The 71,584-nt window shown below is 44.3% G+C and overlaps 1 protein-coding gene, 1 long non-coding RNA gene and 1 other non-coding gene across 3 annotated transcripts; 2 read left to right on the top strand and 1 right to left on the bottom strand.

Moving 5' to 3' along the window:
* Positions 1–11,173: 11,173 nt before the first annotated feature.
* LOC147652084 (uncharacterized) lies at positions 11,174–19,889 on the bottom strand. Its single transcript, XR_015289620.1, has 2 exons — positions 14,811–19,889; positions 11,174–13,454 (listed from the first exon to the last, which is right to left on the bottom strand). It is a non-coding gene; the product is annotated as an uncharacterized LOC147652084 (long non-coding RNA).
* Positions 19,890–34,504: 14,615 nt separating this feature from the next.
* On the top strand, positions 34,505–40,278 carry LOC147652085 (maestro heat-like repeat-containing protein family member 7). Its single transcript, XM_086898887.1, has 16 exons — positions 34,505–34,686; positions 34,929–35,073; positions 35,358–35,422; positions 35,540–35,803; positions 36,046–36,194; positions 36,437–36,584; positions 36,789–36,976; positions 37,059–37,196; positions 37,470–37,584; positions 37,757–37,894; positions 38,127–38,303; positions 38,437–38,592; positions 38,744–38,845; positions 39,248–39,350; positions 39,518–39,578; positions 39,890–40,278. The coding sequence occupies exons 2-15, from the start codon at positions 34,956–34,958 to the stop codon at positions 39,574–39,576; spliced, it is 1,920 nt and encodes a 639-aa protein (XP_086755013.1). The 5' UTR covers positions 34,505–34,686; positions 34,929–34,955; the 3' UTR covers positions 39,577–39,578; positions 39,890–40,278.
* A 24,037-nt stretch (positions 40,279–64,315) lies between these two features.
* On the top strand, positions 64,316–64,388 carry TRNAK-CUU (transfer RNA lysine (anticodon CUU)). The gene has a single exon. It is a non-coding gene; the product is annotated as a tRNA-Lys (tRNA).
* The last annotated feature ends 7,196 nt before the right edge of the window (positions 64,389–71,584 follow it).

Here is a 71,584-nt window from a genome sequence, read left to right on the forward strand (position 1 = left end):
GTGGCACAACCTTCCCAGGGACGCGTCTCCTGTGGCACTTCCCCCGGGCACCCTGGCACACTTGCCTTGCCCCCATGATTCAGCTGCGAGCCCTTCAAAGGGCTTTTGGAATGGCCGCTGTTCCTTGGGTGCCACCAAGGAAAAGAGACAGGAGGTGCCGTGTGGGGTTCCAAGGAGGTCTTTATTCTTCTCTCCCAAAGGGTTCCCGAGACGAGAAGTGCCCTTGGCTCAGTAAGAGCAGGGATTATATAGGAAAAGCAGGGGGTGGGGTGAAGCTACAGGGACAATGGTCTGTGGATTCTGGGGCGGAACAAGGGGGAAGGGACAACAGGGTACAAATAATATGCATACAGGGGGAAGGACATGTTAGGCACCACTTAACATGTCCCTGTAACAACAAAGGCTCTCCATCGAGACCTTGCCCTTTGAGGGAGAGCAGCTGGTAAAAGCCTAGAGGCTCTCCCTCCAGGGGAGAGTGGCTACAGGATCAGTCAGTTTGTCAGCCTCTAGAACTGTTTCCTCTTTTTTAATTGAAAAAAGCCTCCCCAACAGCCTTTTTGCCAAAATGTAAAAAACATGAAAACATTAGTTAAACAATAAAAATAACCAAAAGAATCCACAAAACATTATTAAGAAAAGAACCTACCCATCCCTTGATCCTCAGGTGTCCAAATTGATCTTGACACCGCTGAGGGGGCTTCTCAGCCTGGGGATCTTCAACTTTGTTTTGGATCCTCTGGATGCTAGTGTGGATGCTTTCCAAGTGGGACGATAACTTGAAACAGCGCAGCCCTTCAAAGTCCTGACAGTCATGCCCATGGGTGAGCAGCAGGAAGTCAATTGCTGCCCTGTTTTGTAAAGTTGCATGCCTGGTAACTTCTTCATCTTTAAGGAGGTCATGAAGGGCGGCATAAGTGAGGTTCATGCGCTTCACTACCAACATCCCAAGTGAGAGAGACTGTCGAGGGCCTTTGCTGCTTCCACCCCCGGTGAAAACACTGATGACCCTTTTTGTCTTTGGCCAACTGAAATACTTGTCATCACAATTTACGTCAAATATGGCAGTCTCCCTCTTTAAGTGGGCCAAATGTTTCCGTTGTCTCCAATCTTCAATCAGTGTTATGTTTGGGGTCAAGATCAAGAGTTGATAGCATGCACAGACCTCCTTTAAGCTTGTGGGGGATCCATGCCCATGCCCGATCCCCACAGATGAAGAAGACACCTGGGGGGATGTTGCAGGATCATGTCCAGGGAAGCTACAGTTACTGGGACGCAGCTTAGGATAGGAATGAGACGGGCCTTTGTTCATGAAACCATTTATTCAGCCTGGGAACAAACTCATTCAGAAACAGAGAGCACCGAACAAAGGCAGGGTGAGGGGTTTTGAGGGACAGAACCAGGGTGGAGTTCAGGGTCAGGGACCAGTAGGAACACAACAAAGGAGAAACCCCCAGGGACTCAAACCCAATCAGAACTCCTGGGCCACCCCTCAGGGGTCTTGGGTGGGACAACTTCATCCAGGGCTCACACTGCCCATCCCCCAAAGCAGGAGGTCAAAATTCACAGTAGCCGGACTTACAGGCATGCCTCTCACTTTAACAATGCTTATCTGAAATGAAATCTTTGCCTCCCTGAGGCACCTCACAGAGGGGGAGAAGTCGATCCCGGAACTCTCCAGAGAAATCTGCTGGTGTCTTATGGGTGTAATGACACCAGTTTGTCAAATTATAAGCTTTGTTTGTGGGGGTGATGACATACGCCCATGAGGACGGCTTCTGAAAATGGAAATTCATACAATAACTCACTTTGGCCAACCCCAGTAGATCCAATTCCTGTGGATTTTGCTGGGCAAATGGAAGTATCTTCTTCCACTCATGGCAGGCAACCATCCGGTTGGGGCAGCTCCATTTTCCTAGGTTGGGGCAATCGTATGGCCCAAAAGAGATCCCCACCAGGCATGATGACAGTGGGTCACTCACACTCCTCATGGACAGGCACATGTTCTCTTGGCCAATGGCTTTGGCCAAGGTGACGCACACATTTTCTTTGGGCTGTGCTATCATCCACGCACTCACAGTTGTTGGTGTCGGGGGCACCCAGAGGATTGAGTGTGGAGGAAGCCCAGTCCCCTGACAGGCTTCCTCCTTGGAGTTCTGTCCCCTAAGATAAGACAAAACTACTTAGTCATGGCAACTAAGCTGTAGACCCCTTCCTGCTTTGGGACTCCATGTTATCTCCCTGTAAACTATTGGTCATTTTACCCTGGTCTTAGAGCATTGGTCCTTTTCCCAATTCTCCCCTTCCCTGTAAAAACCCCAGCTTTTGCCCAGTTCAGTGGATGTGACTGTCACTGGCCCCCTTCACTGAAGCCTGACAATCGAGATTCTGCGGAACGCTACACAGTCTCCTGTCTCTTGTCTACGTGTCGGCTGGGGTAACCCATGAGCGGAGCTGGGCTGATCTGAGCTGATTACTGCAAGAGCTGAAATCCCTTCTAAAAGAGCTGAACACGTGAAGTCTCAGGCTGAGCTCCTAAGGGTTACCCCTGGCTGGAAGCAGCCTGAGACTCCCTGTATGGCCGTTCCTTCCGGGAGCCGTATCTGGGATAGTTGGTGGCAGAGCTGGGGGTCGAACAGACCCCTGGAACCAGCCATCAACAATTGAGGACATCCCAAGGATCACAGAGGCAACTGCAAGGCAAGTGATTTTCATTTCTCTGAGGACGGAGCTTCTGTTGGGGTAAAAACATGCATACTTAAGTCTTTGGGGGAAGAGGAGGGCATTTCTTTGTACCCATCCAAAGTTTTGCCCTCAACTGTCTATACTCCCTTTCTGTTTAAAAAACTAAACACTTGAAGACAGGGATTTGGGGAGTTTTTGGGAAAGAGGAAAAAGGACTGAAGAGGGGCAGTAAGTGTGGGGGAGCTAAGTATAAAGGGAAGTGAGGGTTGGGTGATAACTGGGAGTAACAACAAACTTCTCTGTAGAAGCAATGGCTAGGAAGTGCCTAGCCTGTGGTGTTATAGTGGTTTCTGGAGTTCTGCATTGTCTGAGACCTGGTGACAGGGCAGTGTGGTTTTTGAAGAAGCTGCATCTTGTGGCACCTCCACCTCCAGGCAGCTGTGGTTTCATCTTGCAGCTCTGTGGTAGTGGACTTGGAAAGGGTCTTGCTTTTTTTGTCAGGGGTAGTGTTCGTCAGCCTTAAGTAAGGCTTGCTGTATTTCCTTGGGAACTATTTGGGACTAGATGGAGTTAACACACAGGCGTATCCCATCCCTAAGGTAATCAATGGGAAAGGCCCTGTTTTTGTTGAGTCGCAGGATCTTTCATCAGCACCTGTGGCCTCTCATTGAGCTTAGCTTGGGTCGAATTGGAGAAGTGCCGGAATAAAGGGGAGGGGTCGGCTCTGAGAATATGCAATTTAAGAAATTGATTACATTGGGAGCCTTACAGAGTCTCCCAATGGGAGACATAGTCTCTGTTCCACCTTGCTGCTGATTAAGGGCCTGCTTGATGGTACAATGGGTCCTTTTCATTATTTATTGACCTATGGGATTATGGGGAATGCCTGCTGTGTGCTTCACCCCCTACTAACTGAAAAAAGTTTTTTAGTTACAGGAGGTGTTAAGGCTTATTGTGTGTCTTGATTTCTTTGGGGAGTCCCAGGATGGCAAATGCCAGGAGAAGATGCTTGATGGTATGGGTTGCATCTTCTCCTGCATGGGCCAAAGCAAACACTGTATCCAAAAAGGTGTCCACTAATTGGTGTATTTATTTTAATCTCCCGAATGATGGGTAGTGGGTGACATCCGTCTGCCGTACTTAGCAACTGCTGAAGCCTCTGGCATTGACCCCAGAGCTTAGGGATGGCAGTTGATATGACTGGCAGTTTGGGCAGGTGGCCACGATAGCTCTGACTTGGTCCCTACATAGATGGAACATGTGCATGAGGGCTGGGACATTTTGGTGGAAAAAGACATGGGATATCTTTGCCTGGGCAAAGAAGTCCGGCACGTTTGGTGTCCCAGCCATCATGGCAAGTGCATCCGCCCTCCTGTTTTTCTCTGCGATGGCTCCTGGGAGCTCAGTATGTGACCTCACATGCATTATGCGAAAGGGATGCTTCCTGTGGGAGATGAGATTAATTGTTTTAGAAAACATCTTCTATAAATTGATGTTGTGGTGAGATTTTTTTTAGCTTATTAGCAGAGTTAGAAAATTTTGTGTTTATCTTTCTTTGGCTGGAGGCCTGGGGCATTCCCCACCCCTTGCCCTCCCCTGCCGTGGCAGAGCCCGCCGGGGCTTTTTTCCCTCCTGCTCGCTGCCGGCAGCTGCGTTTACCGTTTTCACTGGCCCGGGTCAAATTTAGGTTGGAGACTTCTTTTAATAAAGAATGATCAGTCCTCATAGCTACTCCCGCAAGACACGCCAAATCAATAACCACATTTATAGGTTCTTGAAATCTCTCAAATGCTCCGATGATGGCTACTAATTCTTCTAGTTGTGGTGACCCTTCCACCACCTGGACATCAGACTTCCACTTCTGCATCCTGGGTTCCTTCCAAGTCATTACTGACTTGTGGGAGAACCCTGAGCTGTCAGTGAAAAGAGTCAGAACCTTGAGAGGTGCCTTACTTGGGATGAATTTGGGGATCAGATTAAAAGCTGAATTGAACAGATTATGTTTGGGATAACGGATGGAATTTTGGTCTGGGTAGCTCTCCAGGGCAAACTGAAGGCTCTCATTGAATTGGATCAAATGTTCCAAATCCTCCACGGTAGCCAGTGGTAAGTAAATGCATGTGAACTCACATTCCACGAGAGAGTGGAGGCAAGATTGGGCCTTCTTGACCAATTCTGCCATTAATTCCTGAGTGGTAGTTATCATCTTAGCCGACTGATGGTAAGGGAACACCCACTGGAGGATAATTAGGAGGTCTTTTGAGTGAGTGTTCCATTGGAAATTGAGGCCATGAAATTGAGGGGCCTTACCTAGGATGGCAAACTGGAAAGGCAGGCTGGGCTTGTAGCAGTGGGCTTGCCATGAAGACAGGGCCTCTTGAACATTGGAGATGGGCTCCCGGGCCTCCAGCATGAGGGCACGTGGTGAATCCAGGTCCTAGCTGGCACGGCGTAGGTTGAAGAGTGGCACAAGGACCTCTGTTGTGATTCCCAGCAGGGGACATACCCAATAATGGACGTACAGAGTTGGTGGAGATCATGCAGTGTCCTTGGGTCATCCCTGATCTTAAGCTGCTGGGGCACGATGGTCTGCCCACAGATCCAGAGTCCCAGGTAGGCCCAGGGGCAGGTGCGTTGGATCTTGTCCTCACAGATTTTGAACCCAACCTCCTCGTTGGCCTTAATAGTCTTATTCAAGTCACATCCAGGTATGAGTCACCTGGGGCACAGACCAAGATATCATCCATGTAATGGAGTATTATCACCTCTGGGAAGAGGCTCCTGATGTGGGACAGAGTGTGGGCCACGTACCACTGGTATATCCTTGTAAATTTTTCATCCCTTGTAGGAGGACAAGCCAGTGGTAGCGCTTTAGAGGGGCGTGTGTGTTAGAGGAGAGGACAGAGAATGCAGAGTGAGACGGATGGAGGGGAATATTTAAAAAGCAGTCTTTTATATCAATTACTGCAAGTTTCCAGTCACAGGGCAACACTGATGGTGAGGGCAAGCCGGGCTGCAGGGGACCCATGTTCTCAATGGCCTCATTTATCTTTCTGAGGTGGTGGAGGAATCTCCACCTGTCTTTGCTGGGCTTTTTCAAGACAAAGACAGGGAAGTTCCAAGGGCTGTTGGTCTCCGTGATGTGGCCCTTGGAAAGTTGCTCCTCCACAGGGGCTTCCAGCGTGCATAACTTTTGGGTAGAAAGGTCGACCCACACTGGATGGTCTTGTTTCCAGGTGAGCCGAGGGCTGGTAGGTGTTGCGTGCTCAACAGTGGTCCCAATTAAAAATCCCGACTGGGGATTGATAGTGAAGCCCCTCATGAGAAAACAGGTCCCCACCCCAGGCCCTCACCACATAAGGTTGAATGGTGGCCATTTTGCCCTCAGAACCTCCCACTACAACATTTCTCTTGCTGCAGTCACACCTCCAGTCCCTGATATCATCCCTGCCATGGGCTCTGGTTCCCAATCTGCTGGCCACTCGGAGTGGGCCATGATGGTGACATCCACTCCGGTGTCCAGCATGTCTGGGCGGCAGATCTTCTCCCTCTGACAGAACAGGCTGCGCCCCACAATGGGTTTGTTGGAGCACATAATCTGCACCCACAGAGTGGTGGGGTTGAGGGGAACCTGTTCTGGATAACGTAGAGGCACTAAAAAGGCCTGTGTGATAGGAGTCTGTTGGGATGGGTAGAATGGAGGGTCTGTACATGCCTGGGAGACTAAAATTTTGTCTCCTGGGTATACAGTATGAATTTTAGGGAGGACATAAACTTGTTCAGGAGAGTTCAATGGGTCCCTGATAATTAAGATGTCCCAAGGACGGTCCCCTGGCCCATACTTCCCAGTTGATAACTTACGGAAGCACTCATCAGTTGAGTCAATTGACAGGTCGCTTACCAGCTGGCGCCAGGTTCCTACCTGAACCGCTCAGGATGCAGGGTCTGCTCCAGATGCGCTGGCAGCTGTGGAGCTCTCGGAGCAGGTGTCAGGTTCTCCCTTTGCTCTGCAATGGCCGGCAGAGGGGGGCAGAACGGCTTCTGACTTGATGTCATAGCGCGGGGCTGGTTCACGCTCTGTGGGGAGTTTCCCAGGAGCTGCTGGTAAGGCTAGCATTGTTGTGGCCATGGATGGTCCTTGCAGGAGTCAGTTGGTGTATTTTGCCAGGGACAGTCCTTAAAAAAATGTCCAGTCTCTCCACAATAGAAACACCTATCACTGTTTCTTACTACTGACGCAAATGCTCCCAGTCCCCCTTCCACAATACCCTTGGTCACTTCCTGTGCTATGGTGTTTCCAAATGACACACGCCGGGCGCAGGCTTCTACCATCTGTTCAATTGTTGCTTCAGTGTCAAGGGGTAGGCTTCTCAAAATTGCCTTGCATTCAGGATTGGCGTTTGCCATGGCCATTTAATTAAGTACCTCTTTCCTGGCCTCTGGGATTTCTATTTGTCTTTCAAGGGTTATTTTGAGTCTGTCAACAAACTTCATAAATGTTTCATCTACCCGTTGTTTAATGTTTGCAAAACTTTGTGTTGGGATTGTGTCATGGGGGGTAGGGAGCAGAGATGTTTTTACTGCGGTGGCAATGTCGTTCACTGTGGGTTGGGTAAGCTATCTAGTTGATCTTGGGGCTTCTGGAAGTCACCTTCTCCCACTAATTATTCAACCGACAGATCGGGTGGATTGAAATATTTTGCATATGTCTCTAGTAAAGTTTTTAAATGCTTTTTCGACTGCCTTTCCCACAACATATACTCAGCTGCTAAAGGAGGCAGCTGGTAATATTTTTTATGTTATGGGGGACCAGAGTGTGCATGGAGAAAGTGATTTCCAGGAGGTTCTTGAAGAAACGAGATCTTTGCCCATGCTCTTTGGCCGCCTTACACAGTTCTTTCAATTCCCCATAGCGTATTGGCTAGCATAAAACCCCTCTCTCCTGTTTCCAGACAAGAGGGAAGGCTGAGATTTGTTGGCCAGTTCCCAATCCCTGTCCCAGGTGGCTTCCCTCTGGGTCCTGGCCCAGCAATCCTTAGAGCCGACGGTAGAGTTGGGGTCTGAGGAGTCGCTGCTCTCATGTGCCGAGGAGGATGGAGCGTGCTGGATAACTGCGCGGGGCTTCCTGGGGCAAACCGGAGCCGCTGAGTGATGGGTGGCAGGGGAGGCCAAGATGGCCTCCTTCCGGTCGCCGTCATTTCCACTTCCTGTCCCGGTGATGAGGGGACTGGAAGGGGTAGGATCACGGCAGGGGACCAATACCAGAGAGAGAGGGAGGGCTGGGATCCATGTCAAAAGGGGTGTTCCCAATGGAGGGGGAGTGTCCAGTCACGGTGTTAGGAAAAAGACACAACTTGGGGGGGTTCAAATAAACTAGGGTGTTTATTAAGGAAAAAAAACAAGGGGGAGGAAGGGATAATGGGAGAGGGAGTAAAGAAGAGAGGAAAGAGAAGAACAAAACCAAAAAGGGCCTGGGTCTGAGGATTGAGGAATCCTCTGGCCAAATGGGTGATTTGGCCCCAAGGCATGAACTCAGCAGCACTGCAGTGAATGCAGCTAATCTGCACTCAAATTTATATAATTATCTCTAAAAGAGATTTAGACCATAACCTGCAGTGTCGGGTCCTCTGCTGCAGCTAATCCACTGTTAAAAGGAGAGTTCTTCCAATCTCCTAGCTCCTTTTATAATCTCTGTCCCCTCAGCTTGTTGTTGGTAGTCCCACTCCTATAGTTTCTGTTGATTGGTGCTGGTAAAACCTTCTCCTCACACAGTCTGCTGTCATTGGGGTAACTGTGGCTTTTGGCAGCAAAGTTCTTCATTAGTACACACTGTTGCCGTGGTGTTAAGCTACGATTCTTCTAGAGCAGGTTAAAAATACTTTGTACAATGCTGCATGCTGCTGGCAAGAGGATTTGCTTTGAGGCCTTTGAAAGTGATAAACTTAAAAGGGATTAGTAAATTGACAAATAATGCATCAATAGAAACAAATAAATGAGCAAAGGATCATAAAAATAGGGACAATGCCTATCACTACTGATAATCTTGTTTATAGAACCATTAAACATTTAATTGGAAGACATAAAAAAAACAACCAGTACAATTCTATAATGACTGTAATAAATGGAATTGATTTGTAGTAACTGAATTGTAACTATTTGGCAAGTTATTTCTAGAAGCAATCAAAAGAATGTGTTACAAGGCAGATGTATCCCTTTACACATGTTATATGTTAAAACTGAGGTACAGGATGTAGTTTGGAAGATAAGTGATGTCCCAAGATGAAAATGGCCTTGAGATGGACAATATTAAAATGACTTTAGGCATTGGGCCTAAAAATCAGTAAATATCAGACTAATTAGTAGACTTACATAACAACGCTTAGTACACACGCACAAACCTGTAAGGTTATCCAAAGGACAACGAGGAAGAGGAGAAGCCTTCACCAAAAGACTACCAAAAGAAGACTGAAGACCCCCTAACAACAAGTGAAGCATGCGCCGTGAAGAAAAGTGACGTCAAATCAGAAAAATTCCAAATAGGGGGAAACTTATGGGAAACATTAATGAATATGTATTAGCATACAGTTTAGAAGTTTAGCTTGAAGTGCTTTGTTTTGTACATGAGGCAGGGTGGGGAACCCCCTCCGTACCCCAGTGGAAACCGGTCTGAATCTGGCTCCTCTTCAAAGGCAGAGTTAATATCTTGCCCCTGCATGTCCACGATCAATTTAAAAGCATTGGATATTTCTTCTCTCTGACTCTCCTCCCCCCTCTCTAAGGGTGTTGGTGCCAGCAACACTCGCTCCGCAGTGGGAGGTAAAGATGGCTGCTGCTGGGATGCAGGTAGATTTCAGGGTTCAGAGCCTGTGGAGATTGCTTGTTAATGATCTTAATTAACAAAAGGCATGGAAAAAGCAGCAAAGGTAGCTGACCTCCTACAGCATTCCACAGCAGGTTTCTAAAAGCAGTCTCAAGGTCTATATCAAACAAATTCCTCTGCATCCAAATGAGAAAGCTTCTTAACCCTTGATTAGTAGGATAATTACTTTTTATCAATTTTTTTATTTATAAGAAACATCCCTCTATTACTTTGCAATTTGATCACTCACCCTAAATTCCCCAGTCCTCACCTGACTCATCAAGGCCAGAGATGAAAGCAAGCACATCTGCTGTTCTCGTTGAGCGAGAGACTGCATAGGCTTCTTTTCAACCTCTTCTTGGTGGTCCTTGGAGTCTTCTTCTCAGACTAAAGCTTAATTCCCGGGATAACGTTCACTGGGGCTTTCTGGATCCTAGAGATCGCCTTCACAGAAGCACCAGATCGTCGAGATGAAAAACAAGGGATGGGACTACCATGCTTTGAGATGATTTATTGCTCAAGTGAGCCAGATAAGGCATCAGTCTCAAGGCGTGAGATTTGGAGAGGAGCAACAAGTCAGCCATAGCTCAAGGTAGTCACAAGTTTCTTCTTCACACTGCAATATATCACATTTTGGTCCAACAGGCAGTTGACATGAAATTTGTTTTTACTTATTAACTTTTCACCTTTGCTTAATTTTGCTGCACTTCAACTGTCTCTTAGCCACTAAGCTGACAGGTCACATACACATCCACACACCTCTATCACAGTTTCTAGATCTCTAACCTACTCTCTAAATCACACTATTGCCATTCAAACTTTATACTATTTTATTTCATATTATTTCTTGCTTACTCAAAACATATTCTTACTTATAATTGTAGATTATTATTCTTACTTATAAATAATAATTGTAAATAAATAATTGTAGATTTTTATTCTTACTCATAAAATTATAATTTTTCTACTTAATGTTTGTGTACCTTTATCATTACATTAACCCAAGCTCTTTCCAAGGCTGCAGATTGAACCCTTTGGCATCTGTGGAAGTTTCTATTTTTCCATTTCCCACATGCCATGGGTACAGCTTTTCACATTAGCTTTGGCAAGAAGAAGAGCCAAACCCGAGGGAATATTCTGTTATTTCCCTTTGAATTGTTTGGGATTCATGCCCTGTTGATTTTCAGTGCAGTGGGGACGTGAAGCTGTATATTTAAACCAGTATGTGGCCAAGACACTGTGTCTCATGAAACTTCTTTGACAAGAAGCCCAGTTGGCACAAATGCTGCCTTTCCACTTTTCTGTTCATATTATCCAGCCAGGAGATTTAGTGCTGGTTAAGGAGTGGACAAAGCACCACTGGTGGCCAAGTGGCATGGACCTTTCCAAGTGTCACTGACCACAGAAACAGCTGTCAAGGCAGCTGAACACAGGTGGACCCATCACACTTGGGTCAAGGTCTCTGCAGCCCCAGAAATTTGGACGTCTCGGCTGGAGGAGAAGGAGGGAGTCACAGGGAGGCTGTGACTGACACTCTGCAGGAGGGGACCAGAGCAGCAGCCAGGGCGTTGACATCGCCTACTGCTGGGGTCTTCATTTCTTCATGCAGGAACAGGAACGACACAGCACCAATACAATGATCAGATGGTTCATTTATTTTCTAAACTGGGTTACATTTATACTGTATACCAATCTGTACACATAATTATCTCCTCTACAATTGGCTGCATGTACTGTTCACACACTTATATAAGCATATTATTCAATAACTACATTTAGGTCTATCAGACCAGAATTTATTTAATTTTCTCTTTTTCTCATCCCGTTAGTTCTTTATGTTCTTTTACAGACCACGACTTGTTCCTTCTGTGTCTGACAACCTTGTCTTCGTTCTTAACTCTTTCTCTTCATTTTGCAATTTGTTCTAATGCAGCCCAGAGTTCTGTATCTCCCCCTCTTTTCTTAAAAATTTGAGTAACTAAATTGTGCAACATTTGTTGAAGTCATTGTAACAAACAAGGAAGAATCAGCATAAAACTTAGAAATACAACCAGTAACATTATTGCTCCTATGATCACTGTTTGCCACCAACCCCTTAAACCGAACCTAGCAAGCTGTCATGGTTTTAAAGCAGTAACTAAGAAATTACTAGACAACTTACTTATTTCTTACTGTGAGATATGGATTAGAACAAGAGCAAAACAGGCTTAAAACTTAAAAGGAATAAAGAAAGTTTTTAACAAAACTACAAGAATAAGAAAATTAAAATAAACTTCCAGAAATCCCTTTTTTCTTCCACTACCCAACCATTCCCTTGTTCACATGACAACATAGAGAGAAAAGACTTTGGAACTCTGGTGTTTAAACAGTCCCCAGTTCCTTCTAGAGTCTTTTCATCAGTCTCTGTAGAGAAACAGAAGTCTTCTTCTGCTAATCTATGGAGTTTCTCACAAGAAAACTATTTCTGTTATAGCTTTCTGTTTCTCTGATGCCAGCTGCCCGGAAATATGTCATCAGATTTTCTCCTCCCATTTCACATCTCTCCAAGGTGTGTATGGGTCACTGAGCTTAGGGATTTTATTTTTAAGGATAAGTCATTCAAAGGCAGAAGTCTTCTTCATCTGTCTCTGTAAGCCTTCCTGGAAAACAGTTTTCTCTTGGCCTCTCAAAGCTTCAAAATCTTCACTCAACTCAATTCCAGCAACTCACAGTATTACAAGTACTCTCTCTCTTTTGCTCAAAAGTTACACTTTGAATATCTTATTCCTCTCAATACTCTTATCATGAATTAAAGGAGTCTTTTTATACTATTATTGTTCATCTCCATAGCTTTAACAGGAAGATATTTCAGCTGTAAAGCATCTCCGTATTCTCTCTTTCTTATTTAAACTTAACTCTTTTTTTCACTGTTTTTGGTGGTTCTATGATGTCTTCTCTATGTTGATTGTCTCTCTCTTTCTCTGTTTTTCTGAGAAAAGGAGTAATCTGTATGTTTATCCAGGTAGTAAAAGAATTAAAAGCTTTAGGAAAACTGCAAGAGTTCATGGTGTTAAGTTTCAGTCTAGCAGCAAAACCAAGCTCGGCTGACCAGCGCTGCTTCTCTTCCCCCTCCCCCCCTCCACCCCGCAGCCTTGTCGGCCTGGAGAGGGCGGGGAGGAGGCCGAGACAGAGCCTTGTTACCTCCTCAGAAGCCGGAAACCAAAGAGCATAAAAGAATTCTGTCTGTACTTCTTAAGGAGGTGTTTACAAGTTGAATTCACTTTTTAATGGTCAGACCTCCTGTCAATTCTTGGAAATGACTGATAATTGGTCAGGAGGAAAAAACTCCCATCAGCCACCAGCAGCTTCAACTTCCCCTCTTTCTAAGCTGTCTTAAAGGTAAAGCTACCTCATGACAGTAGGAAATTATTAGCTTCCTCTGGACACATTTCTTTTTCCTCTTATGTTTGTTTTATGCATCTTCTAGTTCATCTCTCTTCAGCTTGCAGCATCTCTTCAGTAATTTGAGTCTTACAAGAATTTTTTCAGGCTCTCTCTGCCCTTTAGCAACACCTTCTGTTTCTGGTCCACAAACCTTGTCTTCAACTGCTTTTAAACCATCCCTAACAGCTCGATGGGCTTTTTGGTGTGCATCCTGAATGGCCCGTTTTGAGGATCCCCTATCTAACCTTTGCATGTGATACAAAAGTTCAGACATTGCCTTTTCTTGTTTATGCAACAAATAACAAGTTGCTCAGGCTGAAGTTTAGGGTGAAGTGTTTCATCAGTTTCCACAGGAAGTGACACTTGAGATGGATTAATCTGCTGTTCTGATGGAGCAGGTGGGGCTGACTGAAAAGGTGAAGGATGTGCAGGCATACCAGGCATATCAGGCAATGATGGTACTGAGGGAAAAGACTGAGGCACCGTGGATCTGTTATAAATGAAATTAGAATTTCAGACAACTAGGTCTATTTAATTGATAGCAATTTAATAACCAAAAAAAAAAAAAAGATACAATTTAGTGAATTGAATACAAGAATACAATTTAGTAAAAGAATACAATTTAGTGAAGAACAATTTGATATAAAAGAAATACAATTTAGTAAAAGAGTACCATTTAGTAAATATATTCAGATATCTATATCTATATATCTATATGTGAATATAGCTTGCCAGTGACTGAATATGGTTAAGGCATAAGCAAAACCAGCCGGGGTATGGGGAGGGCTTCTCAACCTGTCTCACGTACAAAACAAAGCACTTCAAACTAAACTTCTATACTGTATGCTTATACATATTCATTAATGTTTCCCGTAAGTTTCCTTCCATTTCCCATTCTTTGACTTTATGTCGCTATTCCTCAGGGCTCATGCCTCACTTGTTGCTAGGGGGTCTTTAGTCTTCTTTTGGTGGGCTTTTGGATGAAGGCTCACACTCATCCTCATTGTCCTCTGGATAACCTTACAGGTTGTGTGTGCGTACTAAGCGTTGTGTTATGTAAGTAAGCATTGTGTTCCACTAATTAGTCTTACATTTTATAATTTTCAGGCCCTATGCCTAAAGTCGTTCCAACTTTATCCATCTCAAGGTTGATTTCATCTTGGGACATTACTTATCTCAAAACTGTACCTTAATTTTAACATGTAACATGTGTAAAGGGGTACATCTGCCTTGGAACACTAATTCCTTTGATTGCTTCTAATAATAACTTTCCAAATAGTTACAATTTAGTTAACATGAATCAATTCCATTTATCACAGATCTATATCAATTTCCCTTCCTCCCCAAAATTCTCTCTCGGATACCGGACACACAGTTTTTGGGGTAATAATATCATTGGTTTTCAAGAAATTATTTTCTTCTTTGTAATTTTTTCTATCTTTTTCAGCTGCTACAAAAGCCTGAGCAGCAGCTGCTGCAACACAAGCCTGGCCTTTCATTGTTTCTACCATTAGCCTTAGAGTACGATGGGTAGATACCAACTTTCCAGCTTCTTTGTCCCTTGTTTGAACAGATTCCCCACGTTCTGCACCAACATTAGTCTATGTAGCTGTATCATAAAGCGGATCAGCATTTACAATGAAAGCTTGTTTTCTACACCAGAGAAGCAATGCAGCCAAATCCCCTTCCTTGATCTTCGTCTCTGTTTTTCCTGTAAGCTGCAACAAGCTTTTAATAGCAGCCTTTTCTATCCCTGATACAGCGACTCCCATGCTGTTGATATCTGATCCTTTCTTTCCGGCTTAGCGCGGATCCATTCCTGCCTCTCTCGGGCAGCCCGGCTTACCTCCGGTAACGCCGGCCGACAGCCCCCCGCCTTCTCCAGCTTCTGCTCCCAACAGCGACGCTTGATTGTGTCTCGGGGTCACCAGTTTCCCGGGGCCTTCATTTCGTCATGTGGGAACAGGAACAGCACAGCACCAATACGATGATCGGATCGTTGGTTTATTTTCTAAGTTGGGTTACATTTATACTGTATGCAAATCTGTACACATAATTATCTCCTCTACAAGTGGCTGCATGTATTGTTCACATGCTTTTATAAGCATATTATTGGATAACTACATTTACATATATCAGAACACAAGTTATTTAATTTTCTCTTTTTCTCATCCTGTCAGCTCTTACTTTATGTTCTTTTACTGACCATGACTTGTTCCTTCCATGTCAGATAACCTTGTCTTTGTTCTTAACTGTTTCTCTTTATTTTCCAATTTGTTCTAACGCAGCCCAGACTCCTACAGCCTACCCACAGACCGTCTGCTGAAATTGTCTGTGTGGGCATCCCTCCTTTAGAATCTCCAGTCACTGCAGGGCTAATACTTGCTGTCATTGTTTTCTTTACGTTAAGTGGTTTCTGTGCCTTCATTCACCACAGGGGGTGTGGAAGACAACAGGAAAATTAGATTAGGAGATTATATTACACCACAAGAATGTTTTTCTTCATAATCTTACCTTTCTATTATCAGTTAATTTTGAGCCAGAATTCAGAGAATATTTTTTGAATCCTAAGAAAAGAAGTAGCAAAAACCTTTAACTTTAGCAATTGTTGGGGCTGCAGAGGACCAGGGAGGTCTGAAGAGTGGCCATGGGTGGCCAGCCCAGTTGAACCTAAATGGTGAGTCAACATCCTGAGCAAAGTCCATTATAGAATGAGATTTTAGGGTGAAGAAAGAAGTCCATGTTGACTTTATTCTTCTGAAAGAGACATTAATTGCCTAAATAGAACAAGAGGTTTATATGTGGGAAAAATATATTTCTGACTGGACTTTATCTTAGAGTTTATCTATTAGGAAAAGAAGGGGAGTGTGTAAAAATGATTAAATTACTCAAACTGCTGCTTGCAAATAGATGCCAATAAAACAGTAGTGAAACAAATAACAAAAAGAATAAGTTACCTCATGTACCAGCCCAAAAATGGAAAGAATTGGAATGGGATGTATTTTCATGGTTACCTAGTGAACTATGGGTTAAACAAATGCTTCTTCCCCTCTTGTGTGCTGTAGCAAGTCTCATCTTTTTACCACGCATGATCCCTGGCTTTGTGCAACTTACTCAACATGTGCTCAAAGGGATGCAGGGAGGAGCCATGACTACAGATCCAGAAATGGCTACAAAAGGAGAAAAAGTTATGTCACTGCAAATAATTGCAAAACCAAAAATGATCCAGGAACAGAAAATTAAGTCAATGATAACTAAAGTTTGTAAAGACAATTATTTAGAAAATGAAAGAGGAGGGATTGAAAGGAATAAGAGAGATCTATCTTTACAATCAACCTGTGGGTCTGCTGGTAAATAAAACTAGATACTGAGAGGTAAAGAAACAATGGGAAAGATTCCACTGATTGATGAAAGGAGTGAGAGGGATTGGTCTTTACAAACAAACTGCAGGTCTGCTCATAAATAAAGTTAGATGCTGAGAGATAAGAGAAACAATGGCAAGAATTATAAATTCTATAGGAATTCCAGTGATTGACACAAGGAAAAGAAAAGGGGAGGGTATACATTAGAAGGGAGTCTTCAGTATTAGGCATTTCAGGAAGCCTGTACCTCTCAAGTACCTCAGCCAATGGGGAAAGAGAAAGGGAAATCAGGATAAAGAGGAGGCTGTGTCCTCCAAAAATTTGAGAGACCCCAGGAGAAATACCCCATGGCCTCTCCTTTCATTCCAATAAAGTTATAGGACTCCTCTGTCTCCTTTTTAGACAAAAAACCTGCTGGTGTTTGGACTAATTTTCCTGACACTAGCAAGCAGAAAATATTGTAAAACCTTCCAAAAGGTGCAGGGTATTGGGCTGGGGGGGCAGAAAGAACACACACTCATCCCTCTCCCCATTCCAGACACATTAACATTAGAAAAGCTAACCCTGTAATGAATTGTGGGGGACAGTGAACCAGCCAGCGATACTGCCGTCCTTCTGTAGAGGGGAGAGAACCTTTAGGAGCCACCTGCCCCCAGCAGGTTTCCTGTTTCATGTTAATTTTATGTTTGCCATTGGTTATCTCCTTGGAACCACCCTGACCTACAGAGCATAAAAGGTCACTCTCTCTGTAAGCCTCCTGGCATTCCTTTGCAGATTTCTTGGGGCAAAGAGCTGGATTTAAAGCCCTCGAGAGATCAGATAAGAAGCCCCATCTGCTCACTCCTGCATCGCTTTGACAAGCTGAATTCATTCACAACAGCCTTGCCAAAGGCTAAGAGCAGAAATCACTATTGAAGCTGTGAGGTCTGGGGTCTCTGCATCCCACCACCACCCAGCGAAGCAATAATGAATAACCCTGCATTTACTGCAAACTCCGAACCTGGAGATGTCTTGTTCACTGATACCTCAGCCAAACACATTGATGGTAAAAGTATAGAGCTGCTACTCCTAAAACAGGAATGGAATTGGTAGAAGGAATCAAAAGGTACATAGGTAAGAGAGTTAGAAGACTCTTATTGGCAATAAAAGAGAAAGCAAGGATGGTGTACGGTAATTCTTACGCAATCTGGGCTGGTGCCACACAGTGATTTTGTCAGTGGAAATGTTCATTGGCAAGTGAATGGAAAAGAGGTTTGGCAAAGGCAGGATTTGAATGGTTGATTTTACAGACTCAATCCTAACAAATCTATATAGGATGGGTTAAAAGCCATGTGAATGACAGATTTTACAGATATAATAGAATGATAAAGTGGATCAGCTGATAAAAGTCAGAAAGATAAAAACTGATCCACAACAGTGATACCAATTTGATAAATGGTTACGCTGTAAATTAGGGCATACTGGAAACTCTGTTTTTTGCCACACAGGGCAGAGACAGACGATTGATCTATGTGGAAACAGTATTCTTACAGAGTCCCCAGTGCCAGCTGAGGCTTAAACAAAACCCCAAACCTGGCACAACCCCCACATATCAAAAGTAACAAAACACTCTGGTCAACTGGCCAGACAATTTCTACTGGACTTCTAAATACATCTGTTCCTAGTACACGCTAACAGGTGGAGATGATATCTGAACTGACAGTTGCCACTAAAAGCAGACATGCTGATGGAAAAGCTACTGTTTCAGAACTGCTGACTGGTTTTCCAGTCTCCCTGTCCCAAACTCTGTGCAGAGTGACACTCCTGTCTCGGTACAAGTTTGGTTTCCCCCAAAACTTGAGAAGTTGTTTCTCAAGGAAGCCTCGCAAGCCGCTCCTACACTGCCCCCGTCTGGCAGCAGTGAGCATAGCGCTGTGTTTGCGACGGGAGGCCAGAGATGGAACCGCTGCCGTTAACTCGCTGTGCCAAAAACATATCCATTATTGCTGAAATTCTGTTGTCTTGGTTTCTCTAATAACCTTGAATGCTTAAGTATACCCTCACTAGAAAAAAGACTAGAAGAAAGACTTGGAGGTGAGACAAAGAACCACTCAAGCAGCAGCGAGAAGGACTGTTCACAACCTGCACGGCTGTGAATGCTACTACTGCTGCTGGACCCCTAGCAGCGAATCAAACCACAGGGATGGACACAGAGAAACCGTGCGGGACTAATAACTAATAACTAGTGATTCTGCTGTAACCAAAAATGACCATGATGGCACTCTTTATATTTTTAGGCTTACAGGCCAATGTTTGCAGTAATGCAGCATGGCTAATCAGCCATCCCAGCAAAACTAACCATGTTGTTTTTCCTAAACTCACATACAACAATTGTACCTGACCCTTGAAAGGGCATTTCATGAAAGCATTCAAATGGTGAGAACCTCATACCAAACATATTCTCCAAAAGTCTTTCCCCAGCTGAAGTGATGCTCCTTTGGGAAGGAGAGACAACTCAAATTTCCAGAAATGAACAAAGCCTGAAGATACAATCAATACCTCGAAAGAAGAATTTATCAATCTTTCAGAAGTAATTTTAAAAAATCAATAAACTTTGGATTTACTTTTGGCTTCCACAGCTACCAGCACCAGTTGCTGCGTATGTGTAGATCAGACTCTGCGAATACAGACTGATGTAAAAGAAATTGGAAGGAACACTAGAATCTTTCAGGAAATACAAAAGAACCAATGAGAAAATATATTTAATGGAGTAACCTCATAAGTTCCAAATTTAAATGTGGCCATTAAGAAAACTCATCGGCGTAATAACCATAGTTCTAACATTAGTGTTCCGTACATTTTTTTCTATTACAAATTTGTAAAATTGGATTGAACAAGATGTGTAAATCTGACAATAACCATTTTCTCTCACAAGCTATCAGAAGAATGAATAACTATTCTATGTAAACTTGTTTACATTAAATTTTAATTAATACAAGTGAAATACCAAATAATTTGATCGTTTTAATTGCTTTGTTTAACATTTGTATATGTTTTGTAGTTTTCTGCAAGTATTGCTTTAGAATACTTGCGTCTTCCCCCTGATTGTCACCGTGGGTAGAAAAAACTTCTCCTTTAATGTAACTTGAATTTCCATATGACCATGGAATCAGTTTTGCTTACCTCTTCAAAAGAAGACATAAAATTCCCAACTGAAGTAATATCCTAATCAGGTAGAAACAACTGAGTTTCATTACGTCTTTGATTCCACTGAGACAACCAGACTATTCTATAACACACATATAGATGTGCTTAAATGATTGTAAGGCTGTCTAACACTTGATATCTTAAACAAGAAGAACGCTAGACTAAGAAGTGTGAATGGAAGTGAAAAGATCATCTGATCATCTGTTAAAGTTCTTCAGTCCTTACAACAGAGAAACTACATCCACAAACTCGTCTTTGTTCCTGATTGCATCTCATCCTTCTATGATTTTAGAACTCAAGGTGTGGGGAACGTCCTGACTTACATGGACTGGTAACAAAACAAGTTAAGTCACTTACTGGATTGTCTCCAACTACCATGAACACTCTGAATTTATGCTGTATTTTGTAATCTCTTGGTTTATTACTAATCTTTTTATATATATATATAAATATAAACATATGAATAACTAAATATCAAAATATGTATATGCTACATAATCTAATATATAAAAGACATAAACTGAAGACACAGCAAGTGCTTCTTAGCAATACCAATAAAGTGTTTACCATCTTTTAATGAAATAGTGAAGCTGAGGAGATCAATGTGTATCCAACTACTCGATGATGTTGTATGCGTAGATGAAGGTGGATGCCTTTATAACACAGAGACAAGAGGTACCTGTGCTGCCACACCATGAGGTAAAGCCAAGGCCTTCAGTCCAGGGGTGGAATCTGGCAGGACTTCCCCCTTACCACAGAAGAGCTTATCAGTTCTATCAGCAGGTGCAGTAATTCCCCACATTCTGCCCCTCACGTGAACAGGTGAGTTAACCCAGGCCGGATGGAATCCACTAAAAGAGTTATTGCTGACACCAGAGAGATGGGATACAATAAACATCTCTGCTGGTAAGGAACAACTTGCCTTGAGAACAAGACATGGGAAGATAAGCTGGAATTTCTGACTGACAGACACTTCACTTTACAAACTATAGAAGCTACACAAACTTTCACAGAGGCAGAATCTTCTACACACACTGCAAACGTGTAGGATGTCTTGAAGTTCGGATGCATCTACGTAGATACTTTAAAGGAAATTGTGGGACAGAACTTTATGTGTACTCCATCATCAATTAGATGGAAGTCACATTAATTCCTGATCTATACTTTTTCCTCACTAACTGTAATGTAGGTACCTTTTATTATCCACTCTATTTTTTATCTAGCAGTGGCTCATTTTGTTTTGTCCTATTGTCCTGGGTTGATTATGATGTTAAATTGTATCCCCATTTGTCCACCTAACCCAGACACAAGTTTTGTATTCTTAAAATTTCATCTAAGAGTGAAAGTGAATGGAAAAGAAGCACCGAGTCTGTTATCAGAAACTGTACGTGCTCCCCCCACATCCTGAGAAGAAGTTTTGATTACAACACAGACAAACAGCAAGACACAGATCACCTTGACTTTTCCAACTAGCCAGAGCAGTGAGGTCTTCCTGGACTGTTTTCTTTCCCTTTTCCTTGAACCTGCTCTGAACTGGGGAGTCAGGGGAGCACCGGGAGCTTGCACCCATAGGCTACCGAGAGCCCAGACTGGGCAGCGGCATTTTCCAGCGCCAGAGAGATTGAAAACAGAGCGAACACCCACAAGAAAGAAACCCTCTGATTTTTGTCATCTCTTCAGAGTGGCAAGAGTTTTGTAATCTGATATTGTTCATTCTTGTGCTGGGTAGTGCTGTGCCTGTTAAATACACAGGTTTTTTTCCAGTTCTCTCAAAAAAATCTCTTCCCAAACTGGTTGGGAGGTGAGAGAAAGAAGCCATGTGAGTTTGCTTCCCTGGGGTGGAGCCCATTGGAGGTTTTCTCCCAAAATTTGCCCTAAACCAAAAGAAATACATTCATTGGCGCATTGGCGCCCAATGTGGGGCATGAGAGAGTGAAAAATCCCTGTACTAATTGTACTGAAGTGACAATTACTTTGTATTGAGACAAGATAAAACAATCCCTAGCCATCCAACCATGCTGTTTCAATTAATAACGTCTTTTAAAGTGCAAACCTTCATGTGTTTCTAGTCACTAGGCTTTTTTGAAGTTTTAATACCTTTATTATCCCTTAGTTTATTTTCTTATCCAAAACTAGCCCCAGTATTACCTCTAACACATAGCTTTTACAATAGAGGAACACAAATTAAAATAGCTGAGCCTAGTGATTATAATTTCTAAAAAGTTGATTCAAGTGCTAAAATCTGTTCCAAGTATAAAAGATTCAGAAGTATGGTTATGCACCCAGTTTGTTAGAAGAAGAGCAAGAAATGAAGCTTTTCAACCTTTCCTTTCCTTTCTTTCTTCTCCTCTGAATCTCTTACATCACTATTAGAGAGTGTTCAGTTTCCCCTGAATGTTAAAGAGACCATCTTTCTAGCATTTAATCTGACAAGTTTCCTCTATACAGTCTTCAACCTCTCTAGAATGAGAGCTGAAATTTTTGGAAGGACTGATAAAACCCCTGAACCAAGCGTGAGAAATCCTGAGTGGTGTGAAAAATAAGAAGATATAAGCCAAATACTGAAGCAATTTTCTAACCCTATAGTTTAAGACTTTCCACATGAACAAATTCAGAATCCAGCTGAAGTAGAAAAATACCTAAAAGAAAAGTGTCATGATGATTCCAAAGAAAAAAAAAATCATTACAGTAAACTAAGCCCTAGCATATGCTTATCGTACATTGCTAAATACTGTAAAGCGGCAAACAAGACAAAAAGAACAAAGAAATAAATCAAGTTATCCCAGTTACTCAAGCTGCAGCCAACCTCCCAGTTACAAAGCTGATAGCTAAACCAAACAACAAACCTCAACCAACAGCTGTTACTACTAACACAAAAAGTAGAAAGTGCACAGACAAAACCGATCAACCAATAGATGATGATGATGATAATGCAAGAAAAAGACCCTCAGCACCCCCTGACATAAAATCAAGAGTCAAAACAACTAGCACAAAATCAAAAGCTAATATTGAGTCCTTTTCTCTGAAAAACCTTCGTGCCCTAAGGAAGGACTACACTTGACGACCTGATGAATCTATAATTAGTTGGTTAGTCCGTCTGTAGCAGGTGAGGCTACAGTTCTGGATGGTACTGAAGTGAAGCATCTGAGATCCCTGTCACACGATCCAGTTATCGACCAGAGAATGATGAGGGGAGCTAACCCTCACAGTCTCTGGGCACAGGTCCTGGAAAGTGTAGCCCAAAGATATCTGTGTGTAGATGATCTCTACATGCAGCAAACACAGTAAAAAAACATCGAACAAGAAATCCAACACCTGAAAGAAATGGCAGTAGCAGAAATTATCTTTTCAAATGACATACCAACTAAAAATCCAGACTTAGTGCCATGTACATCCATGGTGTAGTGAAAATTAGTACGACTTAAGCCACAAAAATATGCATCTGCTTTAACAATGATAAAGCGAGATGAAAAGAAGAAGAGCGTGCTAGATATAGCAAAAAAACTCCGAGCATACGCAGATGCCGTGCATAGCCCCACACATACAAAAATCACAACTATAGAAACACGTCTGCAGAAATGAAAAGATAAGGTAGAAGAGAATCACAAAAAACTTAGAGATGAAATTAAAGAAGACCTTCTCCAAATTTCAGCAGTACAGATCAAAAGTCCTGGTACTCAACACAAACGTTCCCCAAATCGAGAGAGAAAGTATACCCCACGAACTGAACTGTAGTTCTTCCTGCGTAATTGCAGAAAAAACATAGAGATAAAATGAGAAATCTACTGCAGCTCTGACACAACAAGTGTGTGAATTAAAGGAAAAGTCACAAAAGAAGTTCCACAAAAAAAAAACAGCTCAGTTACCCGTAACCAAACTGCAAAGTATAATGATAATAACATGTCCAATCCCTTTAAAAGAACCTCCAAAACATATACCCAAAGAAAGAAAGATAACCAAGCCTAGAGGAGCCCTGCCTGCCTCTAGCCAAGTAGAAGCTAAGAAAAATTGTGGTTTTTAGACTGTGTAGATTCGTTGGCCTGGCACATCAGAACCACAAAAATACAAAGTTTTAGTTAATACTAGTGCACAGTGCACATTGATCCCATCAAAACCTGTGGGGGCAAAATCTGTTTCTATTGCTGGTGTGACACAGAGATCGCAAGATTTTACCTTCGTAGAAACAGATGTGAACCTAACTAGAAGTGAGTGGAAGAAACACCCTATTGTGACAGGCCCGGAGGCCCCATGCATTTTAAGAATAAACTACCTCCAAAATGAGTATTTCAAAAATCCAAAAAGACTCAAGTGAGCATCTGAAATAACAACTGCAGAAACAGAAAGTGTCCAACAACTGAACACCTTACCTAATCCATCTACAGTAAGACTTCTAAAAGTGAAAAAACAACAAGTACCAATTACCACCTCGACAGTACACTGCTGACAATATAAAACAACTTGAAATGCTGTAATCCCCATCCATAAAATGATCTGAAAACTAAAAAGCCAAAGAATAGTCAGCAAAACCCACTCACCCTTCAACAGTCCCATTTGACCTGTACATAAATCTAAAAAAAATAAAAATTGACTGTAAAGTATCTTACATTAAATAAAGTGACTCCATAGCTGAGAACTGTTGTGCCAGACATGCTGGAGCTCCAATATGAGCTAAAGTCCAAAGCAGCAAAGTAGTACACTACTATTGATATTGCCAATGCATTTTTCTCCATTCCCCTGGCAGCAATATGCAAGCCTCCATTTGGCTTCACATAGAGAAGAGTGCAGTACAACTAAAACTGACTGCCCCAAAAGTAGAAACACAAGCCCACCATTTACCATGAACTGATCCAAGCTGCCCTAGAAAAAAATAAAGCTCCAGAACATCTACAGTACATAGGTGACATCATTGTGTGAGAAAACACAGCAGCAAAAGTGTTTAAAAAAGGAGAAAAAATAATCCAAATCCTCCTAGAAGCTGATTTTACCATCAAAAAACAACAAAGTTAAAAGACCAACTCGTGAAATTCACTTCTTGAGAATAAAATAACAAAATAAACAGCATCAAATTCCTACTAATGTCATCAACAAATCCACAACCATGTCTCCACCAACTAATAAAAAAGAAACACAAGCTTTCTTAAGTGCCATAAAGTTTTAGAAAATACATGTTTCTGAATACAGTCAAATTGTGAACCCTCTTTACCTAATCACCCAGAAAAAAAATAATTTCCGCAAGAGCCCTGAGCAACAACAAACCTTTGTTCAAATCAAACAAGAAATCGCTCATGCAGTAACCCATAGCCCAATCAAAACAAGACCAAATGTAAAAAATGTACTCTACTCTACAACCAAGAACCACAGTCTGTCCTGAAGCCTTTTACAAAAACTGTCTAGTAAAACTCAAAACCGACCATTAAGATTTTAAAGTCAAAGCTACAAAAGATCTGAAGCCAATTACACCCCAACAAAATATAAAATCTTAGCAACCTAGAAAAAAGTCCAAGCTGCCTCAAAAGTAATTAGCACTAAAGCACAATTCCTCCTAACACCCCAACTACCAATACTAAAATAAATGTTCAAAAAAAGTTTCCTCCACCCATCATACAAGCAATACCACATGAAGCAAGTAGATTGCTCTTATCACACAACATGCCCATATTAATAAACTGAATCACCCTGAAATTTTAAAAATAATTACAAACTAGCCTAAAAGTGAAAATTTTAGTCCCACAGATAAAGAACAAAAAAAATAACAAAAGCTGAAAAAACTCCACCATATAACCAGCTACCAACAAAAAAAACATGCTATGCTCTTTTCACTGATAATTCCTATCACATCATAAAAATAAACCAAAAGTAAAAAGCAACTGTATAAAACCCCACATGAAAAATCACAAAAAACACTAAAACAAAAAGGAAATCAAGTCAACTTGCAAAACTCAAAGCTGGTCAACTAGCTTTAAGTATTGCTGAAAGAAAAAAGTAACCAAAGCTCTACCTCTACCCAAATTCATAAATAGTAGCCAATGCTCTGTGAAGATAGTTAAAAAAGTAAAAAAAAGCTAATTAGCAGCGTAAAAGAAAACCAATTTGAGCTGCTAAAAAGTAAAAAAATATTACTACCAAAATAAAAAAACTACCAATAAAAATCTGCCACATAAATGCCCATATCCCCAAAAATAAAACTAACAAAAACCACCAAAATAATAAGCAAGTAAATCAAGCTGCAAAAATACAAGTGTCAAAAATAAATTTAAATTAAAGACATAAAAAAAGTTATTCCTAGCCCAAAAAGCTCATAATACTTCAAATCATCAAAGTAAAAATGCCACCTATAAGTGAGCACAAGACCAAAATGTAAATTTAACCATAAACAACATTTCTCAAGTTCTTCATGACTGTAAGATGTGTGCTACAATCAAACAAGCCAAGCAATTAAAACCCCTCTAGTACAATAAGCAATAATCCAAATACAAGTATGAAAAAACCTAACAAATTGACTACATCACACTACCCCAAACCCGCCAAGGCAAGCGCTACATGCTCACAATAGTAAAAACCACCACAAAAGAGTTAAAAACCTACCCTGTGCCTCATACTACAACCCATAACAAGACCAAATTATACATAGTAAATAATACAGAAAAATAAAACAACACGATGTATACCTCAAAAAGACCTAATCATTAAGTAAAAAACTACTACCATTATCTGTACATTAAACCATGCAAACATGAAATAAAAAGAAATGTGTAAGTGTTAAAAGTATGAGCAAATTAAAAATAGTGTTTTAAGTGAGTAAAATAAGAAAGTGAAAAATCCTACAGCTCTCCAGCGTAAAGCCTAAATTCAATAACTTAGTGTAAGACGTAACAAGAACATGATAAATCTATTACTTGCATTTTTTGAGTAAAACAGAAGAAAAGTTTTTATCTATGTATATGTGTGCAGTTAAAATATTAGTTTTAACAGTAAGTTGACGATATAGAGATAAAAAGTAGAATGTCCTAAGTTAATTATCATGTTAAATTGCATCCCCATTCGTCCATCTAACCCAGACACAAGTTTTGTAATCTTAAAATTTCATCTAAAAGTAAAAGTAAGTATAAAAACCACCGAGTCTGTTATCAGAAACTGTACTTACTCCCCCGCATCCTGAAAAGAAGTTTTAACTACAACACAAACAAACAACAAGAAACAGATCGCCTTGACTTTTCCAACTAGCCAGAACAGTAAACTCTTCCTGAACGGTTTTCTTTCCCTTTTCCTTAAACAGATCAAACCTGCTCTGAACTGAAAACTCGGAAGAGCACCAAGAGCTTGCACCTGTAAACCACCGAGAGCCCAACCTGAGCAACAACATTTTCCAACGCCAAAGAAATTAAAAACAGAGTAAACACCCACAAAAAAACCACAAACCTCTAAATTTTATCATCTCTTTAAAACAATAAAGTTTTATAATCTAATATTGTTCATTCTTGTACTGAATAGTACTGTGCCTATTAAATAAACAATTTCTTGCCACTTCTCTCAAAAAAATCTCTTCCTGAACCAGTTAAAAAGTGAGAAAAAGAAGCCACGTGAATTTACTTCCCGGGGGGGGGGGGCATTAGAAGTTTTCTCCCAAATTTACCTACCAAACCAAAACAAATACACCTATGTACTAAGTAGTCTATTTAAAGTCTTATGTCTGTTAATCCTTTGTCAATTCTATAAAGAACTAATTTTGTAATAAACCTAATCAGCCATTCTTAAGAACTTGTGCATGAGAGACATTTGGGGTGCAGGCTGCCTCAAAATGAGCTGCTGCCACAAAGCTGAGACAAAAGCAGAACTTGTCTAAACTTGTCTCCGTTTGTAACAGCAGAGCCCAAACACAGGCGGAGGAAGAAGGAGCAGGAGCTCCCAAGAGAGACTGGAAGGATGCCCTCCCTCTGGTCTCACTTGCTTGGCTTTCTGACAGGCTCTGAGGCAGGGGCTGCGATTCCTCAGTTGTGGGGCCCAGAACCAAACCCGGGATCGCGGCACTGCCTGACAGCGCTCCGGACCCCGGCACGGCTGTGTGTCCCAGTCTCGGCCACTGTGCTGCTGCTTCATTTGCTCTTAGGCACACCCACAGCTGCCTGTTAAGCCCAGATGCTTTCTGGTTCTGCCCTCTTCCTGATTCTGAGCAGGGATGGAGCATTGCTGTGCTTTCAGGAAGCTATTCTTGAAAGCCTCAGGCATTCTAAGCTCCTTTGCCCTCTGTGGATGCTTGCCACAGAATCCCTCGCAGCCAGCTTCAGGGCATACTCAGCTTGGCTCTTCCAAAATCCAGGGCTCAGGGTGCTCAGCAAGACCTTTAACTCCACAATGCTGTGGAACTGGACCTTCAGCACAGGGACCTTTCCAGCCTGATCTGCGCTCGTTCCTCTGCGCCTCTGCACAAAACACAACGCAGGAGACAAAGGCGGGAGGGGCCTGTGTGTCACAGGGCTCAGGATTTGTGACCCTTCAGCTCCACAGACAGGCAGGTTAAGTGAAAAACTGTTTCTCGATGGAAGGCAAAGGAAAGCGATGAGCTGAGAAGCAAAAAAGGGGGTGGCACAGTCTGAGGGCTGCAGGGAGGGAGCTGTCAAAAGGGAGGGGAAAAAGAGGGTATGGGCAGTGTCTGAGGGCTGCAAGGAGGGAACTATCTACAGGCAGGGAGAGGGCTGAAGCCACACGAGCTTCCCACAGGCTCAGCTGTGCCAGTCATTAGCTGTGCCTGGAGCTCCAGCTGGTCTCTTCTGGTATCAAGGTATTCTCATCTTCCATGGTACCTGGAGGCCTTCAATGAACAGTGGTTCTTCTGAGCCGGCAGATGAGCGTACTTCTGCAGCTCTTTCACTGAATATCAGCTGAACTACTGTTTGTTTGGGAAGGGCTGTCATTCCTCCTTAGGGCTCGAAAGGCTGGAAGAGAGGGGAACACAGCCACAGTCAGAGCCCGGATCTGTGGGGAATCCTAGGAGAAAGTCCTGCCAGGGCCATCCCAGCTGGCTCTTGCCAGGGTCACAAGAGGGAAGGGGCCAACAGGATCAGCCACAAGGTCCCAGTCAAAAATCCGCACCCCCCCAAACCACAGCCCCGCGTCCCTGAAATCTCCGTGGGCTCTGCCCACACCACGCCTTGTCCACACAGGTAGCGAAGCCCTCCATTGCAGGGGCAGAGATTGCAGCTCCCCGCGCCAGGCCCCGCGGACAGCCCTCACTCACCCTTACTGAAGGCCTGAAGATCTTTCTTCTGCCCCCTCATGGGCACCTCGACCATCTCTGAGAACACAGAGCCTGTCAGGGCCCGGGCAGCACAGCTCCCTGCCAGCGGCGCTGCCAGCCCTGGGGCCACAAGCCCTCCCGCCCCGGCAGGGCTCAGCCCCAGCCCTTGCCGCATCCTGACTCAGCCCAAGGGCACGGCTGCCAGAGGCCGGCAGCAGCAGCCCCGAGGGCAGCCGGGGCTCCAGGGCGCCGGGCCCGGGTGCCGCTGCCGGGACAGCAGCAGCCGGGGCCGGGGCCGAGCTGCGGCGGGGCGGGGAGGGAGCCCGGGCTCGTGGCTCACCGATGAACCTGATGGCCGCTGCTCGCAGGGACTCCTGTGGGTTCTGCAGGTACGGCAGGGCCTGGTGCAGGTACTCTGCCGCTCGGCTCTCGTCCTGTGCCAGCTGCAGAGAGCGGCAGGAGGGAAGGGTTGGTGCAGGCTCTGCCCCTCGGCCGGGCGCTGCCTGCGGCCAGCCCGGGCCTCCCATGCCCGCCCAGCCCTGAGGCACCGGGCAGCAGCCGCTGGTGCCGGGCTCTGGAGGGGGCAGAGGGCCGGCTGCTGCCCGGGGCGCCGCGGTGCCGGCCCGCCCCGCAGCCCCAGTGACTCGGGGCTCCATCGGCAGCCGGCTCGGGGCCACAGGAGCCTGGAGAAGAAGCCGTGCGGCCCAGGGAAGGGAGCGGTGTGTGGGGCGCAGGCTGGAGCCCCTGGGTGCAGCACTGGGCAGGGGCCACAGCTGCCAGCTCCACACACTGAGCGCCGGGTCCAGGGGACTTCTCTAGGTTGAGGCTGGGACTTCCAGGCTCTCTTTAGTAGGCATTCTTTGAACCTTCATGCGTGATACACCTGCAGGATCTGTGTCGTGGTTTTAAACTAATAACTAAGAAAATTACTTACTTCTTGCTGTGAGATATGGATTAGAACAAGAGCAAAACAGGCATACAACTTAAACGGGAAAAAAAAAAAAGAAAGTTTATTGACAAACTACAATAATAAGAACACCAGAATAAACTTCCAGAAAAACCTTTCCATCCCCTATCTACCCACTATTTCCGTATTCACATGACAACAGAGACAAAAACTCTGGAACTTTGATGGTTAAAACAGTCCCCATTCTTGCTACAGTCTTTTCACCAGTCTTTATAGAGAAACAGAAGTTTCTTCCTGTTAATTTATGGAGTTTCTCACAAGAAAACTATTTTTGTTATAGTTTTCTATTGCCCTAATGTTAGCTGCTCAGAGCTGCTATTATTAGAGTTCACTCCTCCCATTTTCACATCACTCTGAAGTGTGTATGGGCCATGAGTCTAGAGATAGCATTTTTAAGGATAAGTTATTCAAAGGCAAAAAAGTCTTCTTCATCTGTTTCTGTGAGCTTCACCAGAAAACAGTTTTCTCATTGCCTCTCAAGGCTTCAAATCTCCCAGCACTTCACTATACTATAATTACTTTTTACTCAAATTTACACTTTGGACACTATTCCTCTCTAGATCTTGTATCATGAATTAAAGGAGTTCTTTTCAGGACTTCATTGTCCATCTCCATAGTTTTAACAGAAAGATATTTCAGCTTAATTAAAGCATCTTCTTAATTCTCTACCTTTCCTGAAGCTTCTTTTCTTTCCTGTCACTGGTAGCTTATAAAGTCTCTTTTCATGTTGATCACTCTCTTTTTTTCTCTCTGGATAAAAAGATTAATCCGCAAGTCTCATCTGGGTAATGAAAGAGTTAAAATCTTGCCCAGGCTTTTGTAGATAATTCGGTGATCTCTGCCGAACAGGAGCTGGAGCCGTCTGCGATGGAAGGTTCCTCATAGCTGCTCTGGAGAGTGTGGTCACTGCTCCAGCCCTCTGCAAGTCCAGGGCCTCTCTCTTTCTTCACTCGGCAGTTTCTAGTGAATGTAGTTACAGCAAAACCTGCAGCTGAGCCAGAGATCGGCTCGGCCCGGCCCAGGGAAAACCTTCCCCAGGCCCCCCCATCTCCCGGCCGGGAGACGGGGCAGGCCCAACTCCATCCCCGCCCGGCCGCATGGCCTGGGCAGGGACGAGAGGCCTAGAGCTCCGCCACCTTCCACAGCCAGGAAACAAAGAGAGCCCAGAGAGCTCTGCTTTTACACTTTAAGGTAGGGTTCACAAATTGATCCCACTTATGGCCTAAACTGCTGTCAGTTCTCAGCAATGACCGATAATTGGTCAGGAGAAAAGACTCCAAGCACTTCCCAGCAACTCCAACTCCCTTAAAGGTGAAGTAACTCCATGACAATCTGTTCGAGATCCCTCTTCCTCAGGAATCTGGCTGAACAATGCAGTGTTTCCCTGCGAGCCCTGGACAGCAATAGAGACCCAGAGACGGCAACCCAGTCCAGGGCACAGGACCCGTGTCTCTGTACCAAGGCCTGGAGGAGGCTGCAGCCGACAAGGGAGCAGGAGGCAGCTGAGCTCCCTCCCAGGCGGATACCAGCAGCCCAGGGGTTCTCCCCTCTGCCACACGTTGGTTCTGGTCATGGCAGTGGAGGGAGAGTGGGAGCAGGCTCTGGTGCGTGTGTCTTCAGGGCCTTTTCTCTCTCATTAATAAATGCATCATCTTCTGGAAGAAAACATGAAGGACAGCTGAACCTGTCAATCATCCTGTATGAATGGAAGGAACAAAGACCTCAACATTGGCTGCTTCAGGCCCACCTGGGATCATGCCTGAATATTCCATGGGGCACCAAATGTCTGGGCAGCACCCAGTGGCCATGGCTGGGGCAAAGATTCTTAAGTTGTTATGGAATGGCAGGAGTACCTCAGCCAGCTGTAGGGTGATGGGCCTGTGTATCGAGGTGCCATTATCCAGGAACAAATAGCTGAGTAGAATGATGGTTATCCTGACCACATCACTATCATTTTCTCGCAGGAGCTCCAGCAGGCTTTCAGTCAGGCTCCACATTCTTTCGGCCTGTGCGAAACACAAGTCTGTGAAACCTCACCCTGCTGCTGCAGGGCCCAGAGGCCAAAGGCCTCTCCTAAAGCACTCGGGCAGCTGAGCCAGGAGGCAGGAGAGTTTGGAGCAGCTGCCTCAGCACCCAAAGCCCAAGTGACTGCGTTCCCCACCCGCATGCTGTCCACATGGCTTCAGCTGCTGCCTGATTCTCGAGGGATCATCCTTGAGCAGGAGGGAGGCCCTGTGAACCTGGTGACACATCTCTGCGCACTTTCTCTGCAAGGTTCTTTGATATGATCTCCAGGATGCTGTCACCACATTCCCTCAAATCCAGGCAATCCAGGACCTGAAAGGCACAGGGCAGTGACCGGGGACCCGGCCGGCAGGAGCCTGGAAATGTGCAGGGCTGGGCCCAGGCAGAAGCACAGGGCACGGGCTCAGTCCCAGGCAGCTGCGGCTATGAGAAGGCAGAGAGCTGGGAGCCAGCTCAGCGAGGTAGTGCTGGCCATCAGGCTCACCTCCACAAGGAATGGAAATGCCATGGCAGGGAAATCCCTGTATGGCAACTCTCTGCTGAGCAGCCCCAGCAGGTAAAATGCAATCCTGGAACACAAGCATATGGATGCATGGCACATTTCCCTGACAGGAAATAAAAGGAGCCAACACCCTGATCCAGCAGGGGCAAACCTCTCCCAGGACTGACTCATAGACATCTGATCTCCTCAGGGTGGGATGTAAGCGGTCCCGGCCATGTCTTTTGTTTCTTCATGACCTGTATTTGTGCCCCGGACAACCACTCCCTTCACAAAGTCTTCCTTTCAGATGGGAAAAAATTCCCTAAAGAATCCAAACCAAAAGAAGGGCCTCTACTTTGCTGTATTCAGACAAAAAGAAATGCTACAAAACAGCTAAAATACAGAATCCAAGAAAAATTTCTTAGCTTATAATGGCACAGCTCATGATCAAATTCAGGTATCACTAAATTTCTAGCTAAATACGATCTCACTCATTTTCAACATGTAAACAAGATGGCCAGTCCTGTCCTGCTGGGTCCCAGCAGCGCCTTGCAGCAGTCCTGCACCCACGTCAGGATGCTGGCCAGCACGGGGCTGTCCTGGAAAGTAAGGCGGCCGACTTGAAGTTTGTGCAGGTAGCCAAAGGTCAAGCCCAGCAGTGTTCCCTCAGGATATAGCAGACTTGCAGAGCTGCCTGATGCTGCCCACTCCTTGTGGCACCAGTTGCTTTCCTGTGCAATGTTCTACCTGCTCCAAGAGTAAAGAGGGAGCTGGAGAAAGAGCTTGCCAGGCTGCTCTCCCTCCTTTCCCAGCAATCCTGCTTAAGGGGAGAAGTCCAAGCTGAGCTCAAATGTGTAAATGTAAGAGATGTGCACAGGAAGGGTCAGTGGGAAGGATGATCCAGGAACCATTGGCCTGGCAGCCTGAGCTTGCTACCGTGGAAGGGTTTGGAGCAGATCCTGCTGAGTGCCATCCCATGGCATGTGCAGGGAACCAGGGGGTCTGCTGGAGGGTGGGAAAGCTCTGTGGAGGGATGGGAACAGCTGGGGGTCCTGGTGGGGTGTTGAGGAGTTCTGTGAGCATGTTTTGGGGACGTTGGTGTTGGTGGGTGTGTTGGGGAAGGAGCTGTCTAGAAGTGAGAGGTCTAGGCTGGAATTTGAGTCAGTTTCACGGCATCATCCATGGTTTGGCACAGCTTTGGTTATGAAGGAGATAGGGAATATCTGTGACTTTTCCTGTTACTGGTCCTGGTTCTCATGCAAAAAAGAAGAGGGGTGAGCTGTACTGTACTGGCCACTTAGATATCTGTTCCAGGGGGAGGATTAGCCTTTTGCAATCTACTCAATTGTTTGGACTGCTTTTGTAACACTCATTCCTTGAGAGCTTGTCATCCTTAAGAGAATTAAGGTATTGCCATCCCTTCCTAGAAAACCCTTTGAAAACCAAAGAATGGCCACTTTTTGCCTCTGTGTAGTGTTATGATTTGTAAACTGGCTCTCAAAAGATGACATTAAGGCAAAGGACTCGCTGCTTTGAGATGGGAAGCAAACTTGCAAATCTTTCAAATTGTCAGGCCATACCAATTAATTTGGGAAGTTTGGAACTTTATGGAGCTACTTGAATTGAGCAAAGGGAAGTAAAGCTTTCCTGAATTGAGGATTCTTAAATGCCAGATGCTTCTCTTCCTTTGCTGCAAAGGTGATTTTGTGCTGCAGAAAATGATTTAAATGAGAAAATAATTCCAGCAAGGAGTAAGAGCTTCTGAAAGATAGCAGGAGTTGCCAACAGTTGCTCCAGGTGTTCCTGCCAAGACCCCTGCAGGAAGGAGCCCAGCTCCCAATGCACGTGGGCTTTGGCTTTGGCCCTCTGGCACAGCAGCCCCCCAGGGGCACAGGTCTCTGGGGCAGGAGAAGGGCACCAGCACTGCCAGGGCTCAGCTGGGGCGGCAGGTCTGCCTCAGCAGGGACTCTGCCACACTTGCTGATTTCAGTGCTGCCAGGCCCCTGTACAGATTCTGTGCAAGGCCCCGTGCCCTTCCTGCTGCGGCTGCATTGGCAGCCCTGGGGGCTCCTCCTGCTGCCCTGAGCCTGCAGAGCAGGGCAGCGTTTCCTGCTGGTTTGAGGCGTTCCTAAAGATCCTGTCATGCTGTCTTAGACACTTTGGGCAAGGGATTCCTTCCAACCTGGGCCACTTTGGGGGGATGGGGGTGGAACCAGGAAGGTGGCAGTGTCTGCAAGGGCCGTTAGTGACACGGTGCAGCCTGGTAACTGTGGAATGGAACGGTGGAATGGACAAGAGCTGGCGGTGACAAGACCACACCAGAGTACTCAGTGCATGCGACGGGACAGGACGCACCAGAGCTGTGCTGTGAGGAGTCCCCACACAGCACACTCGTCTGTGTCTGACCTGGAGCTTTACTGAGGCGTTATTCGTGCAGCTGACGTCGTGGCCAGACTGTGGGACTTGGTGAGCCAGAGCTTTCCCAAGTCATCTCCAATCCCTGTGGCTTGTGCCATCCATGCCAGTTTGTGGTGTTTGGTCACCAGAATAATTTACTAGGAGTCTCCAGTCATTGTGGCAGGAGCCCTCGAAATCAGACGGCAGGGCTTGCTGTCCTGTAGCCTTCCTGAGGCTTCTCTGTCGCAGGTGCCTTCAAGGCACAAGTACACAATTTGTTGACCCAGAGATTTCCCATGTCATCTCTTTAGAAGGTGCCCTCAAGGCCACATTGGATCATGGCAGGCAGATTCCTCAACCTGTTCAAGGTGTTCAGGTGGAAAAGAAACACAGACGCTGGAGCTGCCCCAGCACAACACCCGGAAGAGCCAGAGCAGTTCCAGCCTCTGCAGGATGGTGAGTGGCAGAGCTGGGCCACAGGGCTGATGGCTGCAGCCAGCTGGGCCCTGCCCCATCCCATCCCATCCCATCCCATCCCATCCCATCCCATCCCATCCCATCCCATCCCCTGTGGACATGGCCAAGGACAGGACAGAAGAGGGGCCAAGGCTGCCCCCCCAGCAGTGGCCGTGCTCCATCCCGTGAGCCACCCCAGGGCTGTCCCTGCCTGGGGAGTGCAGGGCTGGGCTGTGTTCTCCGGCTTCTCCCGCAGCCCCTCAGCTCTGGCTGCTCTTTGCCAGATGCAGCCATGGACCGAAGACAAGAGCAGGAGCCCACCCGTGGCCGCTTCAGCACAACGCTGAAGGTACCTGCAGCCATCCCCACCTGGGCTGGGCCTGCTGTCACTGCTGAGCCCAGCACCACGCTTGGAGCACTCCATGGAACATGCCTCTCTTCCCTGTCCTTTGTTCTCCGTACACAGAGGTTCCGGAAATTCCTGACAATTCGGCATAGAAAGATCAGCCCCATAGGAACTGAGGGCACAGCTGAGCCTGACTCCGGGCTGACCGAGCTCCAGGCAGAGCCTGATGTCAGCCCAGATTCAGCTGAGCCCTCAGAAAACTCCGATGCTGCCGTGAGTGACAACAGGGCAGAGGCTGACGTGGCGCTGACCGAGGACATGGCCATTCCAAACACCGGAGAGACTCAGGGCATCACAAATACTGACACTATGCCCCCTCCCACGGTGAGTCATGCACCCAATATGGATTTTTTTGAAAGGGAATGTTTCTTCTGACCAGCAGGTAGCCAGCCAGGCGCAAGAACTGGAGGTCTCCCACAATCATGTGCCCCTTCAAGCCACATCCACAGGGCCCCCTCAGCATTTGAGGCCAGCACAGTGTGGTGGGAAGGGAAGCACTTCTTGGGGGAAGCTGGGGAAGTTGCTGCCTTGGACAGCACTCCAAGTCTTCCCCATTCCTATTCCAGGTGCCAGCTACTGTGAGGAACATTCACCAGAGTCTCATGTGCTATGTTACGGTGGATGCCACACTGCCCACTAACATTGTGAAGCTGGCTGAACAACACCCTATGGATGTGGTGCTGACCCTCCTGCGCTGTGCCCCATCGTGTGACAGGTATGGGGCCCACGTGCCTTGAGAGCTCAGGGCTCCCCAGCCTTTAGGGCCCATTGCCCTGCACAGCCTGTCCAATGGGGTCTGCCCAACAGGAAGAGATGTCCCCTCTGTTTCCTGAGGTGCTGCCAATGCTCCCTCCCTGCCCCTCAGGGCACCGGGGCTCTGTCACCTGGGACCCCACACCTACACAGGGCATGGCACTGTGACTGAGACACCCCTGACACAGAGCTCTGATCCCACAGAGCTGCTGCAGTGATGTGGAAAACCATAGCCTCATCAGGGCCAGCGTTGGAGAAGGTGCTGCCAACGCTGCTCCGTGTGATGGAGAACTGGCCACTTTGCAGCATCTGCACCTCTGATGGGGACAATAAGGACGTTTTTGCTCTGGCTGTGAGTTTCTGGAACTGGCCTTGACTGTCCCCTAGGTTGCTTCTCCAGCAGCTCTCCATGCTTTCTTTGCCTCAGGCTGGGCTGAAACCTGGGCTAGGGGCAGGCTCAGGGGACACTGGGCCCGCTGTTCCCCTGCATCTCCCCTTGGGCTTTGCCCCATGGACACCTCGGCACTGAGCGCTGTCTTGGTGCGCTTCTTTGCAGGCAACTCTGGTGCTCTGGGTGATTATGCAAGTGCCTCAGAGCCATGAGGTGATAATGCATGTTTGCCCATCTCTGTTTACGGCTCTGCTGTTGCACGTTTTCACCACCACACAGCTGATGCCAGCAGAAGTTGATAACTTCTGGAGAGAATGCCAGGAGCAACACCACCTTCCCAGAAAACCCAACAGGTGCCAGTCCTCCTCTCCTTCCCATGCCCTTGTGGCTGACACCAATACACCCAATGTGACCTGGCCTTTGCTCTGCACACAGGTTTGCAGTGCAGGCCATGAAGGCGCTGCTCTGCTGTCTGCAGTATGACAGTGAGCTGATGGCCATGGAGCGCAAGTGTGGCTGGGAAACGCTGCTCCGTGCTGACACCCAGCACTATGCCGTGGGTCTGTTGGCCAGGTGAGACCCCTTCTCGCCACTGCCTCTGAAATGTGTGCCCTGTGCCCAGGGCTCCCCACCACAGTCCCTGTGGTCATGGCCAAAGGGCTTCGCCATTGAGGGATGGCTGAGCAGACTGGAAAAGGCTGAGAGGAGGGTGCCCAGAAGGAGCCTCTCCCAAAGCGCCCACGGTCCCTCCAGGGATGCTGGAAAAAGACCAGATCTCCATGAGTCATCCCTGGGAGAGGTTTGCCCCCCCCACTTCAAGTCTTGGTGCCATTTTCCCCCTTTCAGGGTGATGCGCCGTGGCTTGATGCCCTTGTGTTGCCATGTCGCATACCAATTTCTCCGGAGGCTCATCAGGGAGGAGGCACGTTGGGATCTGTCCACCCTGGCATTCCTTGTGGAGGTGAGCCCCATGGCCAGCACTGCCTCGCTGAGCTGCCTGCCAGCCCTGTCCCCTTGCATAGCCACAGCTGCCTGGGACGGTGCCCGCGCCCTGTGCTGCTGCCTGGGCCCAGCCCTGTGCAGTTCCAGGCTCCTGCCGGCTGGCTCCCCTGTCATTGCCCGGTGCCTTTCAGGTCCTGGATTGCCTGGACTTGCGTGAATGTGGTGACAGTGTCCTGGAGATCGCGTCAAGGCACCTGCAGAGCGAGTGCAGGCAGAGGCGTCGCCTGGCGCTCAGAGGCCTCGTGGTGCTCAGCAAGGACCCCTCGATGGTGAGAATGGGGCAGCAGCTGAAGCTGTGCTGGGCAAAGCAGCCCCTTGGGCTGGCTGGGCTTCAGGAGCTGAGGCAGCTGCTCCCAGCTCTCCTGCCTCACCTGCCTCAGTGCTTTGGGACAGGCCTTTGGCCTCTGGGCCCAGCAACAGCAAGGTGGGGTTGCAGTGCCAGGGCGGTCTTGGCGCTGCAGCTGTTCAGGGCTTCCCAGCACAGCCTTGTGTTCCACACAGGCCAGACCTATACACAGCCTGTGTCAAAGCTTCCTGCAGCTGCTGAGTGATACAGACGAAGAAGTGGTCAGCATGTCCCTGTCTGTATTCACGAATATGCTCCAGAAAAAAAATCTTCTGTTACCAAGGACTGCAGCTCCCAAGATAGCTGAGCCACTTCTGATGCTTTTTGACCATGTAAGGTTTTGTGCCCTGGCCACAGGCAACTGGCTGCTGCCCACACAACCTTTTGCCCTGTGAATTTTCTGGTCTTTGCCCAGGTGGGCTGGTGAAGTTGGCACTGAGATCTTTTCCTCCTTCCTTCCTCCAGGACAAAAGCCATGTGCAGGTGCTCTCCATTCACCTCTTCTGCAAGGTGATGGACATGGTAGTGGATGAGGGAAAAAAGCCCCTGGAGAGACTCGTGAACCAGAGCCTGCTCCCGCTCATTTTGCACTGCCATGATGAGAACTGGCGCGTGGCAAATGTGAGGTTTTGTGTGATGCTGATGGATCTGTGGGAGGGGGCTTGGCTGCCTCCTGTCCTGCTGCCTCCCAGGCTGCGGCCTCCTCCAGGCCTTGGCACAGGGATGCAGCTCCTGCACCCTGGGCTGTGATGCCATCTCTGCATCTCTCCAGGCCTCTTGGGAAACGCTGCACTGTGCTGCCACATTCTTGAACAACACAGATCTCCAGAGGGTGCTGAAAACAGAGAATCTGTCGAAGATCACTGAATGTGTGGTAAAGAACGGCCTGGAAGCCCCAGCCTCAGCTTAGAGAAGCTCCCTGTCCCCAGTGCTCAGTGTGTGGAGCTGGCAGCTGTGGCCCAGTGCTGCACCCAAGGGCTCCAGCCTGCACCCCACACACCTCTCCCTTCCCTGGGCCACACGGGTTCTTCTCCAGGCTCCCGTGGCCCTGAGCCGGCTGCCGATGGAGCCCCGAGCCACTGGGGCTGCGGGGCGGGCCGGCACCGCGGCTCCCCGGGCAGCAGCCGGCCCTCTGCCCCCTCCAGAGCCCGGCACCAGCGGCTGCTGCCCGGTGCCTCAGGGCTGGGCGGGCACGGGAGGCCGGGGCTGGCCGCAGGCAGCGCCCGGCCAAGGGGCAGAGCCCGCACCAACCCCTCCCTTCTGCCGCTCTCTGCAGCTGGCACAGGACGAGAGCCGAGCGGCAGAGTACCTGCACCGGGCATTGCCATATCTGGATAGCCCGCAGGAGCCCCTACAAGAGGCAGCCGTCAGGTTCATCGGTGAGCCACGAGCCCGGGCTCCCTCCCCATTCTGCCCCACCGCAGCTTGGCCCTGGCCCCGGCTGCTGCTGTCCCGGCAGCGGCACCCGGGCCCGGCGCCCTGGAGCCCCGTCTACCGCTGGCAGGGAGCTGTGCCACCACGGCCCTGACAGGCTCTGTGTTCCCAGGGACGGTCAGGAAGTTCATGCACAAGGGCGCACAAGGAAGAGCTGCAGACCCTCAGTGAGGGTGAGTGAGAGCAGCGGGCTGGCACTGGGGGCTGGCAGGGGGCAGTTGCAATGCCTGGGACGGGAGCTGCAATCCCTGGCCCAGCTGCAGAGTGCTTCATTCCCTGTCTGGGTGAGGGCGGTGTGGGCGGAGAACAGAGAGATTTCAGGGACATGGGTGGGAGTTGTGGCCAGCACCTTCTGGCTGATCCTGTTGTCTGGTCCTCTCTTGTGGCCATTGCAAGAGCCAGGTGGAATGTCCTTGGCAGGAATGTCTCCTAGGATCCCTGCAGATGCATGCCCTGACCATGCCGCTCATCCTCTCTGTTCCAGCCATTCAAGCCCCAAGGACAGACACCACTCCATCCCACTGCAACCTGAACAGTCAAGCTCAGTTTGCCAGTGAACAAATGTCCCAAGAACAGCTGCAGGACACACTGAAGAGGACACCACCTCCCAGTGCCACTGGAGATCCAGGCATAGCTGATAACTGGCACAGCTGAGCCTGTGGGATTCTCATGGGGCTTCAGCTCTCTCCCAGCCTGTAGATAGCCCCCTCCAGCCTTCAGACTGTGCCCATCCCCTTTTTTCCCTCTGTTCTTCCTCCCTTTTGACAGCTCCTTACCTCCAGCCCTCAGTCCATGCCCATCCCCTTCTTTCCCTTTCCAGTTCATCCCTTTGCTTCACCTTACATTAATAAACAGTTTGCCTTTTTCGCTTAACCTGCATCTGTCTGGAGCTGAAGGGTCACAAATCCGGAGCGCTGTGACACACAGGTCGCTCCTGCCGTTCTCTCCTGCACCGTGTTTTGTGCAGAGATGCAGAGGAAGGAGCGAGGATCAGGCTGGAAAGGTCCCTGTGCTGAAGGCTCTGTTCCACAGCATTGTGGAGTTAAAGGTCTCACTGAAGGCCCGTAGTGGGACAAGGAGCCTGGGTGTGTCAGGGACCAAAGTTGTGTCTAAGGCTCTGCCTTATTTGGTCCTCTGTTGTGCACATCAACAGTCTTAAAAACAAGATTCACTTAATAAATTATAAAAATAATTTAATATAAACAAAAGACAATTAGGAGACAAAAGAAATAAAGCAAAGGGTTAAAACGGCCGGGTGCCCTGGTGGGTTACCAGGAACACACCTGGTATCTCAGGAGTGTCCTTTTTATCCCATCTTTGCTGTGAGAGGTTAATGCATATTCAAGCATGTCCCCTCCCTGGTTCCACCTTCTTGGATCATGTTATTTTCTGCTGGTCAGCATTATTTTGGAGTTTGGTTTCTTTTTTGCTGCAGATGGTCACTTGTTGATAACAGCCTGGGCCCCTCATCCTTCCCCTGAGGGCAGCTGGTCTTCATATCTTCAGCTGATAACAGTTTGGGCTCTATTGTTCTCCTGATAACAACTTGGGCCCCACTGTCCTTGCCCTCTGGAGTTTCCTTGCCTTGTACCTAGGAAATTCTTTTAAACTTAAGACTTGTTAGCATAGCTAAAAAGTATTTAATATATAATATTCATCTGCGAAAGCCAATATCACAATACAAATTTATAACAAACCCCTCCTCTTCTTTTTTTATAAATCATTTGGCTTGAGCAATAATTCTTGTATTCGTTCATTTTTTTTTTTTTTTTTTTTTTGTGCCATTCCAGATATAGCCAATTTTGAGTCTGTAGGCATTACTACTATTTGCATGCCTTGCACTACTTTGGTGATTAGCCAAATTAAACAGGGGATTAAACAAGGAAGAAATATTAAACCAGCTGTAGCACTGCTACAAGGAGAAGAAACTTAGCTTCTTCTACTACTCTATCCCCAATGTATTATCCCACCAGTTAGTGGTCATTACTGATTTTCATTTTTGGACTGGCACATGGGCCATTTTTCTGATTTCTTTGGCGATATCTAGAACGGCATTTTTATTGTCATTGAAAACAACAATTTTATGTATTAATTTTCTCACAGAACACCCCTTCTTTTATCCAATAAATAGTCTAAAGCCAGCTTATTTTGATATATTGCCACTGGCTTTCATCACTGACTGGCTATTAATTCTATAGCTCCAGCTGTTTCACTGGTTATGATTTCTACAACAACTTGGAGTTTCATGATGCAAAAATTGGGGTTCGATATCTCCAACTTCCATCTTGTGCCCAAGAATGTTTCTAATATGTGTTCAGGGGCTATTTCTCATCTCCCCATTTTTGAGGTACTCAAACTATTCCCTTTTATTTCTTTTTAGGACCTCAAAAACCAACACCCCCAACTAATTTCTGTCTTGTCCTGACAAAAAGAAAAAATCCTAGCTGAATCATTCTCAGAGTACAATTCCCCTTCCATTGCGAAGGGAGCTTTGGGTATGCCCTTTTCTCACATATCCCAAAATAAGACATCTGGTGCTTTCTAATAGTCATTTTTTTGTTGATTTATATTTCCTCAAAATTTGGCTATTTCCAGAGTAAGGATTTTTCCCTGTACTATTACACTGGAAGAATCTGGTTCTATTACTATGTACACAATTTTTTCTTTTACTTTCCTTTGGGTCTAATACTGAGTTGGTTTTTCTGGAACTTACTATGTACAAGTTTTATTACCAGCTTTATACTTTTTACCAGGAGTATTTCTCACTTCATGAAGAAGTTTTCTCCATTTAATTGCTGTTTGAGCTTTGCTTACATGTCCTGATGTGAGGTTAATACAGGTCTAGGTTACTGTGTTGGCTTTATCTTTTCACTTACCATTTGCTCTCTTACCAAATCTTGGTTATTTCTCCTGGCAACAACTGTGAAGAAAATCCATCTTTTTCTCCTTTTTGGGCAGTTGTTTTCTAATCTGTTACTACTTGTTCTTAGATTTTCTGTAGTCTAATATTTTCCCTTTATGCATACAGGTACTTAATTTGGATGGGTTATAGCAGTGATTATTGATACTGGTGTGGGTAATAAGAAAGAAACCCTGGTGTCATTCCATGTAAAGCTTTTGATAGCATTTGTAACATGGCTTTGCTGGTGTCCCAGAAGGGAGAAGGATAAGTGACAGAAGAAGGAATAATAGGGGTCCAGTATGGCTTACACCCCCACCAATCCTGCCTATGAGGTTGCAGCTCACAGCAGGTGTTTTATATTCTTCTCGGTGGCGAGTTGTAGTGGTCGGTCTGGTCTTGCCCCCTATTTCCTTGTCACTTCCTTTTTTGTAATTTCCAAGCAAATTTCTTTTGACACCTTTTAACAGCAGTTTCCCACCGTTCCTCAGGTACTTCCCACTCAACACGCACTAGTAATTTCCCATCTGTAAAAAAAAGTTATCATTTAAGTTATTCTTAATAGATTTGACACCTAACACTTCCTGCAATGAGAGGCTTAACTTTGTGGACCACAATACCTATTATTCTCTAATTTAAACACTTATATTTAATCCAGATAGCATGTCCCGTATTGGGATGATTTAGACAAGGTATATGATGTGGCACTGATGGAAGTTGTGGTTCTCCCCCCTCCTTTATACAAATCACAGGCAAAAGTAAAAATATACGAGGATTTCTCAACCAAAACTGCCCCAGTCCTCCTGTTTGGAGTGGGAGTTTTCCTCCCCAAGGTGGATATCGAAAGTGTCCCAGAACTTGTCCAGGCAGGACTTGAAACTACTGATACAGGCTTGGTCTTACTTCCCAGTTAGGCGTGATTCTTAGCTCATTCCTTGGATCATTTGGATTGTTTCAGTTCATTACCGCCAGTCTCTGCTCAAGAGTACATTTGGTATCACTTGGTTTGGGTGTTACAGTCCAGTCCTCAGCTCTTTTGATCTTATTGGTGTGGATCCAACTTCACTCTTTGGTCCAGATTGCAGCTTCTCTGCCTTAATTATCAGTAGTACCTGAAAACAATTTCTTAATAACACAGGGAGAATGAAAACATCACATTAAAATTTTCCATCAGCGAAATTTAACAGTTAACATAGGAGCCAATCTCTTTCTGTGCGTTCAGATTAGTTAAACAAGAAAGGCTAGGTTAGTTTTGACTTCAAATAAATTACATTACCTTTTTTACCTTTTGGTTACTATATACTTGTTTAGCTTCACAAACTTCTTTTATCGGTTTCTTAGAACAAACCCCTTCCTTTTAACAACAAGAGTAAAAGAAAGAAAGAGAAGAAAAAAATAAGAGAGAAAAAAAAGATGCTATTTCAAGAAATTTAAACTCCTTGATGAGGTTTTCAGAACCTAACGAGCAAGACTACTTTTGCTTTGGTCTCATCATCCACCGGTCTGTTTCTCAGCCTTTGTTCCGTTCCTTTCCCATTCACAGCAGTTTCTCAGGCTATCTCTCTCCCCCACTGCTGCCACAGCTCTGGGCTGAGCAGGCTGTTTCAGCCGCTCGCTCTGCAGGGGCCCACTGGCGTCCTTGCCAGTCACTGGAGTGCTGACCCTGGGGCAAAGCTCGTGTCCCCTCTTTCCCTGCTGTGCCGTCCCTTCACACACAGGACTGGCATGTTCAAACACACTCAGCTCCCGCCACTGCCGAGGGGCAGAGCCCGCAGTCCACAGTGCTCTGGTCTGGGGCTCCTCTGTTGGGCCAGCTCGCTCCTCAGCGGCAAACCTCACCCCGCACCCCTGGAGACCCCGGCACAGACACGGCGGGTCCCGCTCCAGCAGCGCCACTCACGAACCGCGCTCTGCACCCTTCACATAGGGTGGGAGAGGACCGGGAGCCGCCACACCGGGCCCTGCTGTTCGCCACTCACAGGGACCGGGTCCTGCTACAGCCGCTTTACATAAAAGCAATAAAACAACACCTAAACCTAGCAACTCCTAACCCAGCGTTCCAGATGCTCCTAACATCTCCTATTTCGGGCACAATTCTCATCTCTAATTGCGCTTGAAAGTTTTTCTCCCCACAAGCCAGTGCTCACTCTTCGGAGCCAACAAGACACTTCTCGCTTTCTTTCTAAAAATCTTTACAACTTTAATGAAAAGAGACACAAACCTCTCTCTTTCTCTTTGCCACTATTATCTCGCCACTCTTTACACCACATCCCTCCAGAATCTCCACTACACAAATTACTTTGCTTCAGAATAACAACAAATTCCAACACCTCCTTTTGGGGACCCTCCCCAAAGCCATCAAAGGCGCTAGACACAGAGACCAGTCAGCTAGCTAGCTCCTTTTACCAACTAAAACAAACTTGCAATTTCTATTTCTTCTGCCTTGAACAGATCTTCAGTCAAGCTAGAAATGAAGACACAGACATCATTCTTCTCTAAGTTTTCTTCTACAGGTACAAAGGAGTCTATCCTCACACAGCTCCTTAATGTGAATAATCTCTAGTGTAACTTTTCTCATGACAAGATAGGTCAGGTCTTTTATTCTTACAGGCATTTAGATACATTGACAAGTTTCTGACAATACCTTTGTGTTTCAACAGTACTTGCAGCTTATATACTATGAACAATCTATAGCAAGAACCAGTCTTACAATTGTTTTTGAACTCTTCTTTCACAAAATAAGACTCATCTCTAAATTAACACATGTACTTATTAAAATAGACCAAGTTTAGAGTCTCCACAATCCTCTTCTTAATTCGAAACACCAACAATCTTAATTTTAATCTTTTAACTGGGTCCACTTCTGCTTTTGTAATAAGCACAGCTGCAAAACAACACAAGCACTCCTAGAGACATGTGCACTCTCTTGGCAAATTCAAAAGAACAAGAAATCATGGCAGTTCTGAGCCTGATCTTCAGCTAAACACACTATCACAATAACTCCTTAGTAATCACCAGAGAGATGATCAGCATTTCATATCGTGAAAAGAGACAAAATAATTTTCAGCAGCAGTAAAAAATTTACAACAATCCACAGGATTTTGCTTTTAGGCTGACACCAGGTTATGTTGTTAAGAACCATGGGCTGTGCCCATCAGCACGGAACACAAACAACATTAGGGTTAACAGCTCTAACACTTATTGACAACCTGATAAGTTTTCACCTCAAGAAGTGACTACTATGCAAATTACTGTAACTTGCCTTTAAAATTATAATCAACCACAAAATTCTACGATATTCACTAAAGTAAAGAAATTGGAAGGCATACTAAGAAATGGGTTTGTTTCTCTACAAAATAAATATTGCAATCACTCAAGAAAAAAAAAAAACAAACAGAGCTCACTTCTTTTCCATTTTCTCCCAGGATGCATACTCTTCCTGAAATCTCAAATTTTAAGCACTGACACAACTTATTGCTGCAGAAGACCACAGCACCATCATACACGGAATTCTCTCAGAACCCGATAAAAACAAAGGCTTGCAACTTGCAGCTCCCTTGGTTTGGAGCTGATACCATACGCCAGTACTGCTCCATATCTCGCTCACATATCTGGCTAAGAAAAAGCTCTCTGAGACAGTTTGACACCAGTCCTTACTCCTGAAATCACAGAACTTAATGTGCGGGGTCTCATAAGACCCCGGCATAGAAAACCTGGGTCCCAGAGGGACTCACCCAGCTCTCTCTCACCACTGGGCCTGTTCCCGGCCTGTTTCACAGCTTCAGGAGGTTCCAGGAGTCACTGAGAGCTCCTCCGATCCCCCTGTGCCTGGAGCAGGGAACCTGAACCGGCATCTGTGGTTCAATCCAGCCTGCCTGCAGCAGACGGAACAACCTAGACACAGCTCTGTGGCTTGAGAGCTCCAAATAAGTTTAAACAATCCAGGGGCACCAAGACTTAGAAGGCCCCTGCCCTCACTTTACTCAAAAGGGATGGGCTGAACTCATCCCCTCAGGGCACCCTCCGTGCCCTGATCTTATCAGGGTCTGGCCGGACTCAGTCGGTCGGAGCTCCAGGAGTTCCCTTGCACTCCTGAGGCTGACCCGCCCCTCTGTCCCAATAGCTCGGCAGGGAGTAGCCCTGGGAGCACCATCTCCCAGGAAAACCTTTCACCGCAGCTACAGTGGGGCAAAGAAAACTTCTAAAAAAAAAAAACCAAAAAACCAAAAAAAAACCAAACAACTTCAAACGCTGAATCACATACCAGCTCACCAAAGCGACCCCTCCCCCGCAAGCAGCTCTTGTTGCCCAGGGGAGAGGAAAGACACGGAGGGACCATCACCACTAAAGATAACTTTGGCTTTGCTCTGAGAGCAGAGCTGCTATCCCGCTGAGAACAGATTTGATACAACACCCCTGCGGCTCCTGGGCTACAAGCCCCAGTTCTGGTTTGCCCCCCCCCGGGGCTCCAAGACAGGAGCTCGCAGGGAGGAAGCGAATCCTTCCATGTGTCCCCACTGTGATCCAGTCCCTGTGGAAGCATCGACCCGTGTTCACTGTTACTCCAGCACAGCATCGAAAACCTTTCCTCTTTAACAACACAATTCCAAAAAAAAAAAAAAAAACCCCACAAACTTCAATGCAACAATCACACCTATTTACGCATTCTCACATCTGTTCATTCAACTCCACCCAGTCACAGCAAGACAATAAGGTGCTCTTTACTTCCCTTGTTAATATCCGCCCATAGGCGCTGTAATTTGTCAAATATCCCAAGTTTCTTGGATTATTCCTCAATTTGGCAGTTTTAAATCCAAATTTCTTGGATTTAATCCTCAACTTGACAAAGTTTTAGAGAATCCACATTTTACTCTGTTTTCCCAGTGGATTGTGCCAGGAAAACCTTGGGCTCCCTTTCCCGAGGGGCTCACCCCTCCCCTGAGACCCAGTCCCAGTAACCCCGGGGGTATCTTGCAACCCCCGCTTCCCGCTCCCCCAAAGATTACTTACAATCTGTCTTCTTCTTTGGGTCTTCGTGCACAAGAATTATGGAGCAAAAATACCGCGGTTTTATGGAGCCTTTTTTCCCCTTTCCTTTGCTTTATTTCTCCCCTTCTTGTCCTCGGGGTTTTGACCTGCAGCCACTTGGTCCACGCTAGGAGAAACAGAATGGGATCTGCTGAACTCAGCAGGGGCGCGCCTGTTTCCCCGTTCTGGATCTCCGGTGGTCCTAGAGGTGAGGTGCTTATCCCGGACGAGCCCCCAAAAATTCTTAAAAACGAGATTCACTTAATAAATTATAAAAATAATTTAATATAAACAAAAGACAATTAGGAGACAAAAGAAATAAAGCAAAGGGTTAAAACGGCCGGGTGCCCTGGTGGGTTACCAGGAACACACCTGGTATCTCAGGAGTGTCCTTTTTATCCCATCTTTGCTGTGAGAGGTTAATGCATATTCAAGCATGTCCCCTCCCTGGTTCCACCTTCTTGGATCATGTTATTTTCTGCTGGTCAGCATTATTTTGGAGTTTGGTTTCTTTTTTGCTGCAGATGGTCACTTGTTGATAACAGCCTGGGCCCCTCATCCTTCCCCTGAGGGCAGCTGGTCTTCATATCTTCCGCTGATAACAGTTTGGGCTCTATTGTTCTCCTGATAACAACTTGGGCCCCACTGTCCTTGCCCTCTGGAGTTTCCTTGCCTTGTACCTAGGAAATTCTTTTAAACTTAAGACTTGTTAGAATAGCTAAAAAGTATTTAATATATAATATTCATCTGCGAAAGCCAATATCACAATACAAATTTATAACAACAGGATGGCGAAGAACAGACTTTGAAGGAAACCTTATGGGTTAACTGCTGGGAATTTGATCCTTTACAGGAACAATGGATTTATCAATTGATGGGAAGTTAACCTGGAACAGTAACAATGAGGCTTTTATTGGCATGGTGACCTTACCTCATGTACTGGCCAAGGGTGAGATGACATGGTAACTGGGAAAATTCCACTCCAGGGGAGAAGATAGGAGGCTTGGTTCTGCAGTGGAGAGGCAAGAAGGACAAAATGCACGCCTTTTGATGCAGGGCATGCCCTGAAGGTGCCTGGCCTGTCTGCCCCTCCCATTGGAGCACCATGCTCCATCTCCTGCTGCTGCTCAGTGGCTTTGCACCAATCCAGGGGTTGGTAGGTATTTATTTGCAACAGCAACTAATAAGGTAAGACTTGCTTTGCAATTTTGTGCACAAGCATCTTCCAGAACCCATGATGTTCTTGGCAATGAGGATGGGATGCCCAGAGCACAAAAATCGATGGTGTTTTGAGCAGGTGTGAGTGAAAAATGGACGCATGTTTGAGTGTGGGTAAGAGAACAGGGACAGGGTTTGGGCAGTGGAGCGTATGGCTGTGTAATATATGTTGGTATAATTCGTGTTTTATTGTACACATATAAAATCAAGTATAAAAGCATGTTTTATGTAAAATAAAAACCACAAGCAACTTAAGATTGCAAAAGCAGCTGCTGGAAAACCAGGAATTTGCAAGAGAATGACCCAGCAATTAAGATAACACTGAGAAGAGCTGGGTCCACCAAAGCAAAATAAGCCCTCTAACAACCCGGTGATTAACGCCTGATACCGACCTGATGTGATTCTCCAGGAACATACATCTCAATGTTGGTTTCCCAAAAAAAACTACACAGACTAAAAAAAAACACCAACTCACCACGATTCTACATCTCAAAGCCTGCTTCCCAAAAAAACACTCAAACTTCATCTCCTTCTCAGAAAACACATCAGCAGTCCAGCAGCAGAAATATGAATATGTAACAACACAAGAAAAAGAAAAAAACTGAAACTGCATAGCCTCAAGCTGACAAGAACGGTATAAAACACTGCTGTCCAAAAGACAAGTTGTGAACTTGGGGGGAATCAGTGTGGCAGAGGCTGATTCAGAGTTCACCCAGCGCCGATCCCTGGTTCAACGCTGACAGTGATTGTGGTTGTTTCCATGATTGGATTTTACAGATTTTTCAATAAAATCCTTATTGATAAAATTTGGCTGAATTTCATTTATAACAGTTGCACCCTGAGCGCGGGCGCGTAGCTGCAGGCAAGGAAGCAGTGCCGTGGGTGCGTGTGCCAAGAGCAGGGCCTGCTGAGTGGGGCCCACAGCTGCCCCAGGACAGTCTGTTCCGTGGGCAGCGGATCATGTGGTTGCAATTTCACAGCAACACAGAGCTGCACAGAGTTCTTGCCCTTGTTAGCGTTCAGGATCACACATAATCACAGAATGATTATATGAAGGTGCTTTGTTAAAGAGCTCTGGGTGTCAGGGGTACACAGACCCAAATCTGACCCAATTTGGTTGTGAGTTGAACATGTTTTATACTCTACCGTTATGCAACTTACATATTAATTATTAAACTTACATTGTTTTCTTGTATGCATTTTTTTTGCCCAAGCATGGATTTCTCGTGATCCCCCCTAGCCCCCTAACATGGTTCCTCATGTTCTTTAAACAATAATTATACCTAATCACATCTAACAATTGTATCATTTATCATCTACTGACTACACAGGTGCAGTTTGACCTGATCTTTAGCAAGCACAAGGCCTAACATTTCTCAGGGCCTACTTTTCCCAGGTCTTTCCAAACCCAACTTTCTTCCTAAGTCCCCAAATTTTCTAAGATTTTAAGACCTTTTACTATCATTCCCCACTTTGAAAGCATTTTCACTTCACTATAAGTGCAAATGTTTTCACTTGATAGAGTCCTTTGTTTCTGAGTTTATACTTGATGTTCTTCGAATCCTTGATTGATGTAAAGGTTGTCCTGGATGTTGTCACGAATTGGAGAACCAGAAGATGGTGGGGGTGGATCTCGTGTCAGTGCCTTTATTATTTTCTGGTTCCAGGACGTTTTCGTCTGTATTTCTCCTTTTACGATGCTGTAAACTAACCAAATTGCTAAGAATACAATTAGTAAGATTATCACACTCTCAATGATAGATTTAATCCATGAACTCACATTCCACCCTAACCCTTTGAAGATTTTGCCTAACCAATTCATAGTTAAATCCTTTTGCTCTTCCTGTGCTCCATGCTCTATTTGTTGCAACTGATTGATGTCATATTCTACATCTGCAGTCACATTTGGGATGTGGATGCAGCAATGATCAATATGTCCCCTTAAAAAACTCACACACTCCATGTTCTTTCAGGAGCAATAAATTGTAATTGTACGTTGAGTTCTTTAAATCTTTCCCCGGTGACTCTTGCTAGTCTATCTACCTGACCTGTTTCTCCATTCTGATAGTTTGCTATCTGCTCTAGGGCCCACCCAAATTTCACTCTACTAGAAGATTCTTGCCAAGTGTTATCTTGATTCTATTCCTATCCTAATCCTTCCTAGCTATGCCTGTGTCTAGCCACTGAGTTGATTTTGCCATTGTTAGCATCCGTACTGAGATTAATTTTTGCTTTAGCAATTTTACCAATGCCTCTGCACCCCAATGACATTTGTTATGTTTAATTTGTAGAACTTCTGTCATTATCAAGGGGGTTAACACTATTTGTCTTTGTGCAGTTACATACCACTCTTCTGAATCCTTTTGTGCATTTAGTAAATGTCCCAATTTCTCATCTTCTATTGAATATCTTGGCTTTGGAGGCAAATTAAATTGAGATACATTAACTTTTAAAGGTATCAATGCCATTGTTGTTTGCACTTCTGGAGCAGCTTGTCGGGCTGTCCAGTCTGCTTTTCGATTTTCCTCACAAATTTTGGAATTTCTTGATTGGTGTGCTTTACAGTGTATAATTGCTACTTGTTCAGGTTTTTGTACTGTTTTTATTAATTGCAGGACTGCATCTTGATGTTTAATGTGTGTACCTTGAGAAGACAGTAGTCTTCTTTCTTTCTCCAGTGTTCCATGTACATGCATTACTCTAAAAGCATCCTTTGAGCCAGTCAATATGTTTACCCTTTTCCCTTCACTTAATTCTAGTGCTCTGCTTAAGGCAACCAGTTCTGCCCTCTGGGCAGATGGATTTGCTGATAATGCTTTTGCCTCCACTATTGTACTGACTGTTGTTACCATATATCCAGCCTATCTGGTCCCGTTCTCCAGGAAGCTGCTTCTGTCTGTGAATAGCTCCTACTCTGGTAGCTCTAGTGGGATGTCTTTCAGGTCTTCTCTTGCTGAATAGGTGTACTCTAGTACCTCTAAACAATCGTGCTCTAATGGGCCTTCTTCAGTTGTGGTACCTAGGAACAAAGCTGGATTCAAGAGGTTAGTTGTCTTTAGTGTGACATCATCCTGCCCAGTCAGGATTACCTGGAATTTCATCATCCTGCTTGGAGATAGCCAATGGCCCCTCTTTTGTTCTAAAACAGCGGTCACCATGTGTGGCACATAGACATCTGTGTGTCTAACCATCATGAGTTTCCTGGCTTCTTGTATCAGCATCAGTGGCTGCAACTGCCACAGGCATGAAGGCTATCCAGCACTCACGTTGTCAAGTTGTTTGTAAAAGCAGCCTACTAGCCTTTTCCAGCTTCCCAAACATTGGGTCAGTACTCCCAGTGCTAGGCGTAGTCTTTCATGCACAAACAGGTGAAAATCCTTGGATGATTCAGGCAGTCTTAACGCTGGAGCAGTTGTCAATGCCTCCTCTAGTTTGAGGAAGGCCTCCTTCTGTGGTTTGCCCCAGGTAAATGACTGCATCTTCTGGGCTTCATTCAGGGGTTTTGCAATTAGTCCATAGCCCATGATCCACAGGCACCACTCTGTCATCTCAAGGAAAACTCGCAGCTCATGCAGGTTCTGGGGTTCTGGAATAGCACAAATAGCTTGAATACAATTAGTACCCAGCTTATATTGCCCTTGTGAGATTTCACATCCCAGGTAAATCACAGTCTGCCAGGCAATTTGTGCCTTCTCTTTAGACACCTTATATCCTCCCATTCCCAGTTGATTAAAAATTTCAATTGTTACCTTTATGCAGGTTGTTTTATCCTCTGTAGCTGTCAGTATATCATCAACCTACTGTAACAGCAGGTATTGTTTTCTCGGTATTTGTCTGTTTTCAGTCCAAATCTCCAGCTCCTTTGCCAGCTGGCTTCCAAAAAGTGTTGGACTGTTCTTGTATCCTTGTGGAAGTTGTGTTCAGGGGAGCTGAGTTTTCCTTCAGTTTTCTGGATTTTCCCACTCAAAGGCAAACAGTTTCCTACTTTCTTTGTCAAGGGGTGTAGGAAAACATTTTAACAGAGTAAAAGCATGATATTTCAGTCAAAGCCTGTCTGCACAACCCAGCTTTCAATCCAAGCGACAATAGTAAAGGCAGTGTCCTTGAAATTCTCCTGGAACAGTGAGAATAAAGAAAAAGAATGGTATTGTGTACTTGGAAAAGAATGTAAAACAATATGTATTAACCAATAGTAGCTTGTTAAGCCCACGAACTGTGTTGGCCCTATAAAAGTGTGCTAAAGACAGAAATAAATGACGTTCGCTCTACCTCTATGAGGACTCAGTGCATAGTCTGAGCGGTTTCCTGTTACCTGGTGCCCAAACAGGGACCCCTTTGCGGGCAAAGGGGATCCGCTCGGCAGGTCTGTACAGCGGGGAGACGTGGAAGCGGACTGGGGCTGGCGGAGTGGATTCACACGGCGGGTCAGAGCTGGGTTGGAGGCTTCACACGGCAGTGAGATGTGGAAGTGAACCTAAGCTGGGGAAAACTGGGGCAGAGGAGCCTGGGAGGAGACTGAAGGCAAGTACGCGTCGGCGCTTAGGGTTGTTATAAATGCAAAGGCAATTTCAGGTTAAATAAAAGAGAAATTTATTATAAAACCTTAATAAATTCGGACAGCGAGAAAAACCACAATAAAATGAGCAGCGCAGCGCTGGGTGGACAGGGTCTACACACAAGGTATAGGTGTTCCCAGATCCACACCTGAGAGTCCCTTGGCCTGGGTTTTTATAGGAAGTTTATGTCCTGAGGCCAAATTCCAAGCAGGCACCCTTCGCTAAAAGGTTCTTGATTGTTCGAAGAATAGATTTCCTGGCACTGGAGAATAGAGTCAATAGACGCTGGGCAGAGGCTCCTCATATGTAAAGAGGTCCAGGATGTCTTTTTGATATCATTTTGGTCCGGGCCATTAGGGTGGAGTGGTGGGAGCCATCCTGGAGCCGATGGCTTATCTCGGCTGGCTCCTCTTCCTTTGTCTAGTTTTGCCCACTTCTCCAACACAGGCGGGCAGGGCGGAGGTGCTCAGGTCCGGCGATATCTCGTCCGGGCCCGTTCTTTTGTTCGTTCGATGGCCCGTGTCCTGCCCATTCTTCCCGGGCTGATGTGCCTGCTTGTGATCGTTATCTGGGTGTTTGGCTGCAATCTGTTGCCTCTCGGAGGAGAATCACGACCAGATCCGGAGAAGGACTTTTTCCCCATTACATGTTGTATTTTATGCCATTGCAATCATACATATATTTTATTTATACCCTTTATGAATTTTTATTCATAGATTAATTTATTACAGGGTGGAGGGGTCGCTCCCCTCCCTCTGTTCACAGGGTTGTTAGCATGGATGTTGAATTTGTGGCAACATGAAAACTGCTTCAAAGCATTATCGTTAAACGAGGGGAAGCAGTCAAGAATAAGGACCATGAAAAGCTTGTTTTATGGGCTAGAGAAAATGGAGGACTGCAGGTCCCGCTGCTGCCTTTTGCAGCAGAAGAATGGAGAGATATAGGATCAGTTGTGGGAAAAAGCTATTACGGGGAAAAGCAAAAACGCTCTATCTCTTGGTCTGATCTGGAGAGTTGTAATAAATACCTTAAAAGACATGAAAGCGGAGTCCACGGTCGCTGCCACTGCCTTGCAAGCCGTGGCTTGGTCCGAGATGGATGTGTCGCAGTCACCTCCTGCCACATTAATCAGCCATCTGGGTGCTTTCTTTGGCATTGGGCATGTCTGGCCAGTAAAGGGGCTCACAAGGAAGCAATGTAGCTCTGTCTTGGAACATTTAAAAAACTCAGGAAAGTACCAGGGTGGGCGGGTCTACGCCAGTGGAGCCCAGGCTGGAAGTTACCCCACCGAGTACGGATGTAGAAATGACGGCATCTCTGGAAGGATACGGCGGCAGCGCCAGCCAGGCAGAGCCCTGAACATCAGCAGAAATAAGAGCCTGTCCTGGGGTGACTTTATGATACTGGTATCTCCAGTTGTCTGGTTTATGTTATATATTAAGTTCTGCACCTTTAAGACTGGCTCTGAGAGCAAGAGAGGGGGAAGAAGAAGCGCACAGTTTGTGTTAGGGAAAAACATCACTCCCACACATCCCGCTCCTGGACTGTGGTGTCTGCAGCACGGACAGACAGCGGGACAGAGCTTCTCTCTGGTTTTTAGTTAGCTTTAGCTAGCTGAGGAAGAGGAGGTCCCTGGACCTTTGTTTTTTCCCTTTCTTTTTCTTGGATCTGTGCAAACCTGCCCTGGACTGAACACCCAGCCAAACCCCGGGAGCTCACGCCTTTGGCCCACCGGGGCCTGGGCCTCGGCACTTTCCAGCGCTGAAAGGACTGATAAGAATCTGAGTGAGCCAAGCTACACCACATGAAAAAGACTTTTCCTCGTAGATTTGCCATTCCATCGAACAGCGAGAAGTTTTATTATTTAATACTATTCAATTTTTGTTAAATAAACAGCTTTTTCCACTTCTCTCCAAAGAATTTTTTTTCCTTTCTCGGACCAGTTGGTGTGGAGGGGTCATTTCCCTGGGGAAACCCCCATTCGGAGTTTTCCTCCCTAATTTGCCCTAAACTAGGACAGAGCCCCAGATTGCAAGCCCCCATCTACTGTACGCAGGGGAAACCTGCAGGACGTCCCTCTTCCCCCAGATGGAGACGTGTCGATGCATTCAGCAGACAGGCAACCACCGGCAGGAGAAGAATCAGTAAATTGTAATGATGCATCAAAAAAAGATCTATTAGGGTGGCAACAGCAAACAGGGATACTTGTGCAACAACTGCAAGCTCATATTGAGCAGTCATTAAGAAGTGGAGCTCAGTGTCATCAAGAGAAAGCAGCTCCACAGCAAATGCTGAGACAACGAACAGAATCTGTTCAGCAGCAGCAGGATGTGATGCGTCCTGAACTATCTGCTCCAGACACTTTTAACACTGCAATCTTATTCAGGTCCCAACTCCACTACTCTGGAAGAAGAGAAGCCAGATTTAGATTGGTTCCCACCTGACTCTGAGGACATGGGGGGAGCACTGGAGTGTGTGCAGAGAACAAAGGCACCCCCAAGGCAGAGGCAGTGCAGAAACAGCTCCAAGGCCATGCTGGGCAAATATCAGCAATTACAGAAACAGCTGATCAGAAACAGGTGGCTCAAACAGCTTCAAAGGGAGACAAAATAGTCAAAAAATTGCTAACCATATGGTATCTAGTTTGAAATTCATCACTGTAATTAAAAGTTAGTAAGTTGCAATGATCACCGTTGTTACCACCTGGCCCTCCGAGGCTTTTCGTGTCACATTGCCTGTTTTTGTAAAATCGCGCCCTTTTCCCTCTATCTGTGAACAACGAGAGAAATACTGAGGGAAAGAACTGCATTTGTTAAACTTTGTGAGTTTTTTTTTTCTCTCAGTTTTTGCCCTCTGTGAGAGTATGTGGAGGATGATGAAGACTTCACTCAAACAGTCTAAAGATAACAGCAGCAAAGAGGGCAGTTCACCCTCCCGCTCCCTCTCTAAGAAAAAGCACTGGGAAAGTACACAGTTTGTTAAAAAGTCATGATTCATTGTTTTCTTAGAATGTCTTTATATACCCTTATAGAATTAATTTTGTGTTTTAAGTAATTATGAGTTTATGCTGTTGCAGTTTTTTAGAGTTTTACTGGAGGAATTACTATGATTCTTTAGAAAATTTTAAAAAAACCTATTTAGAAATGTTTAGAGTAAATATTAACAGAAGTAAAAAGTTACCTTGCAATATTTAGTTTTAAAACCTAATGTTAAAATATTGAATGATTTACAACTCCTAAAAAAAGACCTTCCAATTAATATTATCTACAGAAGATATTCATGGTTTAAAAAATAATTAGCTAGGAGAATTTCACTATAATTTCACTAAGATCCATTTGCTTGTTTTCCACAGTTTTAATAAGGTAATTTCAGTGTGAGTTCTTTTGCTATAAAAAGCACGTAGAACAGCATATATACCAATTTGGACTTCAGATTTTAATTAAAAGTTAGACTTGATGTTTTTGAAAAGAGCTACAAAAGCTGAATGGCAACTTGCAAAACCCTGTGTTGTTGTGGTTTTTCTTTAGTAAAACTGCACTTTAAAAATCCTAACCAACTTAAGCATATACCAAGCAATTCTTATTATGAATAAGTATTTTCAGTAACATCTGCAGTTATTGTGAGTTATTCTCAAAGCCAGATGACATGGAATTGTGATGTATTTATTGCATCCTTATAATCTCTATAGTGAGTCCATGTTGCTGTTGTATTATGTTCAAAAGTATATATCAAACTTTTAGTTGTTTTTTTGTAATAATAAAATAAGATTGAGTTATATTTTCATTTGATACAAATTAAGTGTTGATAAAATTAAGCAAAGTTGAGTTTCACTATGTTTAGGTCTGAATGTTTTTAAGGTATGCTTTATAATTTTGGTATTGTTTTGAAGTTAAATTTTGTTATTTCCTTCTGTTATAATTAATTTTTACCAGGTTTGAATATTGCTTAATTTAAATTGTTTTGCGTTTTTTTTTGAAGACACTTGTTTAAACTGCCAAGTATAGTTATTTTCCTAGAGAGATTAAGATGACTACAACTGAAGTGGCTGTGGTGGAACACTGGTGAACACCTGCTTGTGGAGAGAGGAGGATACAGTCTCTTGCATCCTTCATTTCATCAAAAGTTGTCTCGTTATGGACCTTGGATTAGGTTCTTTTTCCCTTTGAACTGAAGATTGACAAGAGGGAGGCAGTTTTCTCTTGTTTGGTCTCAGTTGTTTATTTTTTTCTTATCAGCATTACAAGGTACAATTTGCTATGTGCACTATGATAGAAAAGGGGTAAAATGGCTAACAAAGATCTTCTTCAAGGTCTTTTATATGTCCATTTACCCAATTAACATATGCCAACTAAATTATTTTTCTTAGTGACCTAATGACCCAACACCTGTGTGCTGCACTGCGGCATTTTTTACCCAATCACCTACTACTACCCAAAAACCCCTAGGGGAAGAACATGAAGAAGAAAGAAGAAGGACAAGAGACAACGCCCTAAATCCTCCATCTTGTCTTCTGCTCTCTAAACTACCTTAAACTCTAAACTTCAGCCCATTCACCCAGTGACTCAAGAAACTTTCTAATTCACACACTTACATTTTCAATCTTTTCCACTTAACTCTAACTGTTGTCTCCACGGTGCTATGTGAAACTCACTGCTTTCTTGGGTGTCAGAGTTAGACATTACAGGTAAAGGTATATATCTTGCATCTCTGACCCCAACATCTCCCCCTTCTGTTTGAACTAAGAGCACTTCTTTAGCAGCTTTTGTTATCATTTCCTGAATAAACTGAAGTAAACAAGGCACAAACACCAGGAGAATTACAATAACAATCAATATAAATATACTTATTCTTGTAAGCTCTCTTTGCAATGGTGTAAAATTTAACCATCCAAATAAACCATCTAACCATGACCCTTCGTCAGCTTTAAATTTAGCTATTCCCTCTTTCAATTGTTGAATGCTTTTATGAATTGACTCTGAATGATCAGAGAGATTCATGCAGCACATTCCTTCAAATTCTTCACACCCATGTCCATGCGCTAGCAAAAGAAAATCAACTGCTGCTCTGTTTTGCAGAGTAGTGCGTCTCACGCTTTGAACATCAGTTAACAAATCACTCAAAGCGAGAGATATAGAATGAGATTGCTTACTTAACCAGTAGCCTAATCTATCCAGTTGCTTCAAGACTTCTGCTGAAGCTACTTTAGATGAAAGGAGAGCTGCTGCAAATCTTCGTCCAAAATTCCATGAATAAAACTCATCGTTACAATTGGACGTATATTGATCGAGAAACCTCTTCTCTCTGTGATTTTGCTCTTTTATCATTTTTATATTGGGTGCTAACAAAGAGAGTCTTCCAGTACTGCATGGACCGCCACTAACGTTTGATGGAATGGCAGGCCAAACTCTACCTCCACAAATGAGGAAATCTTCTTTTGGTAATTGCAATGGAACATGATTAGGTGGTGTAACTAAAACTGATGTAAAGTTACACCAAGGTGTCACCTTCTTGTACAGAGCATGATTTGGAGTGACGTCTGTTATTTTACTTTTGCTTTGTTTTGATATAGAAAAAATGAATATTATACAAACTTCCATCCTTGTTGAACCAAGGATATCTAATTCTTGCAGTTCATAAGGTGCCTCAGGGAGATATTTGGTCCAGAAACTCCACCTGTCAGCAGGGTTTAGAATGGACTGTGAAAGTTTTGAAGGAATGTTTTTTGGAATTGGCCACTCACCTACTGACAAGCCCACCAAACAAGTCGAGAATGGCTTTTCTGGACTTGAGTGAGTCAAGCAGATGGTGTCTAGGCCTGATGCATTGGCTAGGGTCACCCAAACATTTTCTTTTGGTTGGCTTACAGGAAACATTGCATCACTTAAAGCAATCAGTAAAATAGTAAGACACAAGGGTAGTCCCTGATTTGATTTCATATTTAACAGCTTTATCTCTTGTGCAAGATTCTGAATTTTGACACAATTTTTTCTACGAAAAAGCACTTTTTTACAAAACCCAAAGTTCACTGCTTTCGCATGTGGAATAAAGGCAGATCTCCATTAACTGCAGTCTTGATGCAGTTCACGTTTGTGTGCTCGCTTCTCTACTCTTGGAGTCGTTCGCTTGTTTCTGCAGCCGATAAGGTTTCACGTTCTTTGCTGGAAGCCACTTCGGCCCCGAACCTGTAGAGACACAAGCATACCCTTTGCCCCAAGTTATTAATCGAAACGGACCCTCAATCTGTCCTATTTCTGGATTCTTAATCAACACTAAAGGATTTTCCTTTAACTTTGCCTGAGTGCTATTGGAAATTTGTCTAATGATTGGCAGAGCGGGCTTTGCAAAGGAATTGTTGAGGAAATTCAAAGCATATAAAGTTTTATTCAAACGCATTTGAGGCGTGGCCTCTGCCTCCCCCCTTTTTTGTTTATCCAAAAGGGATTTTAAAGTATGATGTGTCCTCTCTATAATGGTTTGACCCGTAGGAGAATGAGGAATGCCAAAGGTGTGACGAACACCCCATTTCATTAAAAATGAGGCAAGGCTTTGTGCTATATAGGCAGGCCCATTATCTGTTTTTATTTCTTAGGGTACGCCTAATGATGCAAATGCTTGCAAGAAATGCTGGCATGCATGTTTTGCGGTTTCCCCTGTGTGCAGAGAGGCAAAGATTGCACCTGAAAAAGTGTCTACTGACACATGGATATTCTTGAATTTCCCAAAAGGCAGATATTTTGTAATATCTCTTTGCCATATTTGCAAGCTTTGCAACCCTCTTGGATTGACCGCGCCTGTAGATACAGGAGGTTTCACAAGCTGACAATTGGGGCAAATACTTATAATTGCTTTTGCTTGATCTTTAGAAATGCAAAACATTCTCATAAGTGCTTGTGCATTTTGGTGAAAAAATGCATGACTTAGCTTTGCTTGCTCAGAAATATCTGGCAAAGTATTTGCAATAGTCATTGTTAATTTATCTGCGTTTGCATTTCCTTCTGTCAAGAATCCTGGGAGTGAAGTATGTGCTCTGATATGTGAAATAAAGTATTTATCTTTTCTATGCTCTATGGCCTGTTGCATACACAGGAGATAACGATACAAATCATCATTGTCAACTTTTTTTAAAAGTGACCCTTCGATTCTCCTGACTATATTAGCTACATAAGCTGAGTCAGTTATTAAATTAAAAGGTTCTTGAAACCCTTGAAACGCTCTGACCACTGCTGTTAATTCTACAATCTGTGGGGAACCCTTTACTATTTGAATATCTGAATCCCATGTTTGTGTTTTTGAGTTTTGCCATGTGATCACTGACTTACGTGTTTTTCCTGAACCATCAGTGAACAATGTTATTGCATCTAATGACACTTCACTCAATTTTGGCTTCTCTTTGAAACTTAATTTCGATTGTAATAACTTATGCTTTGGGTAGTGAATTGAGCAGGTTCCCGAATAGTCTAACAATGCAATTTGCAATGATTCTGATTTTTGCATCGCCCAATCAAAATGCTCCCTCTTCAAAGGCAGATAATTGGTGACAAAGTCCTTGCCTGTCATTGTTAACAACCTTGTTCTTGCTCTAATTATGATCTGTACTAACATCTCTAATGTTGTGAAGATAGTCTTTGGAGACCTGTAAGGCAAAAAAATCCATTCAATTATTAATAATGAATCTTTTTTTGAATCATCCCATTGAAATATGAGACCATACAATTGCATATTCTCTCCTAATACTGCAAGAAAAAAATGGTTGCGATATTACACAGCGATGGGCCTGTCTTTGCTGAAGGGCTTCCATGACTTTTTCAAGTGTCTTTTGAGCCTCAGGTGTAAGAGTTCTAGGAGATTTGATGCTATTTTCTCCTCTTAATAAATCAAAAAGCGGTGCGAGCTCATCATTAGTAATTCCTAAAACTGGCCTTATCCAATTGATCTCTCCCAAGAGTCTTTGCAAGTCCTGCAGGTTGTGGACCCGTGTCCTCAATTGTATTTTTTGCGGTTTAATCATTTGCTCTGTAATCAACCATCCCAGGTATTTCCATGGTGAAGTTTGTTGAATTTTCGACGGGGAAATTTCTAATCCTGCATTATGAACTTCTGCAATTACACTGTCATGAGCTTCTTGGATCTCTTTGTGTGTTGACACTGTAATAAGCAGATCATCCGTATAGTGGATGATCATTGCCTGCGGGTGTTTCTTTTGGGCCAGAGACAACACTCATGCTACATGCCATTGGCAAATTGTTGGTGAATTTTTCAGTCCTTGAGGAAGGACTGTCCAATGGTATCTTTGCAAAGGGTCTTTTTTGTTGATACTTGGGACAGACAATGCAAATCGTGGAGCATCTTTTGGATGAAGCGGAATATTAAAGAAGCAATCTTTTAGATCAATAATCACAAGCGGCCAATCTCTTGGGATCATTGAGAGATTGGGCAGTCCAAGCTGGAGTGGTCCCATCTCTTCAATGACATCATTAATCTTTCTAAGATCATGAAGTAACCTCCATGAATTGGATGTTTTTTTGTGAATGACAAAAACTGGAGAGTTACAGGGACTATTTGTTGGCTTGAGGTGATTTTTCTGCAACTGTTCTTTCACTAATATTTTAAGAGCATTCAACTTCTTTTGTGTTAGGGGCCACTGGTCCACCCAGATGGGTGTGTCTGTTTTCCAAGTCAATCTCAAGGTGATGAGTGCTGCAGTGACCCCCATCAAAAATCCACTTCTATTTTGGTACCCCATTGTGACAGAATGTCTCTTCCCCAAACCGTAATGGGTTTGTGTACAACAAATGGATGAATGATTGCAGTCTTCTTTTCGGACCCTGAAACTACAATTGCATATTCACTTTTGTCGTGGTTTTAAACCACTAACTAAGAAAATTATTTACTTCTTGCTGTGAGATATGGATTAGAATAAGAGCAAAACAGGCATACAACTTAAAAGGGAAAAAAAGAGAAAGTTTATTGACAAACCACAATAATAAGAACACCAGAATAAACTTTCAGAAAAACTTTTCCATCTCTTATCCACCCACTATTCTCTTGTTCACATGACAACAGAGACAAAAACTCTGGAACTCTGATAGTTAAAACAGTCCCAATTCTTGCTAGTATGTTCACCAGTCTTTATAGAGAAACAGAAGTTTCTTCCTGTTAATTTATGGAGTTTCTCACAAGAAAACTATTTTTGTTATAGTTTTCTATTGCCCTAATGTTAGCTGCTCAGAGCTGCTATTATTAGAGTTCACTCCTCCCATTTTCACATCACTCTGAAGTAAGTATGGGCCATGTGTCTAGAGATAACATTTTTAAGGATAAGTTATTCAAAGGCAAAAAAAAGTTTTCTTCATCTGTTTCTGTGAGCTTCACTAGAAAACAGTTTTCTCATGGCCTCTCAGGGCTTCAAATCTCTCAACAGTTTTCTCATGGCCTCTCAAGGCTTTTAATCTCTTAGTACTTCACTATACTATAATTACTCTTTACTCAAATTTACACTTTGAACACTATTCCTCTCTAGATCTTATATCATGAATTAAAGGAGTTCTTTTCAGGACTTCATTGTCCATCTCCATAGTTTTAACAGGGAGATATTTCAGCTTAATTAAAGCATCTTCTTAATTCTCTACCTTTCCTGAAGCTTCTTTTCTTTCTTGTCACTGGTAGTTTATAAAGTCTCTTTTCATGTTGATCTTTCTTTCTCTCTCTCTCTGGATAAAAAGATTAATCCGCAAGTCTCATCTGGGTAATGAAAGTGTTAAAATCTTGCCCAGGCTTTTGTAGATGGTTCGAGGATCTCTGCTGAACAGGAGCTGGAGCCGTCTGCGATGGAAGGTTCCTCATGGCTGTTCTGGAGAGTGTGGTCGCTGCTCTAACCCGCTGCAAGTCCAGGGCTTCTCTCTTTCTTCACTTGGCAGTTTCTAGTGAATGTAGTTACAGCAAAACCTGCAGCCGAGCCAGAGATCGGCTCGGCCCGGCCCAGGGAAAACCTTCCCCAGGCCCCCCCCATCTCCCGGCCGGGAGACGGGGCAGGCCCGGCCCCATCCCCGCCCGGCCGCATGGCCTGGGCAGGGACTGGAGGCCTGGAGCTCCGCCACCCTCCACAGCCAGAAAACAAAGAGAACCCAGAGAGCTCTGCTTTTACATTTTAAGGTAGGGTTCACAAGTTGATCCCACTTTTCAATGGCCTAAACTGCTGTCAATTCCCAGCAATGACCGATAATTGGTCAAGAGAAAAGACTCCAAGCACTTCCCAGCAACTCCAACTCCCTTAAAGGTAAAGTAACTCCATGACAACTTTGCAATTATGTATAATGTACTTCCTCCAATTCCTGAAAGAGAGTTCAAGGGTACTACTATGCTCCATTCTTTGGGCCACAGGACATGAGAGATCACTGTGACATCCGCACCTGTGTCTAGCATGCCTGTAATTGTAATTGTCATGTCACCACGTGTTAAATCACAGGTGAGTTGAGGTCGATCATGACCTATTTGCTTTATCCAAAAAACATGGACATCCGCGTCTTCCTTGCTAGATAGAGTTTGTACATTAGCTACTGGGGTAATTTGTCATATCGCATTCGATGGCAAGGCAATGGCTTTAGCTATGGGAGTATTCTCTGGAACGATCAACGGATGGTGCAAGGGTTGAGCTAAAACTGTCAGCTCTCCATTATGATTTGCTGAAATGACTGATGGATAAACAATGAGTCCTAAAGTACTGCTTCTGTCCGTGCCTATAATTAAAAACTCTTGCTGCTTCCATGACATTCCAGTGACTCCCGTGGGAATCACTGCATGACTTTCATTCATAAAGTAGATTAACTTGGAAGCTGCCAATTCGCACTGTGCCCCTGGTGGCAGCAGCTCTGGATCACTTGGGAAGTTGCAGATGGTCCTGCAGATGGAATCTGATTGAGATTCCCTGCACAATGTGTTCCTTGAGGGATCTGGGGGTGCTGAGTTGTCACCGTCACTTGTGTCATAGCGCGCTGGTGTTCCGCGCTCTTCTGCCCGTTTCCCAGAATGGGCAGAGGTTTTCTATCCACAGTTGTCTTGGAATAACATTGACTTGCATAATGCTTTCCTCTTCTGCATCTTGGGCAGAGACCTGGTGTTTTCATGTTTTCTGAAGTCTCTGGAGAAATTTTTCTGATGTGCCCATGTTTTCCACATTTAAAACATGGCTTCTTAGACAAGTCTGTGGTCAGCCCAGCTAGCTCAGTTGGTAGAGCATGGGACTCTTAATCCCAGGGTAGTGGGTTCAAGCCCCACATTGGGTGCCATTTGTCTTGTTATGGACCTTGGATTAGGTTCTTTTTCCCTTTGAACTGAAGATTGATGAGGGGGAGGCAGTTTTCTCTTGTTTGGTCTCAGTTGTTTATTTTTTTCTTATCAGCATTACAAGGTACAAGGAGCTATGTGCACTATGATAGAAAAGGGGTAAAATGGCTAACAAAGATCTTCCTCAAGGTCTTTTATATGTCCATTTCCCCAATTAACAGATGCCAACTGAATTATTTTTCTTAGCGACCCAATGACCCAACACTTGTTTGCCGCAGGTAAAGGTATATATCTTGCATCTCTGACCCCAACAAAAAGTTAAATTTATTTCTTATAATCTCTACTGGTTTTGTTTCCTATAAGTAACACAAAAGAATAGTGACTGTTGTTTACTAGGAAATTTAGAAGTTTTTAACCTTATTTCAGATTTGGTCATTAAGACATGAATATTCTAAAAATATTATCTTAATTTCTTTAGATACTGCTGACATATTCATTGTATAATGTGAATTTATGGATTTTTATGATGAACACTCTATAGAGTGTCACTGTTGTATTTATAGCCAGCTTCTTCTATATTTTAACATATCTTTTAGACACATGTCATTTGAGATCTTTTTGTTTTCTAACTACAGATGCATCTTGGTAAACGAGCTATACAACTGTTCCTATATAAGGTTTTTTCTTGTTTTTTACTCCTTTCCTTGTTTAAGAAGACTTGCTTTTGCCTAATCCAGTGCAGCTTTATTATTTTTCAGTGCTTCCAGAATTCCAAGAAAATGTATCATTACTGAAAGACAGCTACCATGAGAGAAATTTCAGATTAAACCAACTGCTAAATGGTTTGATTAGTCTGTTGCCTAAGACTTCTGATCATTTGCTTTCTACAAATGCACTTCAACAGTTTGCTGAGCTTTAACCATCTTGTAGCTGCTATTATTAAGAACCTTGTTTTGAAAATGACTTAAGAGACATCTTTCCAGGCCCTGGCCAAGCCTTGACTTTACCTGGACAGAATGTTTGCCAGCAGATCCAGATGTTTTTTGCACCAAATCAGTATTTGAGTCACTTTTTGACTCAGCAATTTGACCCTATTAATATGACAGCTGGATAAATTTTGAAGTGGGCCTGGAGAATCATTTCCGGGGGTGGTTATCCAATCCTTCACTGATTTTGTTGTCTGTTTGCAGACTGTAAAATGCTGGCACAGTGTTTTAGTAGTTAATAGTAATTCCATATCACATATGTTATTGATAATGTTTATTATCTGACTGATTTCTGACTGCTGTAGGTTTTTCATGCATTATGTGTATAGTTTTGTGTTGATTAATGATTAATATGCATGATAAAAGTACATCTCACTTTCAAAAACAAAAGGAATTGATACCCTAAAAGTATTTGATTAATGTAGTATGTATGTAGAAATTTAGACCACAATTCATTTTGAATAATGAAATATTTACATCAAAAATTTAGAAAGATCATATAATCTGAATTTACAATTAAGTGTACCACAGCTAAGCCAAAATGATTCATTAACTTTAAGGGGAGAAGTGCCTATGTTTTGTTGACAGGTTCAAGAACATCACCTGTTCATCTGACCAGGCTGTCTGCTTCTGGAAACATGAGACACAGTAAACAGAGAAGTCACCACACTATCTTGGTACTCCAGACAAGATCAGAAGTGGAGCTGCCAGGACACAGTTGTGTCTCAAAACTACACAGTTTGCCAACAGAAATTTAATGTTATCTTCATGATGTTGTGTCTCTACCAATTTTCTTCAGTTATTCTCTGTTTTAAGATTTGAAAGAATGTGTTGTATGAATCTTTCTAACCACTCCGTCTCTATCCATGAACAACTAAAACAGCTGCAAAACAGGTTAAACGCCCTGAAAGAAGTCGATGACCCCATTAGAAGTTGGTTAACCAATTGAGACATTATTAAGTAGTTAAAATCTCTGTACTAGAAGAAAGATGAATTCTTGTTATAGTATTAACAGAAGTGGTTATTATAAGCTGTATGTTATCCTGTATCTGTAAAAGTCTAAAATGAATTACATCCAAAACCTGGGTTGTGCAAAAGGAAAAAGGGGAATTGTAGTAAAACATTCTAACAGAGTAAAAGCATTTTAGTCAAAGCCTGCCTGCACAACCCAGCTATTGAAGGCGACAATAGTAAAGGCAGTGTTCTTGAAACTCTCCTGGAACAGTGAGAATAAGGAAATACAATGGCATTGTGTACTTGGAAAAGAATGTAAAACAACATGTATTAACCAATAGTAGCTTGTTAAGCCCCGCAAACCCTGTCGGACCCTATAAAAGTGTGCTTAAGATAAACGACGTTCGCTATACCTCTATGAGCACTCAGTGAATAGTCTCAGTGGTTTTCCATTAAAGGGGTATGCAGAAAAAGGCATATTTTAAATCAATTACAGTAAACCATTTATATTTCTCTTTCATGGATGCCAACAACCTGTAAGGATTAGCTACCACTGGGTAAATCTCTTCACTTATTCCATTTATTCTCTCCAATCCTGTTCTAGTCTGTACTCACCATTTGATTTCTTCACTGGAAATATTGGTGTATTCAATTCTGATTTGCATTCTTCTAGAATTTGGTATTTCAAAAATCTATCAATAATCTTAGCCATGCTTCTGGCTTTATGGGATACTGTTTAACCTGTACAGCTTTTGCCCCTTCTTATAATTCCACATGTACCAGCTGTGCCAATTTGGATTTTCCTGGTATATCTGTTTCCCATACAGAGGGAATTACTGCATCCTCTACTTCCTGAGGGATAGTGGGGACTGCTTTTTCTTTTACCATTAAAATTTGTCCTGTCTTTGATTCAGGTATTTTCATTAATAGCTCCCCATTCTCAAAAGTTATTATTGCATCAAGTTTTGCTAGTAGAACTCATCCTAAAAGTGGAATTGGACACTCAGGCATATCTAAAAATTCATGTCTTAACACTTTGTTTCCAAAACTCAAATCCAGGGGTTTCAGGAATGGCTGATTCTCCTCCTTCCCTGTGGCTCCAGCTATGGTTGTTTTGTCTCCAGTTTGCCCTTTTAGATAATTTAGAACAGAATATGTAGCCTCTGTGTCCACCAGAAATTTTACTTCTTTATCTCCCAATTGTATAGTTACTAAAGGTTCCTGTATTGGCTTTTGTTCCGATTCTGGTCAGCTGCTGTACTCCCCCAGCACCATTAATTTGGAAGCATCTTGATTCTGGTTGAGCTGATGGCCCTGCTTAAAACGATTTGGGCATTCATTTTTCCAGTGCCCCTCTTGTCTGCAATAAGCACATTGACTTAACCCTAATCTTGGCAAAACCGAGCTCCCTCATCCTGTGCCAAGTCTGCCCCTCCCTGGTCCACAACCACCTCTGCTGCTGCTAGCATTCAGGAACACATAATCACAGAATGATTATATGAAGGTGCTTTATTAAGAGGTTTTGCAATTAGTCCATAGTCCATGATCCACAGGTAGTACCACCCTGTCATGTCAAGGAAAACTCGCAGCTCATGTAGGTTCTGGGGTTCTGGAATAGCACAAATAGCTTGAATACAATTAGTACCCAGCTTACGTTGCCCTTGTGAGATTTCACATCCCAGGTAAATAACAGTCTGCCAGGCAATTTGTGCCTTCTCTTTAGACACCTTATATCCTCCCATTCCCAGTTGATTTAAAATTTCAATTGTTACCTTTATGCAGGTTGTTTTCTCCTCTGTAGCTGTCAGTATATCATCAACCTACTGTAACAGCAGGTATTGTTTTCTCGGTATTTGCCCGTTTTCAGTCCAAATCTCCAGCTCCTTAGCCAGCTGGCTTCCAAAAAGTGTTGGACTGTTCCTGTATCCTTGTGGAAGCTGTGTTTAGGGGAGCTGAGTTTTCCTTCAGTTTTCTGGATTTTCCCACTCAAAGGCAAACAGTTTCCTACTTTCTTTGTCAAGGGGTATGCAGAAAAAGGCATCTTTTAAATCAATTATAGTAAACCATTTATATTTCTCTTTTACGGATGTTAACAATGTGCAAGGATTAGCACCCACTGGGTAAATATCTTTAGTTATTCCATTTATTGCTCTCAAATCCTGTACTAGTCTGTACTGGTCAACACAGAAATTTGGGCTCCAGTGTTAACTACAGAAGTAATAGGTGCACGTTTAGGACCCACTGTTGTTAAAATCAGTATGTCTCCAGTTTTGTTATTTCTAGTGAGCATTTTAAACACAAACAACCCCTGCCTCTCTGCTCACCCATGAGAGGCAGAGTTACCAGTTTCCCTGATTCTGAAGCTGTTTGGGCTCCACTCCCAGAAGCTGAGAAGGAGACTGCTTTGGCTGACAGCCCAGAGCCTGTGGAGGTGTGCTGGGTTATACAATGGGGCATTTGATACAATGGACTTGGGACAGTGCCAATTAGAAACTACTCAACTTTTAAGTGATAAGCCGTCCATTACATCTCTGGGGACTCCTTTCTTTATCTCTAGTGACCACCAATACTGGCGGTTAGAGATTTGTTTTCTCTTTTCTGGGTTTTTGTTAAGAGAACCAATGTATCTAACACCCTTTGCTTTCTCTGATTTTTCTTCTGGGATTTTTACAGGTCCATAATTTCTACTGTAATTAATTAGCTCTTTTGCAACTTTGTTCCATGTCCAAATTTTATGGCTCCTAGCAGGAGAGCGCAATTGTGAACCTGTTGGCTGAGAAGGGGTGGTGAAGGGAGCAAACCCAGGATCAGTGGAACCAGATCGAACAGTGGAACAGCTGGGTTCCCAAGAAATCTGTCTAGTCTATCCACAGGGGTATAGCTGCTATGGTTTTTGGAGAAAAAATTGCTGTAGGTTTAAGTGATTCTGGAAGGCCTTGACTTAAAGGGGTCATCATTTCAGTTTTCACAGGTAACAACATTGGTGATTCATAACCAGCAATTAATTTTCTTTTGTGTATCATTTGCAAGCAGGCAGCTTTGTGAATATTTTCCAGTAGTTGGTCAGGGGTACTCACTATAGCAGTCAAGTCTCCCCTTTCCAAGGGATTAAGCCCTGCTGCCCAATAAGCTGCGTGCTGAGTTAGGGACCATGGGTTACATCTGTCTCCTGTTGTTAAGAAGATTCCGTGTCCCCAGTACCCACTGGCTTCCCGTTCTCTCTACCAAATTTGATCTTCTCCGGTGAGAGACACTCAGAGCACGTATTCTGTCTCTGTCTCGTGTGGGAGATGCCCAAACTCCTTTTTTAACTTAGCCAATTCAGTAGCAGTGCACGGGGTTTCTTGAGTGGTTATATGTGGATCAAGATCTTCATCATTGATATAATTATACTGTTTTAATTAGAGGTTTCAAGCTAAGACTGTAGTGTTCCCCACAATTTTTATCCAAGTTAGCTCCTTTTGAGGGTAAATTTGATTAATGAGAGGGGTTTCCCTCTCTTCTGTTTCTTTTAGTGAGACAGCATTTTTTGAATTTTTTTATGGAGGGCTGCTCACAACAGACTGATCTTACTCCTTTCTTCACCCCATTGTTTTTGCAAAATTTTAACTAGGTTTTGGAGGGAGTCCATTATAGGTCTTTGCTCACTTCTTTGCTTAAAGTGAGTTTCTATAGCTGCTGTAAGACAAGCTCCCAAAACTGAGCAGAGTATAGTTTTATTTTTGCCCAGTTTAAATTTTGTTTCATGTTGTAAAAAAACATACTCTATCAATCACATTTTCCAAATTAAACCAATTATTAAGCGCACACTCTTCCCCTCCCAGAGAAGGTCTGGCACTGTGTTTTGCTAACAGAGTATAAAATGCAGCTTTAACTTCTGCACTGCCATTTTCAGTCATTTTTACAAAGAGAAAACCACTACAGGGAGGTATAAACTTAAATTATGCACAAATACACAGCTTTTTGCTTCCCTGAATGGGTGAAAAGACCAAATCTGCTTGGGAGGCACTCTCTCAGTTTAAAATTCTGGTTGTCTCTTTGCTACACCAAGCAGTCAAAATTCATACACACAACGACAACAAAAAACAATAGTCCCGCCCTTTTGCACTAAGAGATCTTTTGCAAAATTCTGCAGACAGATCCCTCAAGTGAGCGTGGGGTGCTTTTCACCTCACTGTGTGCAGTTTGCGGGAAATTCGAGTCGCCCCCCTTGCTTTCTAGACACCGCTCACTCTTTTGGGAGTGTCGGGCTGGGTGTGGCTGGAGCGAGAGGTCCTTCCCCTAATACAGACTGCACAACAAACCTGCAGCCCCTTCTGTCTGTCAGAAATCCTGTCCGTGACTCCAGTTTAAATGTCACAATTCACTAACACAAGTGGGAGTCATGAGAGGTTTGTTTGATCTCAGAGTGCAAAAAGGACACCAAGGGATTTCAGTTTAAATCACAACAGCAATAATGTACCTTTATTTTAGTGCCAACAACAAGGGTTATGTGATAGAGGAGAGGCAGAGAGAGAGGGAGAGATAAAGAAAACAAAGAAAGACAGAAGAGGTTATAGCTACCAACAGACGAGACGGGGTCACTGGGTTCTTTTTCTGTGGGGAGATCTCACCAAAATTAACTTAGCCTTACTTAATTCTTCCCCAAAGTTACCTTGTTTCCAATATGCTAATAAGTAGCCCAAAGGAGAAGTACCTGGAACAGGAGCATTGCTGCCCAAAACCCCTTTAATCTTCTCCATAATACAACTGCAATACACCATAAATGCTGAACCTGTGACGCTTTCGCAGTCATCTGACTGACGGCGCCTAAACAATACCACCAGGAATTCCTTTAGCCCAACCAAGCGTAGCTGTGTCTGCATCTTATTGGCAGGCACCCAAACCAAACCAAACCAAACCAAACCAAACCAAACCAAACCAAACCGAAGTAAAAGCACCTTACCTCTTCTCCCGGAGACGTTGTGAGCAGCAGAGATGGTTGTGGCTGATGGGCTCCCCAAGAATCCCTCGGTGCCGGCTGGAGCAGGATCGGGTAGTGAGCTCACTCAGCAGCACTCACAAGGTCCCACCTGGGTCGCCAAAATGTTAGAGTTCAGGAACACATAGTCACAGAATGATTATATGACGGTGCTTTATTAAGAGCTCTGGGTGTTAGGGGTACACATACCCAAATCTGACCTGACTTCGTTTTGAGTTGAACATGTTTTATACTCTATCGTTATACAACTTACATATTAATTATTAAACTTACA

The sequence above is a fragment of the Cyanistes caeruleus genome, chromosome 7 (assembly GCF_971803275.1).
Source record: "Cyanistes caeruleus chromosome 7, bCyaCae1.hap1.1, whole genome shotgun sequence".
NCBI lineage: Eukaryota > Metazoa > Chordata > Aves > Passeriformes > Paridae > Cyanistes > Cyanistes caeruleus.

What these genes read in the sequence shown, in the direction of transcription:
- LOC147652085 (XM_086898887.1), top strand. Translation starts at nt 34,956, where the DNA reads ATGGCAGGCAGATTCCTCAACCTGTTCAAGGTGTTCAGGTGGAAAAGA. An exon ending in AGGACGTTTTTGCTCTGGCT is followed by an intron (nt 36,585 to 36,788) that starts GTGAGTTTCTGG and finishes GCTTCTTTGCAG; the next exon opens with GCAACTCTGGTGCTCTGGGT. An exon ending in TCAGCAAGGACCCCTCGATG is followed by an intron (nt 37,895 to 38,126) that starts GTGAGAATGGGG and finishes TGTTCCACACAG; the next exon opens with GCCAGACCTATACACAGCCT.